We start from the raw sequence: 71,064 nt of genomic DNA, 5'->3' as shown, positions 1-71,064 counted from the left end.
AGAGAGCTGAGAGAGAGAGAGAGAGAGAGAGAGAGAGAGAGAGAGAAGAGAGAGAGAGAGAGGAGAGAGAGGAGAGAGAGAGATGAGAGAGAGAGAGAGAGAGAGAGAGAGAGAGAGAGAGAGAGAGAGAGAGAGAGAGAGAGAGAGAGAGAGATTGTGCTGCTTGACTGTGTGAAGGTTGGAAAGCCAAGAAAAAGCGACTGCAAAAGACATCAAACTCTATGGTTAGAACTACTTTTGTCACCTGCACAATTTGAGCAAAATTGATCCGTTAATCAGATCTCATTCGCTTTTCAGAAGGAGGGGCTTCATAGAGACCGGAACTAAACAGAGGTGCGTTTCCCAAAAGCATGGTTAGCCAACTATGGTCGCAAGTTCTGTTGTTATCAGCATAGTTCAACGAGTCTGTGTTTCCCGAAACCATAGTTCCAACGAACATTCGCAAACAAAAATCGCAAAGTTGTGTGGTTGGAACGACAGCTCTCGAACTGTGGTTAATAGCATAGTTTCTTGTTCCCATAACATGTGCTCTAGTACGTAAGAACAAGCCTATGATTAAATTTGGAAATAAAGCAAGAAATATTCCTCAGATGCCAAGTCCGTAATTTATAGCAAAACATCTAGATTTAAATCGATCTTAAACAGATCCAAAAGAAGTTATTACTCCACCACATGCATGATATCATTAACTAATGTGGTTGAACGACCAATTTGAGACAATATGGTTTCGGAAAAAAGCCGTTACTAGCTAGATTCATCGTACTATGGTAGTTAAACAGCGAATTACATTGTTGTACGGGAAAGGCACCCCAGAGCGTTACAAACACGCCTGGGAAGAGAGGTGCTGCAATAATGTAAAATATGTGAAAAATTCATTCAAGCACGATAATCTATTCTAGTAGACCTTAAAAAAAATCAAGACTTTGAAAAAGGGCATAATAAAAACTCTTATCCCATTGGCATCTGTATCTCCAGATTATTTTTTTTCTGTAATTCTCCTCTGTACTATGGCCAAAGACTCTAAATATCCTCTGTAAATCTCTTAGATTACATCACAACTGAGATTATCAGTCAGCCACCAGTCATGGTGCCACCAGCCAGCATGATGGAAAGACAGGAAGTGGAAGCTGTGGAAAGCGAGACCCTTAGACTGAGGGTGGAATTGCTCAAGAGGGGAGGAAGGATACAGACATGATACTCTTTTTCTTTCATCCCCTTTCTCCAACCTTCTTTCACTCTCAATCTGGTGAAAGTAGGCTTTTTGGCCGGGCCTGGGCTGCCCTGATCCCTGAGGTTGGATAGCAGATGGAGATAAGAATGGAAAGACTGGAGTTCTTTCACACTTTTCACTAGTCGCTAATCCGCTCCAGCACAGCCAAACCATACAGTCCAGTATAAGCTTACCTGCTATGACCAGCCCAAAAGCAGCCAATGAATATTAGCATGTTTGTTTTATTGTGTGTGGGTAAAAGATCCTGAATTTCAAGGGAAACACTTTGGGTCTGTCCATGTGACGGTGGTTGAGGTTTTGGCCATTGCACTACGTTTGACCTCCAGGAAAATATGCACTATATCAATACTGATGTATTAACAAGCTCCTATTTGAACGTTGGATAACAGCCCATCACTATGTCCCTCTGCACATTTTGGCCCAAAGGGTGTGCCAACATTTTAAATGGACAAAGGACGATTATTATGTCTGAACTGAGGAAAATTACAAGCTAACACCAGTTCCAACTCCATAAACACGATTAGATCTAAAAAATGGCATTACTTCATCGCACAACACTTTCACACATGTGCTGTCAATACACAGTTCTGACACTGCGCATAAAGTCATCTGTGTGATATGAAAGCCTTTCTTAAAAGCATTACCTCTACAACCAGCTAATAGGCTACTGTGCAGTCTTACCTGCATATCTGCTACCACTCTTTAGTTTCTGCCACACTAGCCACCAAACATCTCTCTCTCTCCATTTATTACCTTAATTTAATGAGGGCTTTCCCTTCGTAACCTTTCCAGACTGATTTATTGCTTGCAATGCTGAGATCAGAGAACCGGGCGCTATAGGGCACTCTAGGACACCCTGCTGCCCCTTCCTGAGTCCAAGCACTAGGCCGATGTAGGATATGTGACTGCAAACGTGGTGTAACTCACAGCTGGGCCCAACATGGTGAGAGGTGTGAACACTCGCCTCTTAATGAGGCAAGAGAACAAGCGGTTTAGAACAGAGGTCAGAGGTGGTGGGAGTGGGGCCAGAGAGGCTGGCTCTAATACAGGGGAAGTGAATTAATGGAAAAAAGGAGATTAGGACTATGTGCCGTAACTCTTGAGAGAGACACATTGTAGGTGTGGAACCGGACTTTTGATGATAATGTGGGCCAAAAACGGCAAAGCAATTTATTTTTCATTTCTAGCAGCTGGAACGCAAGAGAGCTACAGTCTTAAAAATAAATGTTTCAGAAATAGGTTTAAAGCCCTAGGCTATAAGAGAATCATTTCAAGTTCCTATGTAGCTATATAAGAACCTTTTCAAGTTCTTTAGTTAACATCTATATATTGATGCTTCAAAACCCAATTTATCTTACAGAAGAAACTATTTAGGCTTTTTTAGTTTTGTCAGCCACACAAAATCTAGTCCAATTTAGAGCACATTTTTGTGAAGATCCACCAGCTCAGGAATGTGCATGTGTGACTGACATGAGAAGTGACTAATGAAGACTATATGAAGATTCTGGTCAGATTTTGGGGCTGCATAGACTGGGTAAACCCAGCCTGATCTGCCAGCGATTTGATTTCGCCCTACAGCTCAGGCTGGAAACCTGTACATTTTTCTATCCTGCTTCTGTTACGTTATCCACCTGGTGTGCTATTGGCTCTCGTACGACCGTCAATCCAATTCCTTTTAACCTCTCAACGATGCTCAGTGTCTTCTGTAGTTTAGCAAACAAATCGCTCGAGTGGGTGTAAATACCACTCACTTTCATGTTTTTTTTGCACAACCTGAAAAAATAGCTCGATACCATTGCTGCTTGTGCAAACCGCTGACCAATGCTACAAACCAACACGTTTCCTGCCTGGAGTTTTCATGTCACTCTGCAAAGTACAGTACGTCACCCGGATCGTTGGTCTGATTGGTTGAAGGACTATCCAATTGCGTACAGAGTCATTTGAACTATGACCGTTGATCACGCCTCTTGTGCAATAGAATACAGAGCAGACTCCCCAGACTAATGTTCAATCTTAAAAGATTGAGATTGGTCTGGTGATAGCCATTGAGAGCAATGGGAATACATATTCTTTGGTACCTTCTTAATCTCCAATAAATCATCTCAAAAACCTAATGCAATGAAAAATGTTTTTTAACTTTATTTTTAAGAGACCATGTATCTACAGAAGTTGACCAGAGAAAATAATTAGACATCTCTGAAAATAAAAGTCTGTCTAAAGCCCTGGTAAAGCTGTGCTAAAGATGTTCCTCATCAGTTTCCTAAAGGTTAAGTGTGTGATCAGGTTAATTTCTGCTTATTTATTGGCACTCTAAGCTGGTTTAATTGCCAGAGGATGGGGCATGTGAATGCAGTGTTGTTTTTATGGTAGAGGGCTTGGATTTGTGGCTGTACAATGATCAGCAGGGTTGCCAAGGAGAACTTGTTTGGACAGTCACACCCCCCAAAACCAAAACTACACCACTGCAATAAATTTTACTCTTGAGGAACGTCTGGACGCCACTGGGGCTAAGGCAGTCAAATCATGATACTCATAATCAGACCTAAAAGCAAACTGAGGTTGAAACTTGTGCTGTTTCTGTAATCAGCAATGACTTGACACATAAAAAAAATGAAAGGGGAAAACAGGGATGAGACAGGACTATGTCAAAGGGGCCATGATTCCCTGATTTGTGGGTATCTGTTACCCTTTTCACCCAGAATGCTTAGCCTCTTGCCCTGGATCATCTCAATAACTCCCTTCCTCTGACGGCTCCCAGCAGCATCATCAATCTGTCCTGCACCGGGGTAAGAGACTGTCCTGTCTCCTGCCTTACCTCGTCTCTATTTCACCCGATTTGTGCCGGGGGTCAAATTTCCAATGTGAAAGTTAAACCAACAACCTTGAAACTGCAAAACAGCAATAAAATCTGATGCCTTAACAAAATATCTTGAAGAAAAAGATTCATCTACCAAGTCATTTTCAAAACAATAAACATGGTTTGTGCTGACCACAGTATGTTTTGTTCAGTGAATTATAGGCTAAAACCACCACAATTCGATTTGTTTTACAAATTCCGTACTATGTATGGTTTCCACTTCTCCAATATAAAATCCTGTAGTTGAGAGCAAGAATACTGGCAGAGGATGACATTATGAGTGTATTAGCTACATTCTAACGACTTGCCCGTTTGCTAATTTTATTGGAAATGTAGCTATGGTATTAACTTGAGACCCTTATAAGACACAATTAGGCTTTGCCAATAAGCTGAAAGACCATTTTTGGTTGTTGTTTCTCTGAGTATACAACCGGTTGCCGAACAAAGTTGTGTTTAACCGGTTACCTGACCTGACTCTGTAGTAGTTTTAAAGAGACGTCAGGACAGCACTGTTTTCGAGAGGAGCAGGGTTACAGCAATAATCACGCTGTGTGGGCTATGAAATACTGTGAATGAAAGCAAAGGCACAAGAGAGAGATAACGAGACTGAGGTACTGAAGGCCGTGAAATACATGCCTCAGTGGAAAGCGCTCTTTATTTACTTTTAACAGGCCTGTAAACTTACTTTCAATGCCCCAACCAGGACACCATAAGCCTGGGCTACTCAAGCCTGTGTTTCCAGCAGTCGACAAAAGAGTCCGGTCAATGTTTAGTCTGTTCTTGCGCTCTGCCAATGGGCAAGTGATACTATCTCATATGCAGAGATATTATATAAATACAAGGACTATCAGGGGCTTTTTGAGTTGTTTTTCTTGGTGACCTTCTGTCCTGCAAAACTAATTTGAAACAGAAGCTTCTTCAGACAGTTTCATCTCTTTTTTTTTTCTATGGCCGGCTGTCTCTCTATCCACCCCCAGGGAGCTGCAATTTATGCCCTAGGAATAGGCACAGAGAATGGGGCTGAAACAGGCGCAATGGCCTGGAAGGCTGGAACCGATTGTCCACGGGTTGAGAGGGTCTCTCTGGTGGTGAGTGAGGCTGAGAGAAAGAGAGAAAGCATGGATGAGACCATTACAGAGAGACAGTGGGAGAGAGAGTGAATGGAGATTATTATGAAGACATCAGTCCGGGTCTCCGGTTTCACATCTGCCTAAGATTCCTGCCTCACATCCTGTTGAAGGGAATCTTTCATCGCCAACATGTTCTAACCTCTCGCCTTACACTTCCTCACGCTTAAAACCCTGACAAAAAGTACCATGGTAATACCATTTTATAATACTGTGCACCATAATGACAATGTCTTATTATTGCTTAAAATATTTTCATGTTTAAATGCCATGGTATACGAGTATAGTTATCATACAGCACTATGGCATATATCAAGATACCATGGTGCTAACACAATACTTTTTACAGGGAAATGTCTATGCAATAAAACATGCTAAAAACTGAATGTTTTGCAATATGCAGTGGGCTCTAAAAGTCTGAGATCACATTGACAATCTGTTTAAAAAATAAATAAATAAATTATATATATATACATATACATACAGTAGTCAAAATTTGAAGTGGATCAAAACCTTTCATCAAAGTTATACATGAATTTTGAACAATACCCGTTCTTGTCTTAAAACTTTTTTGATCCACTTCAAATGTTGACTACTGTATATTATATTATAATATATATTTCATATATATTATTTAAACCTGGAAGTACACAGGAAATTTTTCGGATATTGAAAAAGTTGGATGTAAAATGAAGTAGAAATGTTTTAGATTCTGCACTAGGTCACTTATCAAATACTGTAAGCACATTTGTGGCATTGATCATGTGGCTTCCTTTGTACAGACAGTCAGATGTTCTTGCTTCAATTGCTGCTGTCATTAAAGCAAAAGAGACAAACCAAATACTAAAACTTTCTGAAATTTAGGTAATATTTGTTCAAACGTTTTCTCAAATGATGTCGCTGTTTTCACTCACACTCTGTGCTGTAACAGTTTTCTATTTGCGCTTGCAATATGCTATGCATGCATTCATGTCTGTATTCTCAGTCTCTGCAACGCCTGCATGTTTGCATATGTTATTGCTTCTCAACCCCATCCAACGTGCCATATCCCTGTCCAACCAAAACTCTGAGCAACAGGCCTGCAGCATAACACTGAGTAAACACGCATGACATTCACTCAGCAGCTGGGAATACTGCTACCAACGGCACAGACCGGAGCAAGAACCATATTTAATGGGCAAAGAAAACATTTGGTCTCACTTGGCAAGCAGGGTGTGCAATGCATGAGAAGATGTCTGTTCATTATGAATATATTTTCATTCTGAGATCCGTAATAAAATAACACGATTTTATAAAAAATGTCTAAGTAAATTTTAATCTGCAGATTATATGCTTTACTTGTTTATATATATATTTATATATTTTAGTTATTCATTTATATTTAATTTAATTTATTCCTGTGATGCAAAGCTGAATTTTCAGCATCATTACTCCAGTCTTCAGTGTCACATGATCCTTCAGAAATCATTCTAATATGCTGATTTGATGCTCAAGAAACATATCTGATTATTATTATCAATGGTGAAAATAGTTGTGGAGCAATTGTTGTGGAAATGGTGATATTTTATTCAGGATTCTTAGAAAGTTCAATGAACAGCATTTATTTGCATTTATTACGTTTATTTGTTAAATTTATTAAAACATATATTAAATAGAAATCTTTTGTAACATTATATAAATGTATTAAATGTCACTTTTGATCAATTTAATACATCCTTGATGAATACAAGTATTAATTTCTCTCTTTTTTAATCTCACCACAAATGTTTGAATGGTACCATTGTTTCCTACGGTGACGCATTGCTGCCACATACATATTATTTTTTTCCGCCAATTATGTCGTAATAACGAGATCTTATGTCGTTTTAACGACATCTTTTCTCGTAATAACGAGATCTTATGTCGTTTTAACGACATCTTTTCTCGTAATAACGAGATCTTATGTCGTTTTAACGACATCTTTTCTCGTAATAACGAGATCTTATGTCGTTAAAACGACATCTTTTTCTCGTAATAACGAGATGTTATGTCGTTAAAACGACATCTTTTTTGCCCTTATAAGGACATGTGTCATGTACAAAATATGCCTTTATCCACATACAATTTAAAGCCTATCGCGCCTTTATCACACATTCAAAAAGCTTAAGCAAATAGTAGCAGCCCCCAATCATGCAAAATTAATCAATGAGGCCCTTTTTAAAAATATATTTTATATAGGCTAAGTTTTTTTTTTATATGATATATTATATAGGCCTAATAAGATTTATTTTTGTTAATAGGATATATCTTCATTACCTAGAGATACAATTAAACAAAAAGTATTCAAAACACATCTAACAGAACATAGCCTGAGTTGTTTATTTTTTACAACATTGTGTTCTTATTTTGTTTAATTAACGAAATGTCAATCTTCGTCTTTATAAGAAGATACAATAAAATACAAAAATCTTCAAGATGAATAACGGATTGTCACCTTATAAACAGTCCTTTTTTAATGGAATAATACACCCTTATAATAAAGAAAACGCTTCAGTTATAAAAAATATGAACGCAATGCATTTAATTATACATTAAGCGTTTTCCTTCGCTTTATTATAAAGAAAATAGGTGGCTCTTAACGTGTCTTTCTATGGGAGGGTGGTATTGCGGTGCACAGCGAATATTCAATGCATTCAATGAAAATATTCAATGGTATTCAGTGCAAAACAAAAATGAAAAATACAATTAGCCAATAAAATAAACAAATTATTGTGGCATTAATTGGCCCATAAACAATATTTATTTTAAAGTCTAAACGAATTTGTTTAAAGAAAAACACCAGCGTTGGGCGTTTATCTGTAGGCTAAGTGTTTAAGTGTTTTTCAAACTGGCGCAATAAAATGCAACAGAATTTGATTAGTTAAACATGAAGAGGATTATCTGTCTGGCATGACCGCTCGCTCTAACGTTAACCTAGATAAATGTTCGCTATTATGAAGCGCATATCCAGTGTTTGTGCGGAGTGTGGAGCGCGCACTATGACATGGATGAAGGCGCCGGTGCCATCACTCGCATTTCCCTATCAACAGTGGAAACAACTTAAAATACTCCATCATTTCTGGTCATACAGAACATAATAATACATCAGTCGCAACTACTTTTATTTGTGTAAACTCACAACAACAAGAAAACGGTGTGCCTTTGTAAAACAAAATAAAACGAACAGGGCACGCTTTCATGATCTCTGTGAATTGGAGCGCGCCTCACAAATGAACTGAAAAACAGTGTATAGACAAGCCTCACAGACATGAGAAATATAACTATAAAGTTAATAAAAAAATGCCCACCAACGAAAAAAAAAATCCAATCGAAAGCAAATACGGTAGCTATCTGATTAAGTAATCCTGTCCGTAATAAAGGCGCATCTAGGCTACATTACAGCGGAGATGTATGGAGATATGTATGCAGGCAGCCTACACTGATTTAGAAAAGACTAGTTAATTAATAAACAATTAAAATGCTTCGTTATTTTTTTCAGATACATTTATTATATCATTAGCCTACTTTTGCTGGTGCTTTTTTTAATGGAAATGTTGTAAAATTTTCTTTTAGATGTGTTTTGACTACTTTTTGTTTAATTATATCTCTAGGTAATGAATGAAGATATGCATAGCCTATTAACAAAAATAAATCTTATATATAATATATTATAAATATAAAAAAAACTTACAGGCCTATTTAAAATATATTTTCAAAAAGAGCCTCATTGATTAATTTTGCATGATTGGGGGCTACTACTATTTGCTTAAGCTTTTTGAACGTGTGATAAAGGCGCGATAGGCTGTCAATTTTATGTGGATAAAGGCATATTTTATACATGACTACACATGTCCTTATAAGGGCAAAAAATGATGTCGTTTTAACGACATAACATCTCGTTATTACGGGAAAAAGATGTCGTTTTAACGACATAAGATCTCGTTATTACGAGAAAAAGATGTCGTTAAAACGACATAAGATCTCGTTATTACGAGAAAAGATGTCGTTAAAACGACATAAGATCTCGTTATTACGACATAATTGAGGGGAAAAAATAATATGTATGTGGCAGCAATGCGTCACCGTAGTTTCCACCCATTTCAACATTAATAATAATAATCAGAAATGTTTCTTTAGCATCAAATCAGCAAAGAATGATTTCTGAAGGATCATGTGACACTGAAGACTGGAGAATGCTGAAAATTCAACTTTGCATCACAGGAATAAATTAATTATTTTAAAATGTATTATTTCACAATATTCCACTGTTTTTACTGTAATTTTGATTAAATAAATGTGGCCTTGGTGAGCATAAGTTCTTTCAGAAACATAAAAATGTTTAATGTTTCCAAACTTTTGACAGGTACTGTACATAGTTTGTACTCAGTTGTATTCAATGATGTAGTAAAGCTCTGCTGATTGAGAGACGTCACAGTTCAGTGCAGTATTGCGAGTTCCTGACCTCTCTTCCCCCAGTCCTTCACGGAGCGACACGGTTGAGGCCCGATGGAAAAGCCATTGTTTGTTTAACTACTGTTTTATGGAATACCTAGTGACAGGAAGTTCTTAAACAGCAGCAGTTACTATTTATATAGTGTCCCTTTTGGAGTAAATACTCACTAAAATCACCTCCTCCCCCCGTCAACCACACACAGACCCAACGGGACACCCCTGCACTGAGGAATGCACCCATTCACAAGCTGGTGGCCATCTTGAAGGCTTGCCTCTCACTTCCTGTTACCATGACAACACCCAGCCGCCTCCGACGGGTGTGAATGAGAGCCGATAAGCCCTCTCTCTCTGAGTGTGTGAGCAGTAATCCCACTCATGTTCAGCCCATTCAGAGTCACAACCACGACGGTATTTAGCCGTGTCTGCCTCCTTGCTTTTATTAGTTTGCCATTGGTCGGCTGCATGACAGCTAGTAAGTGATGTCATCTAATTACTTCCCTCGTTCTGTGTGCCCTTCGAATGCACCCTCAGGTTAGGTTCATGCAGAGCAGGTGTGTGTAGCGGGTGTCATCAGCTGACGGATGTGATGAAAAGAAGGCAATACTTCAGTTCGAGGGATTAGCGGTTCAGTTAGAAGCGGGAGTCTGAAACAGCATTAGCATATGTGTGTGTGAATGTTTGCCTATGTGATGTGCTCCCTAACCAACCAATTACTTGTTTTTTGCAAATGAATGGAGGATTTCAGAGGTTTCAAGAAGAGTTTGTTAGCATCAGCAACGGTGTGAATAAGAGTCAGAATGGGATTATCATGTGTGTGTGTGTACAGGTTTATATTACTTCATATTATAAGGAGTAAAACCTGATATCACCTACATTGTAGGTAAGGGAAATGGATTAAAAAACATAAATAAAAAGTAAAAATGCAGAAAGTTTTCTGTGGTGGGTAAGTTTAGGGGTAGGGTTAGTGTAAAGGGACAGAATATACAGTTTGTACAGTATAAAAACCATTACGTCTATGGGGAGTCCCCACAAAGATACAGTAACAAAACAAAGTTGTGTGTGTGTGTGGTCCAGGTATACCCAACGTTATGGAGACAAAATGTCCCCATAAAGATGGGTAATATCTGAAATCCTTGTCCTTGTGGGGACATTTTTTTTGGTTCCCATGGGGAAAACAGCTTATAAATCAAACTAAGTGATGTTTTTTGAAAATCTAAAAATGCAGTTTCCTGTGATAGGTAGGTTTAGGGGATAGAATATACAGTTTGTACAGTATAAAATCATTATGTCTATGGAAAGTTACCATAAAACATGAAAACCCAACGTGTGTGTGTTTATGAGCTCCTAATCGAACTCTGATTTTTAATGTTAAGTCTCTTATGCTCACCAAGGCTGCATTTATTTGAACAATAATCAGTATCACATGATCCTTTAGAAGTCATTTTATTATGCTGATTAGGTGCTCAAGAAACATTTATTATTATTATCGATGTTGACAACAGTTGTGCTGCTTAATTTTTTGTGGTAACTGTGATACATTAGCAATATTACATGAAAGTATTCATTTCTTTCAAAAACAGTACAGTAGTGTATATGATTAAAGGAATGTTAATACAAGCTAAGCTTTGTTGACAGAATTGTGACACTTTTCTGCAGAAAATAACAATCAAATTCTGACTTCTCTACGAAAAGCGTGTACAGAAATACATGTTACAATGCAAATTTGTAGAGGCAAATGCGCTTGTCTTTTTGTTAATGCACAATTAATTGCACAAAATGTATGTTTGTTGAGCTTCTAAGTTTCTAAATCAGCAGTTTACTGGTGCATTACTTCTCTAGAAGGAAGAACTTCTGTTACTGATGTAACTCCCATTGGTGAAGTTTGCTATACAGTGCTTAAACAGTACTTTACTGCAGATAGTTAAGTCACATACAGGAGTTAAATTGGAATTTTGGAGGATTAAATTATATCCATCTCCAAAAACCAATTACCCGTGATCCAACTTTTGTGATAGTACTATATGCATATATGCTAGAAAAAAAGAATAACATAAATGATGACCCAAACCAAGCAACATTACTATTGTTTAAATTTGGATGTATATCAGAAACATGGTGCATTTAGTTACATTTTATTTTGTGACAAAACTGGACATATCAGAATATGGAACAGATTGACACACAAACTGCCAATATACATAAAGGGCTCTGAACACTGATCCAGATTGTTTTAGCCTAGTTTAAGAACAGTGAACAAGCGAGTGTATGCATTTATGCTCCTTCCTGTCCCCCACAGCTTTCACATACTTCCATGTGTGTATCTCCGCATGTTCTCACACACATGCAGCCGTGCGAGTGAGTGTGTTGTGATGTTCTCGGCTATAAATCAGCAGAGAGGTCGGCGCTGCGGGACTGAAGGAGACATTACTGAACCCTGTGACTGTTCACTCTCTTTACCTGCTTCCTTCCCCTCCGTTTCCCCTGTTCCACATTCACTCACTCCATCGCGGATGAGCCCTGTTGTGTCATCCCTTTCCAGCTTATCTTTAATGATACCCTGTCTACAATATCCATGTAATGTCCTCCAGAGAGGAAAAGACAGCAACATTTTTTTTTTAAAGCTGCCTCATGTATATGTTACACAGTTGCATTCTGGGAAACACAAGAATATGCCTGTGGTTAAAGTTCACATGTGGATTACATGTGTCCTTCACAGAGAATCCCAAAATGAATTGTAACAAGCTCAGTGAAAAAATAAATCCAAGATGGTGGACCAACACACTCTTCTGGCAATTCGTATCTATTTTTTGTTTTGGGAAAATTGGTGGCTAATTATGAATTCATACAATCTCATTTATACGTTTTTGTAAAATCTGCGTATGCCTCAATGACAATTGGGCTTAGGGATGGACATTCAGGCTTACTTTCTTCCTAGAAATCGTACTTTTCCGTACAAATTCATACAAAATCTCTACCTTGTAAAATTATTTTATTGGGTGGACTAAATGAGAGAAATAAGCTTATATTTCATTAAAAACTTTAAGTTTCTATAAAATAGATCAGTGCAATAAGTTTTTATTTAACCCAATATACATTTGTATTGAATAAATGTATTGTATTAAAGGATTGTGCCTTTAGCTTAGCAACAAGCTAATGCCATAGTCTATTGAAATCAATTCAGTCTCCTACTTATTTGTGCAGCGCAAAAGTTGCTGCCTATCTATAATGTTCAGATTCTCTAAGTTTATCACAGTGCATTCTGGGATTGCCTTCTCCATGAAGGTGAGTAGGTGATGCTTCCTTAAAATTTGGCCAACACAAGGTAACTTACAATGTAGCATAACTTACAGCTTTTGTGAAGAAGCACACCTATGATGCCTTAAATCGCTGTCTAAGTTTTGAAACAGAACAATCTTAACAAAGTGTAGTTGGTCCGAACATAATGATAGGATGAGGGGAGTAAATAGGGCAAACACTCTGCAGACTCTCCAGGTAAAAAAGAGGGGTTCTGAGTTTGTGTATGTGAATGAATGACTTATGTTTGAGGCCGAAAGAATGTATGCGAGTATGTGTGTGAGAAAGAACAGAGTGCAGAGAGATGAGTGAATAAGTGAGATGTAACATTCTGATGAAATTCCCTGAGAGGCCAGAATGGATAATACAATCTCAGCCACTGATGCACAAACCAGATGGGTGGGGGTGAGGGGGTTTGTGGTGTTTAAATCCCTCTCTCTCACACACACACACACACACACACACACACACACACACACACACACACACACACACACACACACACACACACACACACACACACACACACACACACCTGTCTGAGTTAAGAGATATATGGTGTTCCTGAGGGATATTGGTTACGTATGTTGTACAACAGTAAAGGGAGTTTCTTTACATACTGTACTGCGACTTTTACAAAATATATTATATTATATTATATTATATTATATTATATTATATTATATTATATTATATTATATTATATTATATTGAAAGTTTTGTCATTACTTATTCACCTTCATGTTGTTCCAAACCTGCATGAGTTTTTTTTTCTTTCTGTTGAACAAAAGAATATGAATTTTGGTAACCAAACAGTTGATGGACCCCTCTGTCTTCCATAGTAGGGGAAAAAATAAACAGTTTGGTTACCGATGTTCTTTAAAATATCTTCTTTTTTGTTCAACAGGTTCATTTTTGGGTGAACTATCCCTTTAAAACCAGCATGAAATGTACTTTAATACACTTAAAGTCTGGTGCACAATTCATAATTAATTTTTTTATATATATATATTTGTAGTGTTTTATCAAAAAGTACCTTTCTCTGCCTCTTCAATGACTTTCCTTCTTGTCTGATGTCATTTTTGTATCCTCCTCCTCTGAACCCGTTATATAGTGAACAATTTTAACGATCCAATCAATTTGACATGGATAATTCATGAATATTCTATTTCACAATGCAAAATACCTACATCAGGTTGCAAAAAGGGTTGAATGACATTTTACGTTGATTTTACCCATTTCTGCTGCTGCTGCATTCCACACTAAAAAATGTATATTCAAAGTAACTTTATAATTATATTATTGTGTTCAAAATTCATAAACATTGAAATCCAAACCCGTACAGTAGGATGAGTTATTCCAGACAGGATTTAATAAGCTAACCTTTGACATAAGGACACACATTCCTGTGCGAGGTTGAGGATTCTCGCAGGTTTGATTTAGCTGTGTACTCTGACCTCTGACCCCTGAGTCTAACCCAAAGCCCTGATGGCACTCCTGCTATCTCTAATGACCTTTTGATAGTGGGAGAGGAGGAGAGACAGTGGAGCATCACGGCCCCCGCTGGAAAAGTCAACACTACCCTGTCTTGCTTTGCAGCTCGTAAACACTCTGTTGACAGCGATCAGATCCTGATTATCCCGGGACACACACTCACACAAAGCAAACAATAAACAGGACCGTGGGTTGAGCACCTGACAGGGATTTGTGATACAGTGGCTAATTTTAAGGTGCTTGAAGTAAGGAGGTCTGATTTTTGGGTCTGTTTGTGTTTTACAGTTCCACTAAAAAAGCAGGCGTGAATCGCAAAAAAAAAAGAAAGAAAAAGGTTTAAATTAAATTTAATTGAATTAAATAAATCTAAATAAATATTCAAACAAAAAACATAATTAATTAATTGGCCATTAATTGGCATAAAATCATTGCAGTACTACAAACACAAACATAATGTATAAACATTTAACATTTTAAGTATACTTCATTGTTTTTTTTTTATTCACATATGATGAAAATGAGATTCATTAGCATTTTGGTAAAATGGTAATGTTTTTTTTGGTAAAAAAAAAAGGCTACAATTTCTATTTTTAAGCAATTTTTTTCTTCTTTTGATATTGGGGTAAATATGACCTCAAAGGGTTTATTTGCAAATTCAGGGGAGGGTACTTATTACCACAATATTTCTAATTTATTGAATTAAAACAATCTTATAAGTTGCAAACATTATTTGATGAGTTCTGTTGACATTGTAATGTTTATCAGTACATTAATATTTACAAATTTCTGTGTTTTTTATTTTATTTTTTAAATAGTAACTTAATGAAATTGTCTTGATGACTTTAAAAATTAGCCGGTGGATTTTTCTAGTTCCCAGCATGCTTTGCATAGGAGTGGATAAGGAATATATATATATATATTAAATTTAAGTGTTATTTTATGTGTTTTTAGTAAAGGGAAATTATATTTGAGTTTCTGTTATGTTGAAGTTTTTGTGGTTGTCATTTTGCTGAAGAGTGGAGCTCATGTTGTGAGTGGCCACATTGAAAAATATGAGTGTTAAATGCCAGTGACCAATAATATCTTACTTTGTTATTAAAGTGACAATTGGTATATGCTATGTTAACTAATTATTTGAACTGATATAGATAAGATTAAGGTTCCAGAGCCAAAACTCAATTATGTAGATTCCCTCCTGAGTAATCAACTTAAAAAAATATTGTGTATATGCTATTAATTATTAAAGGAATAGTTCACCCACAAAAAATTATCCCATAATTGACCCTCAAGCCATCCTAGGTGTACATGACTTTCTTATTTCAGCAAAACACAATTGGACTAATATTAAAAAAATATCCTGGCTTTTCCAAGCTTTATAATGGGAGTCAGATTAGATTTTGAAGCCCAAAAAAGCGATGTGTTTTTGTAAGAAACATATCCATATTCATAATATAAACTATAATTACTGGCATCCGGTAATAGCTGAGTCTAGTTCCAGCATTAGAGTGACCTCTGACCCGACGCATGACGTAGGATGTAGGAGTAGCGTAAAGGTGAGAGTAGACGCCTCTCGCGGTTCAAACAAATAGGGCTAAGCAACAACCCCAAGCTCCTCTTCTCTTATATCGATATCCTCCAACATTTCTCTTTAAAACTTCTCAGTTTAGACTTCTAATTGGTGACTGGTGTTTGTTTTGCTCTATCCTTCGCGCTTCCGTGTTCGTCAATACATCATGAGTCGGGTCAGAGGTCACTCTTGCACCGGAACTAGACTCGAGTATGGCCGTTACAAGAAGCCAGTGATTATAGTTTATAAAGTTATAAAGTTGGAGCCATATAGATTACTTTTATGATGGATGGATGTGCTTTTTTGGGCTTCAAAATCTAGGGTACCATTCACTTCCATTGTAAAACTTGGAAGAGCCAGAATATTCTTTATTATAAAGGTCCAAAATTTTCGTATGCGTTTTTTCATATTTGTCATTCAGCATCTCTGAATTGTTAAAACACCTCTCAAAAGGCTTTCTACGTATGCGAAAGACGCAGAAAATCAAACTCGATCCAAATTATTTTATGACAGACGAAAGTTTCGCAGGCAGTGTGTAAATGTGATTGACACAGCGTGAGGTCGTATTTATTTTTTAACGTGTAAGGACCTTAAAGGTCCCGTATTATGCCCCTTTTCACAAGATGTAAAATAAGTCTCTGATGTCCCCAGAGTGTGTATGTGAAGTTTCAGCTCAAAATACCCAACAGATCATTTTTACAGCATGTTTAAATTGTCATTTTTTGGGGCTCAGAAAAACGCACCGTTTTAGTGTGTGCCCTTTAAATGCAAATGATCTGCTGCTGGACGACCCAGGGGGCGGAGCTTCATGAGCTCGTGCTCAGTCTCTCAGGACAATTTCATCTCACGGAATGATGATAATATCAGAAACTCTCAGTAACGGTGTTCAGTTCGAGTCGGACAATAATGCCTACAGAGTCAGAGTGCTGTATAGAGATGGAACAGGTATAGTTTAGTAGTTTAATTACGGTTATTATAATGTATTTGTCATCTGCTTGTATGTATCCATTACTACGGGATCATGAAGAACGGGACCTTTAACTCTGATTGTGTTTGGCTGAAAGAAGAAAATCATATAGATCTAGGATGGATTTTTGGGTGAACTTAATGTTCCAAAACATTTGTTTTAAGAGTGTAGGCTTTAAAAAGTCACTAAAAAGTAAAAACGATACCAAAAACTAAGATTAGTTCAGAACTCATATTTATGAATAAAATAAAGGCTTTTCAGAAGCGCACATGGCCATCAGAATACGGTTACACATTCTGAACTGACATGTTGGTATGAGAAACCGAGACTGCAGGACCAGAGGGGAATCTCTGTACCGGCTTCACTTCCCAGCATGGCTCCGGCCTCTCTAAGTCTCTCGCTGCTGTGCCTGACCCCCTCCAAACTCTTTTGTATGAAGACCCCTGCTCGCTGTGGACTGCCAGCTTTCTGGCCTTTCACATGAGACTGTGTCAAATTATTCCCCTCGAACTCCCCCTCCTCTGAGCAGTAGCTCTCTCTTTCTCACGTGCACGCACACACTTCCACCAGCGCAAAACACAAAGCCAGAGACAAGGAGGGCAAAAGAGAGGTAATGAACTAGAGGAGGAAAGATCTCCGACCTGAACAGAGAGATGTAACATACATGAGCAGTGTGTGGAAAGGTCTACACTTGCTCTCCAGGAGTCTGGTTCATGCTAACAGCTTTGATTTCATTCCAGGACCTGTCGAATCCATGCAGCCCAACACACAGGCCTTTAGAGTCGGCGCAGGGCTCACGGACAGCATGCTGCTCTTGGCTTGGGCTGAGCTTTCTTCCCTGACAAAATCCCATTCAAGAAGACGAAAAGCTCAGAGAGGTGAGAGGAATGGAGCTGGTGGGGCAAAGGCCGATAATATGGACTGGAAGAAATGTTGAAATCATGTCCAGAACCACAATGTGTGAGGCAAATTAAAGCTACATTCTTAAAAATAATGGATGCATTTGGGTGTTTTTGCAGCGAAGCCATAGAAGGAAGACATTTTTGGTTCCCCAAAGAATCTTTCAGTGGACAGTTATCAAAAGAACTTAGTATGAAGAGCATTTTAATAATCTAAAGAATGTTTTTCCCGCTATAAAGAACCTTTTGTCCACTGGAAAGGTTCCATGGATGTTGAAGGTGCCCCAATGAACCACAGATGCCAATAAAGAACCTTTATTTTTAAGAATATTAAACATTAAATGTAAGAAAATATGAGGGGCGCTTGTTGTCGCCAAGTTGTTGGTGGTCATGCAGGTGTTGCCAAGCGGTCAATGGGTGTTCAACTGAGTGGTTCAAAAGAGCCCACCTCAAAATTCTATGCTAAGGTAATAATTCCTATAATTATATTATATTCCTATATGGCTCAGTTTTCATTCATATTTGCCCATTTTATCGTTACCAGGCAAAAAGTCTTATCACTAGGAATTGGTGATACATTTTACTTTTTGATCCAACATATAGTACCATCAAGAATTATATAATTGATATAAATACCAATACCTGTATAAAATTGTAGAGCATTTGAGTGATTTGTGGGATTAAAATGGGTTATATGGTCATCAATATTAAAAAGCAAGTACTGACAATACTCCTTTGTTTTCAAAGAGAAATAGAAAATATTTCAATAGAAAAAAAGCTCTTTTAAATTGTAATAATTTTTGCAATATTACTGTTTTAGTGTATTTTGACCAAATAAATGCAGCCTTGGTGAGTATAAGAGACTTTTTTCACAAATATAAAACAATAATTCTTGATTATTCTAAACTTTTGACTGGTAGTGTATATACAACAAAAACCTATGAATAACCAAAAGAAAAAAAGAAGAAGAAAAAAAGCAATATTTAGCTTGGTTATTATTTTCTCTATCACTTTGATAAGCACCAAACTGTTTTGTATGAGCCACTGAAAAAATAGTTCCTTCTGAATGCAGATATGGTTATTTTTTTTCCCCAGTTCAAAGTTTATAATATGCATTAACATTCAGGTAAAATAAAAATAAAAATTATAATTCATATTTTTATGTGAGGATTGATCTGGTCATCCCTACTTCAACACTAACAATGTGTGACATTGTTAATAACTAGTTAACTAGTTACATGGCAAATGTTAATACTAATAATTCAATCACTATATAGGTATCTGCAAATAATAACAGTGATGCAACCACCACTAACAAGTTTATAAGATTTGATCATTATTTCACAATATGTATTGACAACAGCTGTAAATCTGTTTCAAATAAAAATCAAAAGGGAGAAAAGTGGGGAGCTGGGGGCATGTTGGCATGTCCAGATCCTCTCAAGCGGAATAAAAAGCAGCAGTTGTCAGATAAGAGGGCCTCCACACTCCATCAGCTCTCTCTCTCTCTCTCTCTCTCTCTCTCTCTCTCTCTCTCTCTCTCTCTCTCTCTCTCTCTCTCTCTCTCTCTCTCTCTCTCTCTCTCTCTCTCTCTCTCTCTCTCTCTCTCTCTCTCTCTCTCTCTCTCTCTCTCTCTCTCTCTCTCTCTCTCTCTCTCTCTCTCTCTCTCTCTCTCTCTCTCTCTCTCTCTCTCTCTCTCTCTCTCGTCAGGAATATATAGGCTGTTCAGCTTGGACGAGACCACAAACATTATGTTTCTCTGCAGACCTGGAAGGAACTGAATCACTTCTTCCACTGGAATGGGCTGTCAGAAAGCAGGCGGCACCTGCTGTCCTCCCGTCCGGGTGGGCCGTCCCATCACCGGCCTAGTCCAATTATTACATGTGCAAAGATTATTAAGTTATTTACACATGCCCATACACAGAACAAATGACTATTTCACACACAAGCTCAGGCACACAGCACATTCTGGCTGTACACACACACACCAGTCAGCCACACCTGAACTTCTCCCCCCACACACACACACACCCTCATCTCACAAAATAGTCCCAGCCAAACAACATAAACTACGTCCAACCAATGATCCTGAGCCCACAGAATGTAGCTACTTAAACAAGGCATACACTCGTTTTAAACAGGCACTATAAAAGCAAATGCTATGCTGTTCTTAATCCATGTTATGGTCTTTTTAAACTCTGTCCTTTTTTTGTAACTGTCCTTGTTGGTGAATGACTGAGGAATGTGCTCTGTACAAATATATCACATTCTTCCTGAAAACTCCTGCATTGCTGAGGATTATGGAGGCATAAACAGGGACACCACCTGCCAATCGCAACAACATCTGTCTCAGTAGCGCTCAGTAAACGTTCACCTTACACAGGCTTAGAGCAATGGAAAAAATATGAAAGAAGTTAATTAAATTAGCTGTAGATGTAAACTGATAGATCAGTGAAATTTTAAAACAATTAGTTGTGTGATACAAAAAAAACCCTTATATATATATATATATATTATTATTTTTTAAATACTTGTACTTGTCTGTAAGGAGAGAGAGAAGAGAGATTAATACATTTATTGCAATAAATTGATCAAAGAAATATGATATTGAAAGATTTCTATTTAATAAATACTTTTAAATAAATGCATTTAATAAATGCATATAAATGCTGTTCATTGAACTTTCTATTCATCAAAGAACCCTGAAAAAAGTTCTATTTGACTATATTTCCACAAAAATAATAAGCAGTCAAGTGTTTTCAACACTGATAATAAGAAATGTTTCTTGAGCAAATCAGCATATTAGAATAATTTCTGAAGGATCATGTGATTGAAGACTGGAATAATGATGCTGAAAATTCAGCTTTGACATCACAGGAATAAATTACATTTTAAAATATATTCATATAGAAAACAGTTATCTTAATTTGTAATAATATTTTGTAATATTACTATTTTTACTGTATTTGTATATACTTTACAAACGTGTAATTATTTTGGAACAAACCTTATAGTAAAGTGTTACATTTTTTAATTAAATATCCTTGTATTGTTTTATTATTTTAGTTAAAAAACTTTAGATATAAATATCACTAAATTAAATCTCAAGTCATTTGAATAAATACTGAAGTGAAAATAATTCCAGTCTGACAAATGCAAGCTGAGGATGATTGGGGTAATGTTGGGTATGGTGCTAATATTCATTAAAGCGCGCGCGCGCGCACACACACACACACACACACACACACACACACACACACACACAGAGGCAGTAGAGTAGGGCAACCCCCTGCATACTGAAGTTCTGCCCTGCTGCTGTAGGGCTGGAACATTCCTGCTCTGACGAGCTACAGAGCAATATGATCCCCTCTCTCACTCTCCGTGTGTGTAGAAAAAGACAGTAGTAGTAGAGAGAGAGTAAATGTGTGCAGGGGAAAGAGAAGACAAAGTGAAACAGTTAGACGAGTAGGGTTCACTTACTACGAACTTCACCGGGACCTGAAGGTTTGAGTACGTACTTTGACTTTAACTCGGCTGCGTTCACGCGTCTGTACGTCCTGGACAGAGAGCAACGCAACGGCATATCGTTACTCCTTTTCCCGTTGTTTTGCACTTTGCGCCCGCGTCTAATGGAGGGCCCCGTACGGATCTGCTATCAAGAGAATGTGTTTCATTGCTAGTGTGTCCGGCTGCCCGCAGCTTTTGCCCTCCTGTAAAAGGTAAGAAAATTTGGAGAGGCTTCACACACCGCCACAGTGAAGAGACTCTTCCGCTGAAGTGTGTAACAGTGCGAAGAGTTCATGTGTATTCACTCATTTATCCTGCACGAGACGCACTGCAAACACCATAGATGAGGAGAAAGTGTAAAGTGTTAAACATGATTTTTGTTCTGGAATGCATGAAGATAATTTTTCCCTCAGAACGTGTAGATGTGAAAACAAAGTATTACACCAAACTCGACGTCACTGTAAACTGTGTAGATGTCAAAGTGTAATGTATTGGCATAAAGTTCCAAGTGAAAAGGTTTTGTTTTGGCATACATAAACAACCCTCTTTCTATATTGTAAAGAGTGTACAAACAAAGTTTCAAGTTAGAAATCAAGTTTCAAGAGTTAAAACAAACTATTTTAGTGTTACAGGATGTACAGTAGTGTAGACAGCGTGGAAACAAAGTTGAAAGACTTGAAACAAACTGTTTGAATGCACAGTGTAAATTGTAATTGTAAAGGATGTAGAAACAGAAATGTAAAAAGGGTGCAACATTTATTTTTTAAAGTTTATAAACTTATAAAGTTTTTAGTGTAAATACAAGTTTACAGAGTGTATGTGTATATGAGTGTAAAGTGTGTTGAAAGTTTCTAGAGTCAGACTGTTCAAACTGTCCCTGTATAAAAGTGGCAAGTGTAAAAAAAACTTTCTCTCCCATGAACGAAACCACTTCAGTTTTCCTGAGTCGACTTTAGGTTTTTTTCTGACTTTAATCAGAATTATAACCGTATGAACACAACATGATGTTCTTGTTGGCCTTGAGAGCCCTCAGATTTATCTATGTAAATATGAAAACATAAAACTATTGGAAATGTTTTCCTCTGTGACAAGTGTTTTGTTTGTATTGTTAGTGTGTCCATAAGCACTTGTGTGTCTTCTAGGGAAGCTTTGGCTGTTGAGTCCATAAATAAAACCTAGTGTGCCTAATCACTTAACATAACTGCTTTTTCCTGGCATTCCTCTGAAGTGTCTAAGTTGTCATCCATCTTATGTAATGAATGTATTTGTAATTGTACGTCTTTATTAACATGGAAAGAAGGTCATTTCTTCACCTCTATTGCAGTTTGATTTGAGCAATTTCTTGATGAAAACAAACCCCACAATATGTATTAGCCAGACCCCAAACACTGGGCTCTTTGAAACGAGATACCTGTGAGACAGAACCCATGGTTTTTTTTTTTTTTTTTTTCTGGAAAATAAATAGCAGTTGAACAAAAGACAATAAAATATAAAAATTTAATAGAGAATTTACAGAAATGGTTATTTTAGAGCCGCATTTAAATAACATAAGTGTCATAATGACCAGTTGAATTTCAGTCCTTGCAGAGAAAAGGTTTTTTAAACTACACCGCATTGATTGAAATATGCTTAAGATGAAAATAATAGATAGTCTTATATTTGATGGGTTGTCATATCTTTGGTATATTCATAGGCTTTTGTAGATTATACAAAAAAAAAAGATTGTTTATTTGCATACTTATGTTTATGATTCCGGGAGCAGATAGAGGTTTGTATCTCTGTATTGTTCCTCCTGTGGGCGTAATGACTCTTTTGATCTTCTGCTTCTAAAGAGGCGTAAATGGATGCCTACATGTGGCATGTGAGTGGCTTTTGTGTGATCAAGAGAGGTTAGGACAACATGACTGCTGGGTAACAAAGCCCTCATGCTTTCTGCTCGGGAGAGAAAGAGGCTGAGAGATCGTCTCAAGATACCAACACAATAAAAGATTTAAAAAGTGCTTCCCAGGAAAAGGCAAGTGTTATGAATGATCATAAGAATGTGATTTTTTAAAATGATTATTTTCGCTGCATTCACAGCCTTTTACCAAACCATATATTTATCTGAAAAATGCTGTGTGGTTACGTTGCAGTATTTTATGGGACATGTGAAAGGCGTAGAGAATTAAGGGATGAGAGACTGTAGGACAGCGGAGTGAACTTTTATCATGTCTTTATTTTTGTCCAGGCAGGAATGTTGAGCTTGGTCGCATATCATCTAACCTGTTGGCTCTCATTTTTTCGACGATCTTCTCAGAATAAAGTATGTCGAGAAAGACAACTATGCTCATGGGTTAAACATATGCTTATCATCTCATCATAAACATAATCATTACACAATAAAATCTCACTTTGCACAGTTGGAACTGTCTAAATTGTTTCCTGTCGCTCTAGTTAGAGATAAAACCATGTTTAGAGTTCATGACCACAAATATATACAGCTTGAGTTGTTGTGTGTTATATGTTTTGCTGTGGTAGAAAGTCTAGTTTTGTTGTTTCGGTCATATTTTTGGTTTGCTCTCAATTCCCATGTGACTGTACAGTTCAGGATGTCACTTTCCCTTCATATTGGGAAGTTGCCTAGTTTTTGCTTTTTCTGTTATCAAAGCGAGTTGAAACGTAATGACTTTTTCAGTATCTTGACAATGGCTCGGCTGTCTTCAAAACAGTAACTTTTACAGTACTTTTTTTTAACGAGTAGCCTTTAATTTTCATAATGCTACGTCACTGTTATGTGTTTGAATTGCACACATAGCTTTAGAGTCGATTGAGCTGAAGAAAGCATTAGAAATTGATTGATTCATTCAAGGGAATCAGTTTGTTCACATAGTAATGTAAATTAACCCATTTAATTTGATACCTTTTTTCTTTGAATTTTTTTTTCTTTATCGGTTTAGTTTTAGTTTAAGGCTGTCACTCTGTTTGAGAAACCCCTTATTCTTTTGTTGCCAGAAAAATACAGTTCTGATCAAATATTGTATATTTATATAGTTATAAAAGATAATGCCTATGTATCTACAAGTATTTGAATATACCATGGAGATGTTTCACCATCCCTCTTATTTATTTTTCATCAGCTTAAAGAGAGAAGGATGAAAAGGAAGTTTTCCGGTCCTCTTCCTCTGTCACATTTGATCGTTTACTGATAGTGTTTATTAAGCTCCCACATCTCAGATGAGATCTCCTTTTTCTACCTGGTACTAGAATGATGCCCTTATGCCTTCACTGTTTCAAATTGACTTTTCTTACATAGGGGCTGCACTTAGAATCTGGAAGAGTTGATGTTCCAGAAAGCAGAATATATTCCTGAATATTTTTCATTGACGCTTTGGGCCACAGGTGGGCACCTTCAGAGAACCCATGCTCAGAGACTCTCAATCTGAGTTTTGAGGGGGGAACGAAAAAGCATTTCCTGTTAACTCATCCACTCATTCTTTAGTTGGAGGATTACTCGTTTCGAAGGTCACTCTTTTTTCCCACAGCTTAGCATTTATCTTGCTAGATAATTTGAAGTACTCGTCTTCAGTTGCTTTTGCTTTCCCGTTTTGTTCCTTTTCACGTCTGTAGTCAAAGCCCTCTTAGCTTCCTAATTAAAGTCTCCCTGTGGTGAAAATCAAGCTTTTAATGTTGTGTTTTTAATTTGCTTTAAGACAAACCATGTGCAAATTCATAAGCACACACCATTGCTGAGTATTTTCTCCTTAAAACTGCAGTGAACCAAAGACAGTCTCAAAAAACGCGGCTTGAAATCGCTGGTGTTTTTGACGTCACAAACTACCTTGTAACCAATCACGTCAACGTGTGACTGTCAACAAGTGGATCTCTGAGCTGGTGTGAGTGAGTGGAGGCGGGGCTAATTTGCATATTCATAGAACCACGTATACTAAATGAGGCAAGGGTGTAGAGTTACATTCAAGCTATTTTAAGGCATGAATAATTTTTTTTCAAAGAAAAAACTTTTAAATATGTCATTTTGGTGATCAAAGATGAGTTTTAAGGGATAACATTTTTGACTACAGGGGGACTTTAAATGGCTTGATGACATTTTGTGATTGTAAAGTCATGACCCATCAGTGTTCCTTCACTAATTATGAGCATTTATAAATCATTAGAAGGGCATCGGTTATCCAGTGCAGACTGGAGCTAAACGCTGCAGTTCTATTTAGAGCGCTAGAATAATGTTTGGCCGTTTAGAGAGTTCTGGGTAATGATAAACACATGGGGCTGTTGAAAAGGTATGCTAATTGGCCAATTTGAATGTAAGCATGTGTAATGATTCGGACCTAGTGATGGACTTTCCAGTCATTCTGGTGGTCTGTCGTATTTGTCGCAGTTTATGAGTTGAAAACTCTGCTTTAGATCAATACATGGGCAAGCATAAACCTTGACTCTGGTGAGGACTGTGGTTAATGTGAAAGATCAGACTGGGGAGGAAGAGACGGGCTAGTTTTCATAAAAGTGGATTGAGCGATTCAGAATAAGTTTTCTGCTATTTTTTTAGTTCCATCTGTGTATGCTTGGGCTGTGGGCAGGATAGAATGTAAATGCACATTAAAAATGAGTGATGAATGTGTTTGAGTAGCTTTAAGCGGCAGTCCGGGCGTGTTGGTCGTGGGAGACTTGAACGAAAGAGAGAAAGTTGGAGAGTCAGTTAGGGGGCACTCGGTATTCAGAGAGTCATCCTCTACCCAGCTTCTGTTGCCCAACAGATGTTAGGCAGCTTTTTTTACCCCCACCCCGGGTAGGGAGGGATGAAAGTGATTTTGTAGGGTTATGTGGTTTGGTTTGAAGGTTTATTTAGCTTTGGGCCATGAACTTTGCTCTCAGCGTCATTCCGAGATTAGCTATTGGCCATAGATGGTGAAATGAAATGATTTAGTTTTATATAGGTGATCTAACTTGTTAACATTTGTAACCAAAATACACTGTTGCTTAATTTTATGAAGGTCAATGTGAGTAATGTTTATGATGGATTTTCAATATATTGCCCTGCCCTCATTCCTTGCAGACAGGACAAATGTGGTCATGCGGTGTGGCAAGCATACCGTCACACTGCATACTTAATCAGCCTCATTCTGATTACAGGAACCACCAAACAAATTTGAGGTTATTTTTAATTGCGACGTGACGTCTGACTTCAAATAGGATAAAGGATATTTCATAAAGTTGGAAGATTTCATGATGGTACATTTCACCTACCATAACTGTAGTGATACTGAGTTGGTCCACCACCCGGAATAATTGCCTTTAATCCCTGAAGTCCAGGTCTCATTAGTTCGGGTTAGCTGACAGCCGCCATCCTTTTTCAAGAGCCATAGGAACTGGAGAAGGATTACGGCTGGCTGCTAAAGCTTTGCTGATGTGATTTAAGGCCCTGGTAGCGGTGATGGATACCATCCAGCAGCTATGTACATCGGGTGAATGGTATATCTCACAGGTTTTGCCTCTCGCTCAACAGATTGTAACAGATTAGAGCAAATTTTGCTCTAAAAAGAGGATCCTAACACAATGGAATTCACTAGACGGAGACGCCAAGGTCGTCTCCCACTGGTCTGAGGCAACAATAAGAATTTGTTTCTTGTGATTCATTGCCCATCATAGTTTTAACGTCCTTGGAGTTAAACAGAAAATGTAGACCCATCCTTAAAATCTACTCCTTAGATTTTACACATAATTAATTGGCATACTAAACAGAAAAGCTGTACCTTCTGCTCACCTATGAGCTAGATATCAAAACATTTTTCTCTTCAGCTTTGTCATTACAACTTTGCGTCTACATAATTACGACTTTAATCGAGAGCAAAGAAAAAGTTAATGACGGGCACAGTCTTTTAAAATAGTTTAGCTTTCAGAGCTAAACATGACTAAACATGTTTTTCATTAAAGAATGACTATATTTTCACTGTAATCTAATTTTATTTGATCAGATTGTTCAGTTTCTGTGACATCTTACATTGCTTGAACAACTTTCTTTAGTGAAATTTCCAAGCGCTGATGCTATACCTTTACAAAAGGACACAGTTCTGTTTTTTTTAAGAAACCACTTGTGTCTTTTCAGATTAGTTTGACAGGTAATTTCTAAAAAGAAAAAAGTTATAAATTCAAAATAAGCATGTTTGATATTTATAAAATTTGTTCATTTATTTATTTATTTTGGACACTTATTGCGAAGAATGCATTTCTCATCATTATTTAACTATGCACCGATCGACTTTCCCAATATTTGGGACAATTAGAGAATACTCACTCGTGGCAATGTTTGAGATGAATTTCTAAACTGTTCACAGGAGAGCCCTGACCTTGTGCAGAATGTAGGAGGGGTTTTCTGCATCCTCAGCACCTTCCTGTTTTTAAGATTATTTTCTCTGAGACTTCCTGAACTGACCCTTCTTCACCAGCTCCTGTTCTCAGTCCAGCCCCGCGAGCAGTCAGAACCCTTTCTTGATTTTCTTTCAACTTGTTTAGTACCAGCCCAGCCACACCGCAGCTTTCTATTTCAAACACTGCAGCCCATAAGCGACATCTGACATGGGTTTTCTCTACAGCTCAAGCCAGGCAACAGATCAGCAGGACTATATTAAGGCAAAAGCGGCCGTGGCTGGCTCCCCCTTGCTCCTGACAAACAGACTGTTTGTTTGGAAGGTCCGCATAACTGGCAGATCAGAGCCTAAGGCACTGTGGGTACTACTACTACTGTAGTTGCCTGTGGTTGCAAGTGCCATTTTGAGCTTCGCAATGCGGGAAGAGGCAGCCCCTCTGGGGAACAGAGTTAAACGGTCATTTATAGTCTTTTCCAACTGCTTCAGGAAACAGGAATTAATTACAGGGGTTAGCCCAAAGAAGGCCCTGCATTGTTACGCCTCTGACCCATCTATTTAGTACAGCCCAGATTAGATTAAGATACAGAATTGGAGATGCATAATATTTATGATTCTGAGACCGACAACCTCATCCATTTGTACTCTGAATGAGGCCTTTTATAAGCTTTCCCCATCTGCTGAAACCAATGTGCCACTACTGTCCTCCCAGTAGTCGGAAGGTGTATTGCAAATGTACCGAATGCAAGCTGTATTATTAATATTATTATTTTGACATTTAATGAAGGTTATGTTATTGGCACCAACTGTTGCCACTGTCCAGAATCTGCCCACACCTCCAGGTTAAGAGAACGGCTGAAGCCCAACATGATTGAGAGTTTAACAATCTGACATGAAGCCAGTGATAGCAATCCAGAGAAGCATGTTTGTTGAACTCGCACCACACAATTTGTTTTGTTATTTTGGAAGCGCTAGAAAACATGACCCCTTGGCTTGCAGAGGACTACAAGACAAGCCAGATAAACATTTAGACAACCTAAATAGATTCAGTCAGAGGCGGTGTTTGGAGTAGATATTTATTTCAGAGCTCTCAAGCTTGTACATACAAGGCAGAGAGTTGGCCTTATGATTTTGGGGGGGTTTCAACACACTCAGAAAGAATAATTCAGTCTTCACAGCCTCTTAGATCTTATTTGTTTTTGTTCCAGGAGGATCATTTTTCAATTTGGAAAAAGCAATGGTCAAAAAGGCACAGTTCTATACCCTTGGCCTAATCAAATATTTGTGATGAATCTTTGTACAATTACTGATGTATTATTCCCTTCAGCTGAGACACTTAAGATGCGCACTGTTCATCATGATGGTTTTGAATATCTTGAAATATTATTGAAATCACTTTGAAAAGGAAAATACAGTTAAGTTTAACATGTGCAGCGCAAGTCTGTCATACAGGCTACATAAAATTATAATGAAAACACTTCTGTAAAAGAATGTTGTGAATTCTTTGTTCGCCCGTGTTTTAGCGAAATGTTTCAGGAAGAGCGTATCCACACCTTCATGACTAGCACAAGTTGGCTTGTGGATTCACACACTTTTGTGCAGATTTAAGTTATAATATTATATTTATGTTGTATAATTATTGGATTAATCTCACATAGAGATACTCTCAAATAACTTTAAGTTAATTAAGTTGAAGTTAATTAACTCGGTAGTAAAGAGCTCCAGTTTGCTGGTGGGATCATCTTTAGATTCAGCTAACAGCAATGCACATTAATAAGTATGGACATATAGGGGCATACATAACATTATAAAGAGAACAATATTTTAATAAAACGTTGCAAATTCTTTGGGTTTAGTTGCCACGTTTCCACGTTCCACATTTCTTTGTTTTACGGGAAAAGCGCATCCACAAAACTAGCACGTAATTAGTTCACTTGTGCATTTGCGTCATTTTGTGCAGATATAAGTTGTAATATTCTGTTAATGTTGCATAATTATGATTAATCTTATATAGGTTTCGATGAGTTAGGCTAATTAACCTGCTAACATAGCGCTTCAGCTTCATCGCTTGCAACTCAAACGGCAATGCCGTTATTTGAAACAGTAATAATAATTTGAGATGTTTCTTTTTCAAGAACAAAAAAAGGACTGATGCATTATTAATAATAACTAGCACCTTTTTTGCATATTATTTTCATAAACTATATGGTTTAATTAAAATCTTAATCATTTTATTATCCATGGCACATGATATTTAATTTTTTTTCTACGTGTAGCCTAGTCCAATGACTTTTGAAAATTTGAAAGAAATTTGACCATCAGAGTGTAAAATTCATTAAAAAAAACTAAGTAATCTTACACTGGTTCACTATAGGCTACTGCTGTATATGTTTGATTTATGTTGAAGTGCTTTGGACATGGCTTTTAATGGTGAGACTTTTGCTTTTGTAATCAGGCTCTCAAAAATTATATTAAAATTTGGATTTAGATTTATTGGGCCAATATATCGGTTAAAAATAAAGAATTATCGGTTGTTGTTATCGGCCAAAATGTTCATGTTGGTGCATCCCTTGTGAGTTTACAGTACATGTCTACTTATGAATTTTATCTCTTACAGTCTTGGGTCTTGGGCCACCATGAATTTTAGGGTGACGTTCCTGATTTTCCAGTGATGATTTCAAGTCCTGCTGTCGTCTTGTTTTTGTTTTGTGCATGCTCTGAATTGCAGTTTCTAATATATGTCCCTGCCTTGTGAGTGCTTTTGGTACAAGGCCAAAGACCTATCGTCGGGATACTGTGCAGGACCTGTTATGGATGGAGAGGTGATGGAATCCAGGAGGGCGAGGGAGGACTAGAGAGAGAGAGAGAGAGAGAGAGAGAGAGAGAGAGAGAGAGAGAGAGAGAGAGAGAGAGAGAGAGAGAGAGAGAGAGATAGAGAGAGACTCTGAATCTAGAGAGAGAGAGAGAGAGAGAGAGAGAAGAGATTAGATGAAAAACCACTAGCTGCCTCCAACTTTTCTGCAGCCTTTGTCCTATTGAAAATTGAAGTCTGTCTTTAAATTTGCAAGACATTTAAATTTGCAAAAGAGTATGTACAGAGAATGCAGTACAGTCCAAATTCAAACCTTCATTTCCCACATGCGCAACCACAGCTCAACATGGCTGGAACATGTGCAGATAACTAGGCCACAGGTCTGACATGTTACTCTTTTCTCAATTCAAAGCTTTTGGAATTTGAGTGCTTGGCATCTACTGGAGAAGTCATCTAATGCTCTGCTGACTCTAACCTCCACACACATACACACTTGCTCTCATCCTCCACTGCTTACCTGATGAATCAGACACTCTTGGCACAGCCTGCCTATCAACTTTGTCTGTCAGCATACCCTCTGGGCAGACAGAACCGCTGTATCTCCTGTCTCTAACATTCCACCTCTCTATTAGAATTACCCTTCCTGTGTGCAAATGTCCCCTCGAGGGTTCTGAGTAGCTGTGAACTCAGCTGGAAGGATATTCTTTAGCTCCCACAATTCTGTGGGTGTTGTTAGCTATGTGTGTTGCTTTGCCACAGTTTTGGCTGTGGCCTTGTGTGGTGGGATACCCTGAGATCCATTTCCAGTGTCCGAGACGACCCTATTGAGTTTCAGTCCTCTGCCTAATCCCTGTTGTTGAAAACCTTGGGAAACAGCCCCCCTTACCTCTGCACCCCTCCTCCCTCACCACCTCCCTTTCCACACTACCTCCCCCTTCTATTCCCAGGCAAACAAGACGCCACAGAACAAACTCCAATTAAGAGGGTTCTTCTGTACTGTACTGAGGCTAAGGGTCTCCCTCCCACCCTGTCTCACCGGGTGATCTGTGTGCAGAGTGTTTGTGACCAAGGCCAAGCAGCCCGAGGCAGGAATTAGCACTGTCTCCCTGGTCTGAGGCCTGGCACTCATGGGAAGAAGGCGGAGGTAGACAGGGTTGTTGCTTCTGAAACCCCCCCGGGAGGAGAGAGGAGGGAAGGAGATGTGTGTTCTTGGTAAACAGTGCTTTGTTAGAGGTGACTGTCTGATCCCTGGGGCCTCTGTTCTCATTCCTCTCTTCTATCCTCCCATCTTTCCTTTCTCTGTTAACCACACCGCGGTCTCCCAGGCTGTGCCCTGTCAACCCACGAGTATCTCACCCCAAGGTCGTCCGCACTTTGTAGACTCTGATGTGATTTCCTGTCAACAGAGAAAATTTGTGTTTTATGGCTGGGGCCTGCGAAGCAGCATCAAACTCCTGACGTAATGGCTATACACACATACATGCTGACCCACTCTTTTACAACGCTAAAGAGAACAGCTGAAAGTTAACCTCTGTTTGCCTTTTCTTTGGTACTGCAGCCTTTTAATGATAGACACTGCCTAACTAGTCTGATTCCCATCTCTGTTCACTGTAAAAGAAAGAGCAATTGCTCCAATTTGAATGCTTAGTACCTTACATATGTCTCTGACTCTCTCTCCTGTTCCTCTTCCTCTCTCTCTTTTTTTTTTATAATGTCTGCTCCCTTTAATCACTGCTCAGTTCAGAGGCCCAGTATTTCCATTCATTAGTCCCATCTGCATGGCCTGGAGCTGCCCTCATTCCTGCCACTTGGACCAATAGTAGCCTGTTTTTAGCCCCACTCGGGCCATCCATACTTTGCCTTGTTTCCCACACACTCAGTCTCTCAGTCCTTCTCCATCTCCTGACCTATCTTGCTTGCCAGGTCTCTCTGATTGCACCAAGTCAAGACATTGTACTGTCAGTTGACTGGGAGGATTACAAGCAAGGTTCACATAGTATGAGTTTGTCTGTCAGGCATTATCTGGGGGAATGAGTTGAGGTTTGGCAAGTATTCACCTCCTGATGAATCCCTTTTTTCCCCACTGGCCCTCCCTTCCTCACAGCCCTGCTCTTCCTGTCTCACTTTTTTTGTCTATCTCTCGCTGTTGAGGGGCTTACTTCATTCATTCTCACCTCACTTTTTGTGTCATATTTTTCTTATTTTATTTTTGTAACCTCTGTGCTGCTTTATTTGTTCTCCTTCACCCCTCTCTCTCTCTCTGTGGAATGTTTGGAGAGCGACTCCTCTGTCAGTGTTTGTGGGGGGCAAGTGTGGACAGGTTTAGGATATGGCAGAGTATCAACCTCACCACATAGGGTCAGATCAGACTATCAGAAAAGATATTCACTCACTCTTGTGTTCTTCTCCTGCTTTCATGGTGTCTTCTGTTCTATGTCTTTCGGTCTCTTTCTCATTATGGTGCCCCTCATGTTTTTGCTGCTTTGTGTGTTCTATTTTAGGTTATTTCCTGTAGTCCCTAATGACAATAGACATACCACTTTTTTGTTTTTGTTTCTTAAGACAAGCATTTGTGTTCCATTTTGTTAGTCTTCCACTGCTAGCTTTCTTTGTTTCCTTGTGGTGATGTTCAGGCTTCCAGTTTTGTTCCAGTCGTGACCTGTTCTTTAGAGCCTTGTGGGGTCTTTTGTCCATGTTTATTTAATATGACAGGAATCTGGGCAGAGGACACATCGAGCACTGCCTGCAGAGAAAGACTCATCTATTCCCATTAACACCTTTTTTTTTATAGGACTGCAGGTGCCACTTTCCTCCCCATTTACACACACACACCTAGGATTTTGTCAGAATGTTTATATTCCTTGCTGTCATCCTGTGTCATTTTCTGCTTACACTGCATCCATCTTGCTGCAAGAGTAACCAGCATTCCAGCAGACTGTTATTCCAGAGGCTATGTGCTACATACAGATATGAGGGTATCAGAGCCACCTTTTATTTTCAGGTATGCTATACTACACTTGAAATAATGTCTGGAATAGTCTTGGTAAAACTGTAGAAAATATCATTTTTAACGACAGATGCTTTTAGACATCCTAAGGAGATGAATCTGTAATTTGGCTCATCTCAGGTATAACCCTGGACTTACTCCCTCATTCCAGAGAGAAAACAGAAAGGAAAAACAGTTTTTGCTCTGACAACTGATAAGGATAGATTTACGATCATCAACTGCCTGTGGGTTTGCTGAACTGCTTTTGGATCAAGCTCTCTGGAAGCCTCTCAGAAAAGCACTCAGTGTGTGTGAAACTTCTCTTCTGGCTTGAGAAAGTCCTGACTCGAGTTTGTAAATGTAAAAACAGAATGCAGAGAGGCATGTCTGAGAGGTCTTCCACAACTTTTGGAGACTCTAGGGAAGCAAACTGACCAAAGATCTGTCCCTGTAAATCAAATACCCCTACTGACCAGCATATGTTGCGTTTTGGGATGGGATGGGATGCTGGAGGGCTATTGTCCCCACTAGGCTTGATATCTAGCTTGAGAAAATACTTTGATGGTCAGCCAGCTTCACAACCTAGAGAAAACGGTATGCTCTTGCCCACTAGCTTGACCAGTAGCCAACCAGCCTCAACCAACATGGAAATTCATGCTAGTCTTAGCTCGTCTCTTTTCAGCACAAAAACTCTGGACATCAGCTGTGTATGATTTACTAACAGTAACACTACCAATATCCTTAATCTTCAGTAAATTGTTTAATAGAGCTAATCAAGAAGCTAACAAGAAGATTCCTTGTCTGTTAGAGTTTTAGTAGAGGGCTGCTGGAAAATCAAGCCAAACGTATCTTCTGATGGTGTAATGATATGGTTTCTAGTTGGTCAAAGCTGGTAATTTATGGTTATTAGCTGTTCCATACTTTTAGGCAGGTTCTTCCAGCAAGGAATGGAGGGCTAAGAGTAAAGCTTTCTCAGTAATAGGTTAAAGAACTGCATTAGCAAGCATTCTTGCTCGAGTCATCAGTAAAGTGATTTTACATACAGTGGGGAGAACAAGTATTTGATGCACTGCCAATTTTGCAGGTTTTCCTACTTACAAAGCATATAGAGGTCTGTAATTTTTATCATAGGTACACTTCACCTGTGAGAGACAGAATCTAAAACAAAAATCCAGAAAATCACATTGTATGATTTTTAAATAATGAATTAGCATTTTATTGCATGACATAAGTATTTGATCACCTACCCAACCAGTAAGAATTCTGGCTCTCACAGACCTCTTAGTTTTTCTTTAAGAAGCCCTCCTGTTCTCCACTCATTACCTGTATTAACTGCACCTGTTTGAACCTGTCCACACACTCAATCAAACAGACTCCAACCTCTCCACAATGGCCAAGACCAGAGAGCTGTGTAAGGACATCAGGGATAAAATTGTAGACCTGCACAAGGCTGGGATGGGCTACAGGACAATAGGCAAGCAGCTTGGTGAGAAGGCAACAACTGTTGGCGCAATTATTAGAAAATGGAAGAAGTTCAAGATGACGGTCAATCTCCCTCGGTCTGGGGCACCATGCACGATCTCACCTCGTGGGGCATCAACGATCATGAGGAAGGTGAGGGATCAGCCCAGAACTACACGGCAGGACCTGGTCAATGACCTGAAGAGAGCTGGGACCACAGTCTCAAAGAAAACCATAAGTAACACACTTCGCCGTCATGGATTAAAATCCTGCAGCGCACGCAAGGTCCCCCTGCTCAAGCCAGCGTATGTCCAGGCCCGTCTGAAGTTTGCCATTTACCATCTGGATGATCCAGAGGAGGAATGGGAGAAGGTCATGTGGTCTGATGAGACAAAAATAGAGCTTTTTGGTCTAAACTCCACTCGCCGTGTTTGGAGGAAGAAGAAGGATGAGTACAACCTCAAGAACACCATCCCAACCGTGAAGCATGGAGGTAGAAACATCATTCTTTGGGGATGCTTTTCTGCAAAGGGGACAGGACGACTGCACCATATTGAGGGGAAGATGGATGGTGCCATGTATCGCGAGATCTTGGCCAACAACCTCCTTCCAGCATGACAATGACCCGAAAAACACAGCCAGAAGCATCTCAAGGTCCTGGAGTGGCCTAGCCAGTTTCCAGACCTGAACTCAATAGAAAATCTTTGGAGGGAGCTGAAATTCTGTATTGCCGAGCGACAGCTCTGAAACCTGAAGGATTTGGAGAAGGTCTGTATGGAGGAGTGGGCCAAAATCCCTGCTGCAGTGTTTGCAAACCTGGTAAAGAACTACAGGAAACGTATGATCTCTGTAACAAAGGTTTCTGTACCAAATATTAAGTTCTGATTTTCTGATGTATCGAATACTTATCAGGGCTTGACATTAACTTTTTGAGGCACCTGTCCTTCGGACAAGTAAATTTATGTTTTACTTGTCCATGCACAAAAGTCACTTGTCCGGGTAAAGATTTATAATTTTATCGTTTATTTATTTTTTTGTGTTTTGTTAATGCAGAATTCGAACAAACCATTGAAAGCATCCAAACACTATTAATATTAATAAAATTCAGTTGAAAGAGTAGAAAGGAACGTGTCCCAAGAACAGAGTTCCCCTTCAACAAGAAATAAGGATCTCCAGACTCCATAATACAAAGTAATACTTTCCTCGCTGGTGTGCAGTGTATCACCAGAGGAAGTGGTGACTCTTGTAGGTATCCTCAGTATTTGCAAGCTAGCTAGACTTACTGTATACTATACCTAAAATAATTTTGTAAACATAGAGATGCACCGATTACAATTTTTTAGGCCGATTCCAGTTTTTCATTGAGTTTGACCTGCCGATTCCGATTTATTTTTTTTCTAACCACTTTACAGCACACACAAATATTTATTTTTGATCTTTTCTTTAACCCTTTCACGCGTAAGTTTAAAATATTCTAACTGACACCCCCCACCCCCAGAGTGAGTTTTTTCAAGGCGAACATTCCCTTTAATGTTTCCATGGCGACGCGTCAGGCGATACACCGCAGCCACAATAGTACTGTATGACAGATGTGTCGCTTTTATTTCGCTTTTCCTTTTTTATTCAAAATATTCACAAACTTGCTTACCATGTCATCAATCAGCTGATATCCCGATTCTCAAATACGTGTAAGTGAGTGTGTTTGGTTGTTTAAAAACCTATATAAATAATCTTGATCTATAACATGAGATGGGCGCCGCACGTGAATTCATCATTTTCTCCCGAAATAAATGCAAGAACGTGGCCGGTGAACTGAGAAGAATAGAGTAAACTTTATAGTTACTTCCACTATGTTTGTCTGATATGAATAACACATGTTGGCAAATTATATTTGAATAGATTGTTATTGCTGCTTCCACGGATATCAGTGTGTCTTTTACAAACTGTATTGTATTGTTTTACTCGTGCTTATGTGTATTTAAATATCTGAAACCTAAAATAAACATTATGAGGTTAAAAACACTGCTTAGTTGTGATATGAATATGACAGCGCTGAACGCGTCCGACTCTGGCTCAGCGCCAGCCAACGCGCGAAAGCACAGTTTGAATCTGGCAGTTATGCGACGTCTCAAATCGGTAAAATTAAATCTGTAAAATTATAGACGTAAGTAACATGGCATTTTATTTTGTTTGAAATTTAACTTGTCCATTGGGACAACTAATTTTCTCTTCCACTTGTCCTACAAAAAAATCCACTTGTCCCGGACAAGCGGACAAGCCTTAATGTCGAGCCCTGCTTATGTCATGCAATAAAATGCAAATTAATTACATAAAAATCATACAATGTGATTTTCTGGATTTTTGTTTTAGATTCCGTCACTCACAGTTGAAGGGTACCTATGATAAATATTACAGACTTCTACATGCTTTGTAAGTGGGAAAACTTGCAAAATCGGCAGTGTATCAAATACTTGTTCTCCCCACTGTAAATAGGTTAATGTTTGTAATCCTCTCTGTTTGTTAGCCCCTTGCTTCCTTCTGCAATGTTTTCCCTTTGCCCTTAATCTTCTCTTTTGATGTGGCCTGTATGATGGATATCTTCAGCAGGTATAGGGGACTTCCCTTCCCTTCCACTATCAGACATGTCTCGGCACTCTGTTACCCTCTCTCTCTCTCTCTCTCTCTCTCTCTCTCTCTCTCTCTCTCTCTCTCTCTCTCTCTCTCTCTCTCTCTCTCTCTCTCTCTCTCTCTCTCTCTCTCTCTCTCTCTCTCTCTCTCTCTCTCTCTCTCTCTCTCTCTCTATACTTATATCTCTGTTATTGAAGGCTCTAGACTGATCTAATTCCCTGCTTGTCTCTCTTGCCTGCATTTTGTTGTAGCTGCCTGTCTCTCTCTCTGATGGAGGACAGCAGATATCCTGCAAAGTGTCTCTCTGCCCTGAGCCTAGCACATACAGGCGGATGTCAAAAGAAAGGCACAAAGATAAAACATAGGAATGATGCTTGTGTTTCCTCGTCATGCCAGATCTGTTGCAGAGATAGCAAGAGGCACAGCGGTACTCAGATATCTCAATCCAGGGTTATACTTACCCCTCCAGGGTACATACCATCACCTTCTAAGCATACACTCGTACACATGGGGCGATGTTGCCCATCTTTGTCTGTGTGTTCCATTTAAGGCTGTCGCTATTGTTGTAATTATATATTATTATTCTGGGAGTGAAAAGATTGTTTCCACTGATGGCATAGGGGCACTGCAGAGGGCTTGTTGGGACTCATGGACAAAGACATGCTTCACTTAGAATCCTTGGGCTGAAGAACCATGTACACACACGTTTATAGCACTTCATACACATTTACTCTTGAGATCTGCTTAATTTAGACTAACTTTTCTAAAGTTTCTATGAAATTTGTGTAGATTACAGAAGTGTGTAGATTTATTTAAGGCCTGTCTGCATTGCTCCCCTCTTGCCTGTCGTGGTGTATTTTATGTTTGTCAAGTGCAGACACACTCCCCTATTCTCACCCTGCTTTTTGGGGTGACCCCAAGGGGTGGGGCTATGACTGGCAGACACCCGCTGACTTTCTGCTCTCCTGTGACCCTTGACTTCTGGTTTAGAGGGGGCGTGAGCGGGAGGCTGGAAGAGTTTATTATTTCCTGTGTTTCCTACTTCGTCTTCCTCTGAGTGGTCCCGCGGGGGGCGGGGGAGATGATATGTATACATGTTTGATGCTTTGGTTTTTAGGTCACATTGTAGCTAAAATGCATGTTGGGAAGGTAGATTCATTCATAATGCAACAATTAACTAGATTTTTACATCCAACACTCATCCAAAGCCTGCGTCACAATGTTAAGGTGTTGTGGGTAGTTGACAAGGTGTTGCAGTGTGGTTGCTAATATGTTCTTGTGTGTTTTAGCACAATGCTATTAGGTGTTTGGGGTGCTATGAATGATTGATAGGGAATTGTTATGTGGATTGTAGGGTGTTATGAGTGGTTGCCAGCTGGTTGACAAAGGAGCCCACTCCCTAGTTTGGTCTCAAGATATAGCCTAACTCGTGCTTCAGTCTAAGTTTATGGGACTTTTTATTGTTTAATTAATAGGACACTTATTCTCAGCAATGTGCATAATTTGAGCTATCATGTCTTTTGCACACTATAAGAAATAGTTGCTAATAATGATGCTCATCATAGCAAGCACTGCTAAAGAAAAATGGTAAAGAGAAATAAGCAAGACAGGAGAAGGTATTAGTACGCTTGAGTGTGAGTAAATTTGAGCGTGTGTGTCCTGTCACAGACCTGTTCAGCTCTAGTGGTCTCACCCAGACATCACTCCTTTAATTTGACCCAGTCGAGTGGCCTGTCCTTTGGGGTGATGTTGGGCTGGGCTCAGAGCCCCATGGCACCCACAGTATGAATATCACAGCTGGGTGGCCATTGTCCACCAGCCCCTGGCCCAAACTACACTCACAGACCAGGAGCCTGTGATCAAAGGCCCTCCGGATTAACGCAGCCCAGATACAGAGGACCGGCTCTAGGGGAGGGATGGGTTCAAAAGCAAAGAAGAATGCTCCTAATTACACTCCTTTCACTCCTTTCCGTGTCTCACCCTTTGGGTGCTCCCCTTGTCTTCCTTTCCAAGGGCGTTTGAGATTGTGAGTGTGTGAACGCCATGTGTAGACTCTTCAGGCTACAGTGAGTCTGTGAGAAAGCAGTGCACTGTGACAGGATAGTGATATTAAGAGTAGACCACAAGCAGATCCCTTAAATGCAGTCCATCAGAGATGAGCAGAAACGAAGGGGGCAAAAGAGAGGAAAGGAGAAGATGGATTGTAGGTTGAGGATGGGTGGGGGACATAGAGGTTCAGGAATTTCTGTTTCATCAGAGAAGCACTTTGTGGGAATGGGTAATAGATCAGCAGAAAGAAATTTCTCATTGGGGGAAGTCTGTGTGAGATAATGGCTTGTATAAGGGGATGTGTCATAAAGATTATTAAAAGTATTGTTTAGGATTAACTGAAAAATATTTGGTGTTGTTATTCCCACAAGCTGAATCTCTCAGCCAGCTACAGATGAAAGATGAAAACAGTGCTACTCGATATCTGTATAAAGAGTAGGCCTATATGTGGGTAGCTTTAATTATTGGTGCTTACCATTTACCATTTGGTGCTTACCAATTATTGGTGCTTACCATTTGTGCTACAGTCATGAATGTTACATTAATTTGTGTTTCTTTTTTAAGAGACGTGTGCTATAACCTTTCTATGAGATCAGAATTGCGTTTTTCATCTGGTGAACAATAATATTCTAAAAAAAATCACAGATTTGCATTGGAAGGAGCAACCTAAACCATATCTTGGGAGAGTATAAGTATCGTAAAGACTTAAGACCCACAACACCCTATCAACCATTTAGTTAAAACTACTTAGAGCAACCTTAATTTAATATGGACATTGTTTTATTAGTTATTTTGTTCATTCTTTCTACATGCATTTTTTTATTGTTCTTTATGATAACATAAGTTCTAACAGCTCTTTATGACACATTTTATCTGATTTAAATACATTTTATGAAGACCGTATTATGAAGATTTTCCTCCACAATCAACACAAAATGTGGCAAAATTATACACATTCTATGTTTGGCTTGTAACTGCCTTTGTTGTCATTAACCATGTTCAGCTTTTCAGTCATCGTATTGGCCATGAATGTTTTTTAATATTTCTAATTTGTCTTTATGCATTTCAGGTGTGGAGTGTGTGTGGAGGGGGTGTGTGTTAGGCCCCAGGTTAGTGCACAGAGGTGAAACAGCGTCATGGAGGACGGTGGCCTGAGATTATTGTCCGCTGTGCTGTGTGTGTGCCATACCCTCCTCCTCAACTGCCCATGTGAGTAACACACACACAAAAAAAAAAATGTTAGCACACGCCTATGTCGAGCAATTGGAATTGAAACCACGTACAATGGTCCAAACTAGTCTTCTCAGCTGGTTTGAAGGAATAATAATTATGGATTATGGTCTGCTGATCTATTTCCTTTCTTTTCTTTCTCCGTCTGTCTTCTTCAGCTGTTCTGTCTCTCTCTTTTCGTGTGGAACCTCTCTCTGTGGTTCAGAAGCAAGGCGGAGCGGTCCATCTGCATTGCACGCCGCGTCCAGCTACAGCCAGACTCAGCTGGCTATTTCAGGGTCGACCACTAGACCCCAGCCACCAGTCTGGAGTGGAACTTAGTCCAGGCTCCCTCTCACTGCCATCCCTCCAACCGGCTTTCACGGGCTCCTACCAGTGCATGGCTCACTCCGAGACAGGCTCCATCATCAGCCGCCATGCACGAGTGCTCATTGCAGGTAGGCGCATATAATCACACTCATAGTATGCTGACAAATACATTCTCAGTGCAGCTGTAAGAGCAACACTCCTACAAGAATGCACTTCAAAGAGGTTGCTGGTGAAGAAAGACAGGAAGTATCAGAAGGCGGATTTCTCGAGCCATTAACACTGTTAGAATGGCCAACCATAGATGAGTGTTGGAAGGGAAGGAAATGGGTCTTTCTTTTCAGTCTGGCACTTATCCAGACACCTCTTCAGCAGTATCCTTAATGAGCCCAGGGTTTTCCTGTGTCGTACTGAGAGCTGATGCCGGGAAGGGCGACCTATCGGACGCAACCCCTCTGCGTTCGACCCAGGGTCTGATCAGGGTTGCAGATAAGGCTGCATTATTCAGTGGAAAGCACATGTTCTCTGCCAATCACAATCCAATATAAACACCTCATTGACAGAAGGTCTTTGTGTGAAGTGCTGCTGCTATGAATGGATATACCAGTTTATTACACAGTTCTCACAAATGTTTAATTCTGATTGGTCAGTTGCCACATTTTTGGTTAGATATTTTGTATAATGATTGTTGAACTTAATAATTTACCATCTGTGCTAGTTTCCTGTCTGTCATATAACGCCACAGCTTCCTTCTACTTAAAATCAATATTTTGTTCATTGTTGTTCATGTTCATTTATTGGTTTACTTCATAGGTAGTCATCTAAAAAGCAGGATAATGTTCAATCAGCTGGTCATCTCACAAAATAAACCCCTTCAGAGTTCTTTTACACATTGCTGTGAAGTGATTGAGTACTCTTACGGTTTCTTCATTCAGATATTGAGGAGTTTGCGGAGACCCATCGGAGATCATTTACTGTAAATAAGGGAGACACTGCTGTTATTGAATGCCCACTTCCTCGCAGCAATCCGCCTGCTCTGCCACGCTACCGGATACGGGGGAAATGGCTGGAACAGTCTACAGGTACAGACGAGACGGCCTCAAATGCCAAACCCTTCAGGAAACACATGAAGATACAAATGAACAATTCGAAAGTTTGTTTCTTTTGTCTGTTTTTCAGATGAGTATTTAATCCTGCCCTCCGGGAACCTTCAGATTGTGTCAGTGTCTTCAGAACATCAGGGCATGTATAAGTGTGGTGCTTATAATCCTCTAACCCGAGAGACTCAAGTAGAAGCTCATGGCACTAAACTCATAGTCAAAGGTTGGTTGAGCAAACTCTATTAGTTTTTTCTCTAGGTATCACAAAGTTTTGAGAGTTTAACATCTGATTTCCCACATAGATCATCGTTTTTATAAATTATGATGCTGTAAAAATAAGCATCTATATATTCTGAATGTTTTTTTTTTTTCTGGGTGTGTACTGTAAATTAAAATTGCATGTAATATATCTGAAAGAATGAAGAATTATGGATTTAGTAGAACAATCTTGCAAATATGATGGGAAGACGACTAATTAAACGACTGCATTCTTTCTTTCATGTAGATTCAGAAGGATCTTCACCTGTAAGGATTGTCTATCCCATCACCCCTCGCAATCTTACAGTGGACCAGTCTGGATCTCTGACCCTAGAGTGTGTCGTATCAGGAAGTCTTTCTTCAAAAGTCAAATGGTTTAAAGATGGGGCGGAGCTTTCATTGAGCTCCAAATGGATGTTGTTGCATAGAAACCTGGTGTTGAATGACGTTCAACTGAGTGATGGAGGACATTATTGCTTCTCTGTTCTGACTGACCGTGGAGCTGTGGTCAGTTTCAACTACACTGTGAATGTGCTTGGTAAGGAAATATTATTAGTATACCGTCATGTTACCAAGGTTTAGGGTAGCTTAATCCATGTAGTTCAGGTTCCTCTCAAGTTCCTCAACTATTTTATTGCTCACTGCATGAAGGTTTTCCAATTTCCAAGTCAGAATTTCAAATGTCCTACTTGGAAAACGTGCAATAAAATGAGACATTATGTAAAACTTATTTGCTCAGTAATAAAACCTGTTTTGCAAATGTTTGTACAACTGCGCAACAAATGGAAGCATTGCCATTTTGTTTCTTTATACATAATTTCCAAACAATGAACAACAGAATGATCGGATGACGGTAATATTTAGAAGAAATATCCCACATTCCATCAGTAATAGTTCATGTGGAGTATTATTTCATTATGTGTATAATAAATCCAGCACGCTTCTCCTCTTTACAGCGCGAGTAAGCATCCTGCGAGGTTTGTCAGATCAGGCTGTGACTGTGGGCTCCTCTGTGAGATTTACCTGTGCTGCCAGTGGTAGTCCAACCCCCAAAATCACATGGCTCCACAACTCTGCCCCTCTCTCGCCGTTACCCCACCTTCAAATCTCTGGCCTCTCCCTTCATATATCTTCAGTGACGGTTCAAGATCAGGGAATCTACCAGTGCCTGTTTGACAATGGCATTAGCTCTGCACAATCGGCAGGAAGACTCAGTGTTCAATCAGGTAAGACGATGCTCCACTGCACTCTATAGCAACTACCCAGAACACCGTAGCAAAACCTTCTGTTCTACCCAGAACACCCCTTAGAACTGTTATAAAGGGTTTCATTTTATATATATAATTTATAGAGTTTAGCGCCTTAAAATTATCTGATCGCAAACAGAGAAGTGAAATCTGGTTGAAGAGTCACTATAGAAATTTCTGCATACCAGGGTTACAGTACTTTCACCATTGTAGATGCTCAGTGTGTCCCAAGTTCATCTAACTTTGTGATGTGAATGACACAATTTCACGTGCTTCAGTAATTTATTTGCGTTAAATGATTTTGAATTAATCGCATGCGTTAACTTTGACAGTCTAAATATATTATATTATATTATATTATATTATATTATATTATATTATATTATATTATATTATATTATATTATATTATATTATATTATATTATATTATATTATATTATATTATATTATATATACACACACACATTTAAAGCAGTGTTTTACCAGCAGAAGATACAGGTTTACCATACAGTGAGTTGGGACAGTATATCCTTCCAGCAGGGCAGAGAGTTTAGCTGGAGTTTGGTTGGAGAAGGGGGAGTTGGGGTGTGTGTATTTGGCTGGCAATGAGAAGGCTGTGAGAGCGAGCTTTGTGCGTGCTGTTGGGGATAAGCTCTTGGACAGCGGAATGTAAGGAGTAACTACACAAGGTTATGACGAGGACCAGACCACCCAGCTGTCAACATCACACACAACTAGCCCTATATTTATTAATACACATCTCTCTCACACACAGCCCTCCCCTGACCTCCTCTGAGGCTGTTCCTCAGCCTTGTTTTGTGTCTCCAAACATGATTGATAAGCTTAGAGATATGCAGACTTCAGAATAGATAAAATATGAAGGAGGTCTTTTTCAAATGTTGGCTCGTATCACTTTTTTCCTGGCTCAGCTACAAGAGTGATTTATTTTGCACTGATAAAATTCAGGTCAGTGTAAAAGCAGAGTTGTTTATGTTTAACGGCAAGATTTGAGATAGATATGTAATCCGTAGGCTGCTGGAAAAGGAATAAACAGCATTAGACGTGATCCGCTATTTTGCGAAGGATGCTGATTGGACTTATGTTCTTAAAGACCCCATGAAATGTCTTGACGTGTACTGTTTAATTTCCTGTTCTTGACGTGGTTTAATTTCCTCGTTGTTTTATAGGCTTTAGTTTGTCACAACCATTGACAATGCTATTCCTATAGCCTTTCCTATTCAAAGGCAGACGGAGGGGCATGATCAATCTAGAGAACATTTGATTGGACAGAAATGTGTATATGCCCCAGTGAACAAGATGAGTCATCAATATTTTTTTGTTTGTTTTCCTAGTAGATAATTAAGTCAATTTTAAGGCCTCCAATAAGCCTTCCTGGTGAGTTGGGATGATGTACAGCCCGAGCGCAGTCTGAGGCCTGACTGTTCCTCTCAAACTTGCTTTCTGTGTCTCTGTCTCTCCCTTGTAATGTTTAAATTGTACCCTGCGCGCCAATCATAAATGATCGTGCACATGTGAGTCACAAAGGAGAAAGACCTACTGTACAGAAAAAGAGACAAGATCAAAGCATCAGAACAATATTTACTGTATCTTGCTTTCATTAGTGGTATTTGCTAAGGCACGCATCACTATTACTATTGCTCATACTTACGGTTAGGGTTTTGAACAAACCCGTAACTTAAGTAAGTATAACCTAAGATTTGGCTCCAGTACTGTTCGTGCTATGGAAATGAGTACCTCATATTGACTGGTAGATGAAAAAGTAGAATTTTTTTTTTACTGTGGGCCCGTCCCAATACCCACACTTGCAGTCTTTGCACTTGACCACTTGTTTACATACATGTAGCATTTAGGCCCAAGTGTTCAAGTAGTTAAAAAAAAGAGCACATGTGTGTGGAGCTAGTGTGCATTAAGGGCACTGAGCCTCTGTATTGTCTGACCTAGGACAGTCTTGCACACATGCTCTTTCAAGTGGCCTCGGCCGCAAGTCTGGGCATTGGGACAGGCCCATAGACTTATTTTGAAGGAGGAACCAGAGTCAGACCAGAATGCCATGACTTGGAGGTGAGCTCCGTACTCGTGCCAGTAAGCAGCTATACAATGTCCCAGCAGCAACCATGCAGATCACCCTAGCACAGGGGTGGGCAAACTCAGTCCTGGAGGGCCACTGTCCTGCAGAGTTTAGCTCCATCTATAATCAAACACACCTGAACAAGCTATTCAATGTCTTCAGGATAACTAGAAGGCTATAGGCTGGTGAGTTTTATCAGGGTTAGAGCTAAACTCCACAGGACAGTGGCCCTCAAGGACTGAGTTTGCCAATCCCTGCCCTAGCAACAGCCTGGCAACCTCAAACTGAGTCCTAGCATGGTTAGTATTACTCAAATTCTGTTCATTCTTTTTAAATGCCAGGTGTAAGACAGTGGCTTACCCTTAAATTATTCAGGGCTTGCCCTATGGCTCAAACAGGACATGATTGGAAGGTGGGTATGTTGAGCTGGTGTATTCTCTCTGGTATTTTAATGGCAGATGGTTGGAATGTGTGGTGGCTGGCTGCAGGCCCAGTTTGAGCTCTAGTGTTACTGACTCTGAGGCTGTTTGTTTTGTAAGGTAAACCAGTGCCACACACCCAACAACTGAGAATGAGAGACCCCAAGAACCAGCAACAAACCTCACCTCTCCTACAACTGCTTTTCAGCTGTTTAGCTGGGATTATTCAGTTGCTATCTGACTCTTACTCTGCAGTGACTTGAATATTGTAATGTGTATACAACACGCACAGTGCACGGCTACTCAAACATCGAAAAGAAATCCACATGTGTGCAAGTTTACGTCATCTTTCACTAAATCCAAGTTCACAAAAATTCTGTTCAGATGATCGACTGCCAAGCCAGTGTCAGAAACTAATGTTGCTTCTAAATAGCATGGATTACCAAGTGGACCATTCTGGTGGGGTTTAAGAAAATAATTAAATGAATAATAGAATGTTATTAAACATTCCTTCGCAGCTTTTTTTATTTTAATGCCAAAGTTGAAAATGTAAATGTTTCTAGTCTTGCATATTGCAAAGTACTATAGCTGTGTTTAACAATTCTATATACAGTACAGTACTGTGCTCATACTTGAAAGGTAAACTGGTAACACTTTTAATGTGATGTAGTTACACGTTACATGTACTCACTATAGTAATAACAGAAAATTATGCTTAAGTTCAAGCAACTAACCTAACTCTAACCATAACCTTTCCCTATAAGTAGTAAGTAGTTAATTGATATTACATTTTTATTCCTCTACAGAACCACAGTCTAGTTCCATGTCTGGAGTTCCAATGGAGACGCAGCCTTCTGTCCTCCCTATCCAGAGTGATGAGGGTGATGAACTGTTCCTCTCCATGGGCGAGGAGGGGCTTGGAGAAACTATAGGACAGCCCACTGAGAGAATCAACGACAAACCTACGCCAGAAGCACCAATCATAATCAGCCCACCGCAAACGCACAAACCCAACATGTATGATCTAGAGTGGCGAGCAGGTCGGGACTGGGGCATCCCTATCAATGCATACTTTGTAAAATACCGCAAGGTAAGAAATCACAAAGTATGCTCATTTTCTGTTATTAATGTTTTACTGATGTACTTCTTAAGAGGGGCACAAAATGTAGACTATTACTACCCCGTCAAGAATGACTGAATCTCGCTTCACCCTCTTCTTTTTCCTTGACGTTAGTTATAAGGTCAGATTTATAGCTATTAGATTTGAGAATGAGCACATAGTCATAACAACGCCCTGTGCCGTTTACTGCAAAGTCAGTGCTAATACAATTCAGCAGTCTTTGCCAGCCAAGAGCGTTTTGGTAAGAAGTTGGTCATTTCCTCTTTAAAAGCCTGTGTTTTCTTCAATAATAAGCTCCCTTGACTAATAAAACTGCTCTGGTTCTTTTCAAGATTGCATTGGCAGCGCTTGTCACATTGGCTCAGGAATAAATTACATAGCTTGTGCTTTCAGGAATAGTTGAGTGGGTTTATCTTTTGTTATGATTCAGAGTAGGACAACAAGAAAGAAGTTACTGTTCTTTGTTGAACTTTATGTGCAGTATGTGCAAAGTCACACAGAATATGAGGGTTGAAACGAAACGGCCATGTGCTTGAGATCTCTGCATACGGTAAGACTGTTCCCTGATTGTGCATGTGCTGTATGTCCCTGTAGGTGGACGACATGGGGAATGTGGTGGGGAACTGGCACACAGTGCGGGTGCCAGGCAGTGAGAAGTCTCTGCCCCTGTCTGAGCTGGAGCCGTCCAGCCTGTATGAGGTTCTGATGGTGGCCCGCAGCGCCGCAGGAGAGGGTCAGCCCGCCATGCTGACCTTCCGCACTGGAAAGGGTGAGAACATATATACATAGTACTTTGCAAAAAAAAAATACAATACTGTGCAAAAGTCTTGGGCATGTTAGTACCAGTGGCGATTTCTTTAAGACTGCACGGGAAGCTCGGCTTCCCCTATAATGTCAAAAAAATGAATGGTCAAATATGTACTATTGTATTAACATTTTATTGACTAAAATGCGTTAGAAGACGTTCGTCTCAAAGACGAGTTCGTTCAGAATCAGTTACATACAGCAGGTCGGCTGACTCGATTTCCTTACATTCCCGTAGCGTCACAGTGCATTTCCCCGTTGAAGCCCAGCTTCCATTGACTTCTATGGGGCTGCTTCAAACGGTTTTTTTCAGCGCTTCGAAACTAGACGGTCATTGGATAAATGCTGCGATTATGTCCCGCCCATGGAAGCTCAGCTTCTCTGGGGGTGAACGGGGAGTGGGCTGGCCCGGACTCCGGGCTTCCGCGTGATGATTGGAGGGTCTGTCGAAAGGCTGTGTCTCCTTTTGATTGACAGCGATTTCATACAATAAAAAGTCGCTGATGTTGAAGCTGTTCGAGCTCAGTCCCATCGCGGATTTTTCAAAGACAAACTGCTGCAACTTATTTCTTGGTATTTTCTTGTCGAAATTTCTAGCCAATTTTTATAATACATTTCACTCAATTATACATTTATACCTTTATTATATTATTACTTATTATATTTTTTTAATATTATTATTATTAGTAATAATTCAAAAATAATAAAAAAATATCTTATTATTAGTAGAATTATTATTATACTTTATTATATTATTATTTCTACCTTTATTATTTTATTACATTCATTTTTCACAGAGCATTTTCTTGAAAAGGAACGTAGAATTTACGTATAAATAAATGAATATTTTTTATAATGTAGGCCGAAAATGAGCTTCCCCTCTTTGAAAGACCAGCAGCCGCCACTGGTTAGTACAGTAGTAGTTTCACCAAAATATTTTCACACTGCCCGGCCAAAAAATAAAATAAAAAATTCGCTGTTTTGATTTAAATAAGCAAATGCTTAAGAGTCTATGATTGGATCATTATTGCACTGATTATTGTTTCTAGCATGTTATATGAATATGGCCATATTCCAGGATGACAATGCCAAGATTTATCAGGCTGAAATTTATGAAAGAATATTTAGGAGGGAGCATGAAGAATCATTTTCACACATGAATCGACAGACCTTAAATTCATTGAAATTCATTGGGATGTGCTGGAGGAGACTTTACAGAGGGCTTGACTCTTGCATTGTCAATACAAGATCTTAACCAAAAATCGATGCCCCTCTTGATGGAAAAAAGTTTGTGATGTTATTTACATCAAGAGATGCAAATTTTGGTCATTATTTTTCTTCATTTGAAAGAAATTAATATGTTGATTAAATTGATCAAAAGTGACAGTAAAGATGTTACTTTATTTCAAATATTATAAAATTATTATTATTTGTTTTTTTTATTCATCAAAAAATCTTTTCACCATTGATAATAATAAGATCATTTGCTTACCAAATAGGCATATTGGAATGATTTCTGATGGATCATGTGGCATGTGAGCTTTGCCATTACAGGAATAAATTACAAAATGTATAAACTAGAAAACAGTTATTTTAATTTTCACAGTCACAATGTTACTGTTTTTACTTTATTTCTGAGCAAATAAATGTAGCCTCAGTGAGCATAAGATACTTCATTAAGAATTATATTATTAATTTTAATGATCATGCTGTATCAGCATTAGGAATCAAATTGATTTTTTTCTTTCTTTCTCTCCCTCTCAGAGAGAACTTCCCCCAGTAAGAATCCCTCCAAGGCTCCAATTGTGTCTCTTCCAGAGAAAGTGCCGGAAGATAAAACCACTAACACTTATTATGGAGTGGTTATACATGACAGAGGTAAGAGGACATCCCAAAACCATATTGCACCACTTCTGCTTACTAATTATCAGTGATATACTTAAATTTAAATCTTGTCATGTGTGCTCTGTAGACACGCCTATGCTGCTTTTCCCCCCATATAGTGGAAACATATTGTGACCAGGGTCTGTTAAGCTCCAAAAAGCACTACAAATTTAGTCTACACAACCTTTTTATTTTATTTTGAGTCTTCTGAAGCCATAAAATAGCCTTATGGTCACAATAGAGTGGTGCAGGGATGACAACACAACCCAGAAGACTAATTCTTCCCTCGATCCCTCGAGATTTTCCCATGGGTTTTTTATTTATTTTTATTTATGAGTAAAATAAAGCCTGTGGTAAATATAATTAGACGCTACTTTGACGTTTTGTTCTACATCGTAATTTACACCCATACTGAAAACGCAAATTTTGAATGTTTTGTTTCTTTGTGAAAATGTATGTTGCTTATAAGTAACTATATAAGAACGTTTGGGCTGTGAGTGTGTGCAGTTTACGTTGTAGAACAAGTTAAGTTAAGTTTACCACTGGCTTTGTTTTACTTATAAAATGAAAACCACCATTATAAAACCCCATAGGAAAGTCTCGAGGGAACCAGTGCCGAATTAGTCTTTCAGGTTTTGACTTCATCCCTGCACAACTCTGTAATAAGAGTGCATAAAAGTTGTTCAGAATTTCTTCTTTTGTGTTCCATTACAAAATACGACATAAGAGCAAGTAAACGATGACAGAATCATATTGGGTGAAGTATTCTTAGATTGTGTGTGTGTGTGTCCACATTTAAATCCTAATGGGTTTGGGCCCACTGTTATTTGCCACATAAATTTTGCTCTGTCTTTCTCTCTTTGCTTGCGTCTCTGTGTCTATGGCTCAGAGCCCATTCAGTAAGTACTCAATTGACTCTGGCATGCTGTGGATCTGTTATGTGTGTTGGTTTATTTTATCTTCGTCTGCTCTTTTGGTCTTTTCACTGATTGGATGTTGAGGTCACATTTTGCACTTGACATAAAAGCTGTTGTTTATTTTTGGAAAACAAAATAATTAGGGTTTAGATTGCATTTACTTTTTACTAACTTCTGATTGGTTGGTTTCATCCCTAAGTTCCCGAGGCCCCAGATCGCCCAACTATCTCTATGGCAACAGAAAGCTCCGTCTATGTCACATGGATCCCACGAGCCAATGGTGGCTCTCCAATCACGGCCTTTCGAGTGGAGTACAGGAAACAAGGCCGCAGTGGTGACTGGATCGTGGCGGCCGATAATATCTCACCACTTAAACTGTCTGTGGAAGTGCGTAACCTGGAACCAGGTGAGGGGGAAATTTGTGAAAACTTGGAAAAACTGATTCCCAGACCTAATTAATATTATTTAAAAATACTATATTTATAGTTTATGATAACAATTGTTAATTAAATATTGTTATTCATGTTTATCATAGTTTTATCTAATTATTTTAATAATAATAATAATAATATAATAATATTAAGTATTTAAAAGTCATGGAAAATTAAATTTTAATATATTAATATAATACTTATTAATATAATACTAGTTATAATTGTTTTATTGACTAAAGAATTAAAATCGATGTGCGTGTGTGTGTAAAACCTGTTACATGCACTTGAAAATGTGAAAACCTGAGAAAAAACATCCAAATTTGTATAAAAGTGGTTTACTGGGGACATAAATGTATGATGGGCTTAATAAATCTTTTCATGACAGGTTCCACATACCGTTTCCGTGTCATTGCCATGAATAACTATGGTGAAAGCCCTGCTAGCGCCACCTCCAGGCCGTACCAGGTCTCCTCGTCGAATCCACCCGTCTCGAACCGTCCGGTCGCTGGCCCTCACATCTCTTCCACTGACGCTGTCAGTGATACTCAGATAATGTTACGCTGGACTGTGAGTATACTTGTAAGCAACCACACGAATGCATTAAAATCACATTCTGTAACTGCCAAATAATCTACAATTACTAAAATTCATTAGCTCTGCCTCTGACACACAACCTGAGCTGCCCATCTAGCTTTTAATGCAGCGCATCATAAAGTCCAATGCTGACACAAAGGCTTTTACTAACAGTAGGCAACAAAATATGCAACTGTTTTGGCTAAAATAAAGGCAGCTGCCTATAGAGGCGGTAGACAGCGAGGCAGCTCACTAGGTTTTGGAACAGTTTCTGTCAGACACTCAATAACTCATCACTGAATAAACTGTGAGTTTTTCTATCATTCTATGCTTCTGTATGTTTATTATTAGCACATTAATCTTTAAAAGGGCCTCGCCACTTGTACAAACAAATGTTGTTTCTGTTTCGGGCCTGTTGAAGGAATAACGCTGAACCTCACATTAGCAGCTCAGGGCTTTAAACTAGCGTGTGTGTTAATGGCTTAGACATATGCCTTTTATATCTAATGGCCAAATTTAATTATACTCACATTTCACGCTTAATTCGAAAATGAGAGTGTAAAAACTGTCCAGAACTAACCACATAACAATCCTCCCCGGTTTGTTCTTCTCTGCTGTGCCAGTTGTGCCGAAGTGTTTTTCAGCACATTAGCAGAGTTTTTGTGCGTGCACTTAAAAATTATCCAAAATAAATTTGAGCAAGCACATAACCAGCTAGTGTTCAAAACTATCTGCTTGCCTTAGCTCGATTCAAAACGGTAAGCTTGTAATAATGTTTTTAATTCCAGTGGTACTGGTGGATTTCCGAGCATATCTTTGCATCATTGCGTCACATCTGTACGCATAAAGAAGGAGTCTTGGCTAGTAGGCTATATTGCGTTTGAGGATGTTGTAGGTGGAGATTTATAGCCTTTTCTCACAGCACTTGATATAAACTTATCAATTATGATGGCGGATCCAGAAAGGTTCAAACGACAATCACCAGTGACAACTGGAGATTCACCCGTTGTAAAATGTGAAAGACTTCGGACTTCGGAGTGGCTACAGGAAAAAAGAGACTGCAACCGGCCCATGCGAAAACAAGGATAAATATCGGAAGGGCATTAAATGTAGTCACGCAATACTGATGTTGTTAACATTAATAATTTGAGAACAAAGTCAAATTTGCACGCTTTTATGTGATATGATAAGCGATCATTAGATTTAATCAGCGCGATTTACTGTAATGCTTTTTTCCCTTACTTGTTCACATGACATTTTCCGGTGAAAATTCTTACGTTGGTCATACTTCCAAAAAGAAGAATCTGTGATTGCGAATGACAGTATCCACACCGGCGCGGCGACTGACAGCCACACATTCTCCTCAAAACATTGGATTCATCCACGCTGTGCCATGCCGAGGCACAACCCACGTAAAGTTGATAATTCCGCAAATAACTGCAATTGCAGATTTCGAACAGAGATGGCGACAAAGAGGAAAAACTACGGACTGCAGCTTTAAGCTTCTGTTTATGTTCACTGATCAATGTTTTCAAGTTAATAAAAGCCTAAATTCAATCTGTTCATCATTTATACCAAACGTGTCTCTTCAGAAAACTTGGACTAAGAAACATCGTTTTGTGAATTAGGTCAATGGATTCTTTAAAAGGATCAGACTGAAAAGAAGGAATTGTATTTACTAACGGGACATTGCCTCTGACCACACCATTTTGATATTTTTAAGGTGCTTTTTTTGTAGTGTTCTTTCCCATTCACTTTCACTGTATGTAAGAGAGCACCATGACAATCAGCAAAACATCTCCTTTTCAGTTCCTTGAAAGAAATAGTCATGTATGGAACGGGATGAGGGTAAATAAATAAAAACAGAAATTAGATTTTTTGGATAAACTAACTCTAAAATTATAGCTACAAGGTTAGCCAATCATAACAAATGTCATTGACGTCTAGAAGTCTTAAAGGTACAGTAGCCAAAAAAAAAAAAATTCTAAGGGTCAGAAGTATGGCCTCTTTTAGTAAAAATGGATATCTTGATTCTAGTTAACCTTTAGTTAAGTTCTGATTTTTGATGGCATAATTGTTAGCGAGTGTATAATAAGGAAACAAAAAATATATCATTTGCTTTTTCTTTCACTCTCTTTCATAGTACACTCCCTCCAGCAATAACAACACCCCCATCCAGGGATTCTATATCTACTATCGGCCAACAGACAGCGACAATGACAGTGATTATAAGAGAGATGTGGTTGAAGGTGAGATCATGTTGTCTGCTACTTTCACAATAAATAAATGTGCATGAAATGTTGAAATTTCATTATGTGAGAAGACTCTGCAAAAAAGATACGAGGGACATGAAACAAACACAGAGTATAGAGTGCATAGTGCCCGCCCACTTTTTCAGCAGCGTTTGTTCCGGAAGTATTTTTTCCATTAATTTTTCCCATTGGGATTAAAAAAAAAAGAAGTATTTGTCAAGTGTTACAAGTCATGAACCAAACCAACCAGCAATGAGGTGAATCACAACATTAACAAATTTTATTTGAAGCAAATTTTTTTTTTAAATTGATAATCGGACAAAAAGACAAAGGTGTATTTATAATATAAAATATAAAACTATTCATTTAAAGTTGTTGATTATATCTAAATCTATAAACAATATAGATATACAAAATACAATATATTTTAAGTTTATTGAAAACTATTCCTATATATATATATATATATATATATATATATATATATATATATATATATATATATATATATATATATATATATATTCACACACATATTTAAGTATTTCGAGAGCATAGGGAGGTTTACTCGAAAACTTATTCAGCTCTTTTGGCTTAATTTGCTCCCTGCGACTCTCTGATTGGTGGAATTTTTTGCACAGCATAATGGCTAATATAGTTTTTCACCATAAACTGTACTGTTAAACATGATTAATTTTATTTTTAAAATAAGTTGAAATAATGTGGACAGATTGCTTGCATAAAAGCCTATACCATCGATTAACAACCCCTGACCTCCAAGGTCTGACTTTAAACATTACATTACAAATCCCTGTGGAGTTTTTACTTCTGAAAACTGATTGCTACGATCTGTGGGAAATCCGTTGTGTGGGACAGTGGTCAGTTATACAGTTTAGTAGTCATAACACACAAATATTTGACAGATAAGTGCTATAATTGACCAATCAGAATGAAGCATTCCAGAGAGCCGTGTAGTACGAGTTTTTAATGTATATTCTGTCTCAGAGGGGGAGGGACAAGGAAAGCGTAATCTGGTGATTGATGTGTAGTGAGTCCTGCGCTCAGAGTAATGAGTCGGTGTAAAATGTGTTTTTAATAAATGGCTGCCGCACTAATGGGCCTGAACTGAAACCCAACACTGACCGTTCAGAGAGGGATTCGAGTTTCTGAGAGGAATGTTAACTGCCTCGCCTCTCCTCCGCCTCCTATTTTTACTTTTTGCACCTTTTCTCTCTATTCACATTGGCCCCTCAAACCTCTCCTCGTCCATCCAAACAACAAGCAGTCAGAAACACGCTGGGCAGATAAGATGACCTCATAAGTCTCAGCTTTTACAGAAGTATCTCAGCAGTGTGTTCTATAGATTGTTGGTCTTAAAGTTAATGTGAAATGTTGTTTGCAATTCATTTTGCTTACATCATCTGAAAGTTCTCAGCATTCTGCGTTATCAAAACTGAAAATACAACTCACAATCATGTATACAATCTACTACATGCCTTCTGTCATTTGATGGATAGTTAATAGTTTTTTAGCAAGAAAAGGCTTTTTAGTATAATTCTAAATATGTTTAATGTGTGTGTGTATAAATTATGTTGGTCATTGTTAGTTACTGTTAGTTGGTCATGAAGTTACTCATTACTCTGTGTAAACTGTGTAGACACACACACACACACACACACACACACACACACACACACACACACACACACACACACACACACACACACACACACACAGTGAGTCTTTGTGTCTTTTTGACCGATTCATCAAAATCTGTTCACTAGAGTCATTTGTTTCTGAATCAGACTTCACTCGATGTGATGTATTTTATTTTTGTGAACAGCCACCAAAGACAATGCACAAGAAGACACTTTTATTTATTGTATTGTTTGGGGTAACTTTTTATCAATTCAGACTGCAAACTCACAATTTATATATAATTCATTCTGTCATGTTACAGTTGTTTTTGCCAAAACACTGGTATATTATGTGTGCAAGGGAAAAAACAGCATCAAACAGCCTGTGATGCTTTTCTCATGTATGTGTCTGTCTGCAAGTGTTTGTTTTGTGTTTTTCTCTTCCATTATGCAGTACAGCAGCTGTTCGTTTAGTGTACAGTATGGCTTCACTGTTAAAAAGAGAAGTGAGCTACACAAATAAAATATTGTGGAACAAACTGTAATTAGAGAGCTGGCTCTCAGCATACATGTGTGAGAGGCTGCGGCGAGCGGCTGCTACGATCTGTGTGTGTGTGTGTGTGTGTGTGTACACAGGGCCCTGAGTGTGTTCAGTGGGAATACTGGAGCCAGGCCAGAACAAACGTTAAGCTGCCTTATAAGGAGCCTGTCTGCAGCAAAGCAACTGTCTGAATCCTTCTGGGACACTGTGAGAATGAGAGTGCGAGAGTGTGTGTGTGTGTGTGTGCAAGAGAAAAATGAGATTGAGCAAATGAATTGTGGTTTGGAGAGAACAACACATGCTTTGAGAAAAGCCTTCTCATTCAATAGTCACTCTCATTGCCTTCCTTTTCCCGCCTCCTCCCCCAGGCTTCAAATTCTTGCATATGATTGGTCAACTCCAACCTGAGACGTCCTACGACATCAAGATGCAGTGCTTTAACGACGGTGGCGAGAGCGAATATAGTAACGTAATGATCTGCGAGACCAAAGGTGAGAGGCTGAAGTACTGTCACAGGAATGCTATACTTAACATGTAGACAGGAACCCATAAAGCCCCTGTGGTAATGACAGAGGAAAGCGAGCTATCGTTTTATTAGTAGCTAGACAAAGAGAGACATTGTGCTGCGTCTACTTGACATCATTCACTGATAACTGCCCTTAATGCAACGCTGTTGAAATCAAACCAGAGCGTCATTCACAGCCAGAGCAAATAAAAATCATGGAGTGCAAACAGACCGGCTGCTACCACAAACTTTAGGACTGACAACAGATGCATTGTTATATGCCAGCACTTGTTAGTGGTGCTTTATTATTGCTTATACTTGGGGTCAGAGATTTGGACAAACCTCTAATCCTGAGTATTAAAGCATTAGTATTAAATGGTACAGAATTGATCCCACCCCATTAGTTCTACAGACATGAATGGTTCATCAAATGGTGCAGCTTATTGAGGAGAGATGCACTGTTCTGAGCGATTGGCTCAAGATCGTTCACCTTGCGCACAATAAATGGGAGGAAAAGTAATCCATAGAGTAGAATATTACAGAGACTTGGGGTGGGCTTTCTTGTGATTTAGAAACCACTGATAACACTATAGAAATCATATAGTAAATGTGCTAAAGCTCACTCCAAATACTCGGCAACATCTGCATAGGAAAGTGCTAAAATCACTTGAAACACTAGACCTTATGCGCCAGAGAAACAATATAGTAAATTACTAAAAAAAACGTAATCACTAACCAATAAATGTAGAGCTTGTGCTATATTCTCTTGAAAGACATGTTTCATCCCCTCAAACTCACTTTGTTCTCTTTTTTCCCCTCCAGCCCGTCAACTTCCAGGTGTGCCCAGCCAGCGCCCCATAACCCCTCCAGGGTTTTCCCCTGCAGATACACCCAGCCAGCCGGGCGGCCTGCTCTACCTGATCGTGGGATGTGTTCTGGGCGTCATGGTGCTCATTCTGCTGGTCTTCATCGTCATGTGCTTGTGGAGAAACCGTCAGCAGAACAGTCTTCATAGTATGTGCCACCTTTCCTGTTTACTTCCTAGTTTTTGTGCTTTTTGGGGCCACTGTGTACTTAGTGATTACTAAGAAAACTATTGAATTGCCATCATTGTAGTGTCCAAAAATCATTACAATATTGTGTTTCCTCATAATGTATATTTTTTTATGGTGGAACATGTTACTTTAAGTATCAATTTCTTTTGCTGCTACCTTTATTATTTTATTTAGATATGCAGTAATGAGGCCAGCCGCGCTGTGTTGTTTTAGTTTATGCAGTATTTCTGTAAGGTTAAGAGAGTTTATGCTGTGTCAATAATGTCTTTATGAAATTGAGTTGGAGTCCACCTACTGATCCAGGCCTGGTTTTCATTGCCTCTCCTCGACTGCCGGCCCTTTGAAGTTTTCTTTCTTTCTCTCTTTTTTCCTCTTTTCCACTCTCAATGAGATTGAGTAACAGAGTAAACAGTGCTGGCCACAGCGGTGTGTATAAGTAGTAACACAGACACGCCCCCCCCCCCCCCCCCCCCGAAATAGGCCAAAAATGGGCCTGCTATCTTTCATCACACACACTCCAGTTCACTGCTGGCAAAAGAGTTATGTTTCATATTCGTACGTTGTTTCTTCTGCATTTTTTGTGTTATTATTTTCAATGTTGTTCGATATTTTTGTGGTAATTTTTGATGAATAGAAATTTTGATCAATTAAATGCGTCCTTGTTGAATTACATTTATTAAATTCTTTCAAAAAATGACATCTTTTGAAGGATCGTGTCTAATAATTACAGAAGAATTTGCAAATAGTTTTAGATGGAGTTTAGTTTGTCACACATGTCAACTACACATTAAAAATGTACTAACGTAAAAATATTCTGTGTAGAATACGACCCTCCAAGTTACCTGTACCAGTCTGCAGAGATGAACGGTCATGTTCTGGAATATTCCACACTGCCTGGCTCCAGCCATGTGAATGGAAGCGTGCACACGGGCTGTGGACACACCGCTCCCATGATGCCCCAGGCCTGCCATCACCTCCACCACAAACTGCCCAATGGTCTGGCTTTGCTGAACGGATCAGGAGCCCTGTACCCTCCCGGGCATCCTCACGCACACGACGCATCTCTGCCCCACAACACCATGGAGTACGATCACCCACACCCTCATCACCTTCGTAATGTGAGTAATAGTTTGTGCATGTGCGGTTGTATTTATTTTCTGGCAATTGAGTCGAAGATATGTGCCTGACATTTTGGTTCCCATATGGCATACAGTTTTCGTGTCATAGCTGTCACTATATTGTGGAATGCTGTATTGACCAATCAGCATCCAGAACCACTAAAAAAAACTTTTATAATGTGTTACTCAAATTAAGTTTGATTAGATGCATAACCTTGAAAGTGTTTTCTCCTCCCTTCTGAAAGTTAATATGTGTATATATACTGTATATTTGGAATAAATACGATTTTTAATGTTTTTGAAAGTAGTTTCTTATGCTCACCAAGGCTGAATTTTATTTGATCAAAAATACAGTAGAAACTGTAATATTGTGAAACTTAATTACATTTTAAAATATCTGTAACACTTTAAAATAAGGTATCATTTGTTAATGCATTAATATGAACTAACAGTGAGCAATATTTTGGTAGTAAATAAAAATAGGTCTGTTAAATTTTTGTTCTTATTAGTTCAAAGTTAATTCACTAATGTTAACAAATACAATGTTGGATTTTAAAAATGTGTTTGTAAATGTTGTAATAGATATTAACTAAGATTAAAAAATATGTAGAAATATTGTTCGTTGTTAGTTCATGTTAACTAATATAGTTAACCAATTAAACCTTATTGTAGTGTTACCAAAATCACTGTTGTCCAATTTAATTTTCTTCTTAAAATATATTTTGATAGATGGCAAAGCTACAATTTCAGCATCATTACTCCAGTCTTCAGTGTCACATGATCCCTCAGAAATCATTTTAATATGCTGATTATTATTGGTACTCATTTAATAATAGATCTTTGTTAATTGTCATTATATTTAATAATATAATATAGTAAGCTGTTATAATGTAATATAGTGCAGTAGTGTAGCCTGATATGTTTTATTATAACATATTATTGTATAGTATGGTGTGATATGTCAAATACAGTATAGTAAAAGGCATTTTAGTGCACTCTGTGAACATTTTTATAAAAGTGGTCCATCTACTCCCCTGTATATTTTTTCCTATAGCATAGCATAGCATTGTGAGACTGTACAGTACAGTCATGTCATGTATAAGAGTAGTGTTTGAGTAATGAGAAATGAAATCTGGCTTTTGTTGTTTGTTGTGGCAGGGAGGGGGGATATACACTGCTCTGCCCCAGAACGATTCGTCGGACTGCATGAGCTGTCAAAACTTCTGCAACAACAACAGGTGAGAGAGAGGGAAATGCAATACTTGAAAAGTCAAGCCCAGTAGCTTGTTAATGTTTGGTGTTTACATGCCTGCAGAATTATGTTTTGCGCTGCACGCCTCCAGTCAGCAAACCAATCATCTGTTCCATCTGGTTCTCATTTCACCCCTGACCTGAGCTTATTCTCTTCTGGGCTAAACACACACACACACACACACACACACACACACACACACGCATGGCAACTCCTCTCGTCGAGGCTTGTTTGTGTACTCTAGTGTGTCCGGCAGTAACAGTTTACACTGAACGCACCCTCGCTACAGTCTTAATGAGCGGAGTGTTTATTTAGCCGCGGCCGAAGGGGGAGCAGAGGGAAATCCTTCTGAATGGAGCAGATATCAGCGCACTAACTGTGTGCACACTTCATATCCACGATTACTTCTCGAGTGCATGTGTATTTATACTCGCAGGTATTGTTTGTTTATGTGTTTATGTCTACGTATGTGTGTGTTGAAGCCTCTCTGTCTTATCAGCATGTGCAAACACACAGAGACACAGGCTGTTGAGTCTGGTCAGGCAGCGTAGAGACTTGCGGAAATAAATCTGTGATCTCAGATGCGATCAGAGTTTGAATACAGCAGAGATGCTTGTTGTAGCTGGTGCACAGGCTCAAGCTGTACTGTAAGGAAGACGTTCATAGAAAAATTCAAATGCTGTCGTTTAAAAATCCTCTTACCAAACCTGTATGATTTTCTTCCGTGAAACATAAAAGGAGAAATTTTGAAGAATGCTCATGCTGCTCTTTTGCATACAACTAAAGTATATTGTGACAAGAGCTGTCAAACTCCACCAAAAGCACCTTTGAAATATAATCAAGGTAGGTATGCATGATTTAAGTCAATTATTTGTTTACAATTACCATATTTTGACATTAAATTACCTTTGCTGTCATCAAATAATTGATCTTTAAAAGACTTTAATAACTTTATAGACTTTAAGACTTTAATCTTTGCAAAAATATAAAAGGCAATTAAAAAAAATTAAATGCTTAAAATGCAAATCTCATAATAAATATACATTTTTCATACTGTGCATTATAATGTTGTGATGCCTAAATTATTTAATTTACTCCAGTGAAGTATTTTAAACAATTGATTTTAGTTTTTAGTGTTTTGATTTTAATTTTAATTTATTTACACAATATATTACAGAAATTGAATATTGCTCATTTATTGGTTATTGGTCATAACATGAAACTAATAGTTTTAATATGTTGTTAAGATGTGTCACACTAGGTTTGACACCAGTCTGTTAAAACCATAAAAAAATTGTTACTTGAAATAAAATAAATGTTAAAATGAAATAAAAATATATAAAAGGAAACATTTGTCATTTTCATTTAATTTAACCTTGATGTACTAAAATAACTAAAACTAAAACTGAAATAAAAATTGAATTAAAGAAAATAAAAAGATAAGAACTATTTTAGACTATTAATAAAAAATATAATATTATCTCTATGATGCTAAAATAACACTGTTTCTCACACACACACCCAAAAAAAATCATTCAGAAGACTTGAAATATAGCACATAAGACATATGCACTACTTTCATGGTGCTTTTTGATCAAAATTATGTCCATGCAAGATTTGAGTAGAAATGCTTCATAAATTGGAGTATTGGACATACATTTATAGATTTGTTTTCATGGGAATATCTGGAAGATGTTTAGTTTTAAGTTTGGTTCAAGAAAGTCAAAGTTTGCAGTGCAGTGGCCATCATTTATGTCTTGCGTTTGTGTTTTGTGGACAGGTGTTACACGAAAACCAATGGCACTTTCTCGGGCGGCACTCTCCCCCTAATGCACCGCGTGGCAGCGCGCCAACCCGACGGGCTCGAGATGATGCCCCTCAACCCCGTTTTGTCTCGCTGCCATGGACGTGACAGCCCACAGCTCAACAGCTCCCAGGAGAGAGATTCAGCCGAAGTGGCGGAGGAGGGCAAGACTCCACCCCTTTCCCAGAATTCCCCTTGTCTGCCTGTGGAAACAAAGTCCACCCTCGAGCAGCAGAGAGGTGAGAGAGTTTCAGCGCTATAAAGAGCTCTCTGATTCACTCCACACTCCCTCTGAATGAGGAAAGTCAGTGTTTCCTCTTGCTGTTCAGGAAATTACTGCATTGGCAAACTGTAAATTACCCATCATGCAATATTATTTTACCTGACTAGACTGCTGCATACTGGAGCTGGTGCATAAATCTTTTCGATCTATTTGTGTGTGTAACAGGAGTTCAGCCCGTGCATGAAGACTCCGAGGGTCCCGTGGTGTGTTGGGAACGGCTGGGACTGCCTGATCTGGACTGTAAGGATAAAACAGCCTGGATCTCTACTGGAAGCTTGACTGGAGATTTCATCCAGCCTACAGTGCAGGAGGTCTGAACATATCAAACATGCATACACTCTAAACACAAGAGAAATTGGGAACAGGAACATGGACACATAAAAAGAAAATGGCCAGTGATGGAATGGTCAGAGACATTGTGTGATTTGAAGTGGACACCAAACTGACTGCTTTCAGAGCTGGAGAAGACTGACGAGGGAAAGCAAGATGGAAATAAATAGAACGAAAAGAAAGAATCGAGAGACTTTTGTGCAAGGATGGTGGAAAACTCAAAGGCTGAAACGATCCCATTTGTGGGAGGACTTTTAAAAGTAAAAGCAAAAACTCTTTAGATGACTTATTTATTTTTTTGTAGTAGTAAAATATTATTTCATATGAATGTATCTGTTGTAAGAAAAAAAAGTTTGTCTTTTATATTATTTATGCTTTTTTTTTTTTTTTGGATGAGAAACTTATTTTTTGTTCTTTATTTGTCTTTATATTTTTTTTGTTTGTTCCACACAGTGTGGAGTTTAGCCATTGTATGTGTAAAGTTTTGTTATAATATAAAGAGAAGATTAAGTATTATGTCTATCTATATCCTTCTCTAATGTTTTAATGCCATAGGGCTCTCAAACTACCGAAAATGGACGAATAATAACAGATTTATATGGCCCCTCAAAATGACTTATTGCACCCCTAAAGCACATATGGAAATGCACAATTGGAACCTAGAAAGGTTCCATGCAAGCATAAAATTTGATCGCTTTACTATAATCGATAAAGCAGCCTGGACTGTCTGTGCCTGAGGGATATTAGAAGTATCTACTAAAGTGTCCGGCAATTGCAACAGCTCTTTGAAGTTTTCTGGAGCCAATCCCGCAGCCTCCCAGCCACACCTCCTATCCATGCCTCTTTGTTAACCATAAACAAACTCCAGTGCTTGAATGACCTTTGACCCTCCCAGAATGTGTTGAAGGGCGCTGGTCGTGTTCACGTCACGTGAGTGTTTTTGTTTGGTTGCTTAGTGGAGGTCTTTACTGCGGTCTCCTCATTTCAGCTTCAGATGTGGCTTGTACTCAAGTTGACTGTCTACATAAGCAGACTGCCAAAGGGTGGATGGTGCATTGTCATGTTTTGCGGTCTTTTTAACAGCTGATTTCAGGCAGCCACTGACGGATGGTTGGATTAAGAAGATGTTTTCATCATCATTTTTTCTTTTCTTTTTTTTTTATATACAAGAGAGAGATGTACTATGAAAACATACCGTAATTTTCAGATCCTCCCTCATCCATAAAGAGTATTTACAGAAACAAAGCTTCAAAAATGTCCTTTTTGCATTGACTTTTTGGCATCAACTAGATTTAGATTTAAAAACACATTTCCATCATGCACATCAAGGAAACCTATTTGGTGTGTACTGAAGGTGAAGTGATGAGGAGGAAGTTGGACCTAGACACTTATTTCTTTAATGTTAAAGATCCCTCAAGGAACAACCATGATGAAAAATATTAATTACATATCCCCTCTATGTCGATACCCTATACACATAGTGACTCCAGGCTACACCCTTCCTGTAAAAGCACATAGAAAGTCAAATGCAAACACTCAGAATGTGGTGTGGCAATTTGAAGATTTTTTATTTTTTATTTATTTTTTTGCTGTGCAAGACACAAATTTCTCTGTCATACAAAGTTTTCAGAAACTCTCCATCTACAGCTCTTCCCATATTACAAAATAAAATGCAAACATATCGGGTTGCTGATATAAAGTATATCCACTAACTTAGTTAACATTTTTTGTGTATTAATGCAAAAGTTATATTATGCAAAATTGTCAAGAATGTGTTGCTTTTCACTATTTCCACAAGGGGCAGTATAGCAGGAATTAGCACTAATCATCTGTTTTATGGACGGTTTTTGCTGTTGTCATGGCAGAGCAACAGTTTGGTGAGAATCTTGCTGAACAAGTCAATGTTTATAGATATGTACATAGATATTAATGCAGACATTTGAATGTTACTTTTTCACAGTACTGAGGTTTCTTACTGCCAGTGCCAGATGAACGCAAGAATACACATCAAGTATGTTTAACCAGGCCATGTGTTGACCGAGAGGTTGTGTTCACGTATTTGCATGAACATTGATAGAAAAGAATGATTGCACCCACAACATGCACTCATTCAATGTATTGTTGAAACTGTTTTAGTTTCATTGTAGAACTGTTTCACACACTCTTCGGATATGTCTGTGATTGGCTACAATGATTAACGTACGGGAGCGTTTGAAGGCACAAGCAGGCGTCTGTACCGGTCCGCTGATAGACGCTTGCTTTCAAACGCTCTCGAGTGTATCTGTGTAAGCGCTCGGTGAAGAGCGTCATTGATATATATTTACAACATGTTTTTGAAGTGCTGATCATTGTAGCCAATCACATACATATTTGATGAGCGCATGAGAACAATGGGCAATCAGAGGTGTTTCCGATTCCACTCAACAGCGCTCAAAGCGTGACTTTTTTTTAATTTCAGTACCGACTTGGTACGGAAGTCGGTACTTTCGACAACACTAGACTACATACTGTATGCTTGTTTCTGCGTCTTCTTCACATGTCTATTGATCAGGAGATTCAGTACTCTTTCAGAGGATGCGTCATCATAGCGTCATGCGTCATAGCGCCCCCCTACCATATACTGTAACAGTGAAATCGCGGAAAGCGTTGTCTCATAAAGGGGGGAAATTTCCGTCAACGGCAGGGAAAGAGTTAATTAATCGTGGATGTTCCTATCGTAACTTGGAAATAAGCTAAATGCTCTAAAATGCAGATAAGGGGATACTGGTATGTGACCTAACTTTATATTCATGAGTTAACCCTTTGTCATGTCATGTCATGACATCATAACTTGCCCACTCATGACTGAGATATTGAACTTTTGTATGTTTTAGCCTAGGCTGGTTAGTAGGCTGGTTAGAGTGGTTAACAGAGCTGGCAGCTTTTAGTCTCTCCTTGGTAAACCCCTTCACTATCCTTCCATTATAGTGCCAACAGACATCCAGGCCTGCTGGATTGTTCCCCCAAAACCTCTGACACCATGAAGATTCCATCTGTCATTTTTGATTGGAAAGAAAAATGTAGATGGAGGAAAGAGAAGAGGTCTTACTGTTTCCAGATTGTGGCAAACCGTTTAGTGCACAATCCAGGCCACTTCAAGCTGGTTTCTTGAATTCTGGCTGAGCTTGACAGTGTCTGGAAATTAAAATATCCCTTCTGCTCCACTGGGCTTCAGCCGGAAAACCAAAGTCAGGATCTAAACAACAGGCATAGGTAGGCCCAGTAATCTGAGTCGTATCAGATCACATAAATGATATCGAAGCTTATCCTCCTGGACCTGTGAATTTGCTTTAATATGGTGAAGATGACTTTTAGAGTGGTGTCCTGTATAGCTTGAGCCATGAAGTCATCCCTGTAGCACAAATAGAAGAGGAAGATGCAAGCAACACCAAGGTCATGGGTTCAATTCCCAGGGAATCCAAGAACTACATGCAATGTAAATCATTTTGGATAAAAGTCATATCCAACATGATTCTATACACAAGAGACTATCCACGAATTTTCTTGGTGATGATTTTTTTCTGGGGTAGGTCACCAGGCTATTACATGGCTTGAGACTCACACATACACACGCATTCACACCTACGGGCAATTTAGCGCCTCCAATTCACCTATACTGCATGTTTTTGGATTGGTGGGGAAACCGGAGCATCCGGGGGAAAAAGGGTCTTCCAAGGACCAAGGACCTTCTTGCTGTGAGGCAACGTTGCTACCCACTGAGCCACTTTGCCGCCAACCATTTGATACTAAAACCATTTGACACTCTCCTGCAGGGATGGGCAACTTTGGTCCTGGAAGGCCACTGTCCTGCAGAGTTTCGTTCCATCTTTAAAAAAAAAACACCTGTCTCTGCAGGACTGTGGTCCTCCAGGACTGAAGTTGCCCATCACTGTTCTACTTAGAACGAGTCCAGAAACAATGGATGAGAAAAGGACACTGAAAAAGAATAGGGTGACTATGACAGAGAGAGAGAAAGTAGAAGGAATGTTGACAGAGGTTTCAGGTCATTTGATGAGATGAAGATAAGTTTGAGGACCTCCTGATAAAGACCTGCTTCTGTCTGAAGTCGCTCTTTACTTGCCCTGCCTCCACCCTGTCCTTCTGCCTCCTGCACCGCACTCAGAACCCTTATTAAGGGCACCATGGGAACAAATGTACCCATTGTCCACCCCAAAAATTCCTCCCCCAGTTTCTGAGTGGACCTGTTAGCGCCCTCTCCAACCCCCTCCTCCGCCCACCATTCTTCGCCTGTCACTTTGGCACACCCTGAATGAATGTAACACTCATGAATTAGGCTGTGTTTCTTTCTCTTTTCTTGTCTCTTGTTCTGAGAGTGGCCTGATTTGACTCAGCTTCCAAGCCGTTTATCCATGAGAGGTTACAAAACCGCACAAAGACTCTGGGACTCTGGCCCTGCCCCAGCCCTCTATTATTTTAGGCAAATTTCAGCCCTATAATCAGTGTTGAACAAATAAACTACCATTTTCTTGACCATGATCTCCACGGTCAACAGGAAATGTATGCACGACTTATCATGTCAGCTGATGATTGGGTTGTTATTTCATATGGGGCTTAAATTATGTATGGCTATCACTATATTTCTGTTGTGTGGAAGGGATAAAGGTCAGACCTGCTTTGCACTTCTGCGTTCCACGTGTCTGTTCTCCAATTCATAATTAGACCAATAACGACAAATCACTTATACATGCTGACAGGACCAGCCGTTACCTCAGGCAATCTTCACAACATTTTCCAGTCCCAACTGACGCTGTGTGAAAGTCAATTCTATTATTTTTCTTACTTTGTGAGGTGGGAGAAAGAGCATACCTTTCAGTATTATTGCTTAGTGTCATTTTGCCAAGTATGATATAATCGTTTATCCTGGAACAATATTAATATCAACTAATCATGTCTTTCCAAACCTGTATTACATTTTTCTTCTGTGAAAAAGAAAAGGAGATAACTTAATGAATATCTGGTTGGATGAATTCCATACAGTGGCAGTACCTTGTGACTTTCTTTAACACATAATAAAGCGTGTGGTTTGCTGATAATTTTCAAGTGCTTCAATTGGTTTTGGTAAAAAAATAAACAGCCCAACATGTAAGCAAATTTAACAGGAACACTATGGCAGTTACCATTGCTTTACTAAACGCCAGTTAGTGCTTCACACTCCAGTCCAGGAGGTGGCAGAAACGCACTCCTCTTTCTGCATCCTTTTTCTGCCATCAGCTTGTTTGGCACCAAAACTTATTGGATTATGTAGAAAATGACCAGCTAGTTGTAAGTACTTTTGCGCTGACTAACTTGGGTGCTTTTATGAAATGGTAAAGTGAATCACAGTGTACTGCAACTTTATTAAATTTACCCAACCGGATATAACCGGCATATCAACCTATCATTTCCTTCTGATTATGGGTTAAGGTTAGGGTTGCGGTTTTGCAATAGAGTTGGCCTATGTTTGTTGATTCAGGACCATCTTCTACAGTACCTTGCAAAATCACATTCATCAATATGGTGAGTCAAATAAGAGGAAGCAAACATATTCAAAGAGCAATAAGAACACAAATTTGTTGTTTATAATCTGTTGACATATCATTTTGGATGTTACAATTGTAGTGCAATCCTGTTGCTTTAGTTTAGCACTTGCCAAGGCTGAATTCCCCATCATAAAAATAACTGAGTTATGTGACCAATATTTATATCGGTACTTCTGGTTTTCTGACTGATCTATTGCAGCATGGAAGCCCAGACATGGTGGTTTATGGCTCCATAACTCAAGGCCAAAAGCTGTTTATTTCCCACACTAAGGAATCGTTATTTTCCTGGTGGTGTCCTACAAACAAAATATTTAGCAACACAGATATTCACAGACAGATATGACTGTTATTGGCACCTCGGATGGACTGATGGAAACTTGGAGGACAGCTGTGTATGTGGTGGAGTCAGTCGGATGTGGGTGTTTAGGCCTTGGATTTGAGTTCAGTAGAAAAAAAGATCTTTTGGTTGAAATGAAATCAACACAGCAATGAACAGCATTTTATTCGTATTTAAAACTCATTTAATGTATGTGAATATGTCACTCTTAGGGAGTTGCCTCTAAGTCTAACTGAATTGCAATGAATTACCCTCACACAAACATTGTATGCTGTCACAAAATACGGTATATCGTCCACTATAGAAAACTGTGATTAGTTACATTCTACTGTTCTTGTTGGTTAAACTGCCCCTCAATCACTCTCTGGGGGCGGGGACCCTGACCCCCTGGATCTCTCTTCCTCATCCTGCAGATGCAGCTGGGTGTAGTAAAACGTAACCTTAGGCGGTTCATCCATATCGTATAGGGCCTGGCAGGTGTAGACCCCCTCGGCCTCATCTGAGACCCCCTCGATCACCAGAGTAGTTGTGTTGGTGAGCAGGGAAATCTCTCCCAGAGTGCTGGCTAAGGCCAGGAGTTTGGTCCCCTGTCCGTGGTTGTAGGCCAGAGGCTCATTTCTCTCTGTGCCTGGCCTGGAGAAGACCCAGATGAACAGGGTGGGCATATGGGATCCACAATAAAGGTGCACAGTGCTGTTTACTGTCGCCTGCACCTCTTGCCTGATGTACTCGATTTCATCAGGGTCAGGGATATCTAGACCTAAGCACACACAAACACAGTCATTTACATTTATTCATTTAGCTGATGCTTTTATCCAAAGCGACTTACAATTGCTATATATGTCAGAGGTCGCAGGCCTCTGGAGCAACTAGGGGTTAAGTGTCTTCCTCAGGGACACATTGGTGTCTCACAGTGGATTCAAACCCGGGTCTCTCACACCAAAGGCATGTGTCTTATCCATTGCAAATCATATACAAAATTTGTCCTAAAGTTTTGGACCCAGCACTTTTGACAAATATAATTAAATATAAAATTATGCACGCTCACATGAGATAAAGTGGAAAAAATCTCCTAAGGTGAATCGCCCTTTAATTGGGTTCGCCAAATTGCGATTTATATGAATGGCCTACTTGTTTTATTAAGTACCCTATTATCGGACACTTTAATCTGCGGAAATTTTTTTAATAATAGGTGACAAATGCAACTATGAAAATGATATTTTTGCATTGGCAGTGCTAACCTAAAACTTGACAAAACCTAAAAAGTGCAAGCCCTGTTGCATCGGTCAGCAAAAATGATGGACATAAATGACAGTCTCCCTCATTTTACCAGGTTTGCAACTATTTAAAAATTGCTGAAAAAATGGCTGAATGTGCATTACCTTTATCAAATTAGGATAACATAAATGCACTAAACTAATGTAAACTAAAACCGGCTCAGTTTGGTTTCATCGTTAACAACAATCTCCCCAAGCAAATATTATTGCATTAATAACTAAAAGGCATAAACAGAACACCCAGTTCTCCGCTCCTCTATTTATGACTCCACTTCAAACACGAACACTCTCTCCTCTTGCATTGTTTCAAGAACGTTCTTGAAACACAAACCAAAAACAGACATTATCCTCCATCATTGCTGCTCCTTACCGTGTACAAAAACCAAGAGGAAGCAACAGAGCAGGAGGAAGAATCGTGCGATCCCCATGGTGCCACAAACTTCAGGAAATGCTGAAAGCAGACCTACAGACGACAGCAGGCATTTGGACAGTTTCTCTTCTGTCCCATCTAAACCAGAACCTTCCAATGAAGAGACTACTGGGACTCAGGTAACTGACAGAGTACTTCATCTCAGTTACTTTAAATAATTTATTAGTGAGTCACACTGCCAATGTTCGCATGGTTTCTTTCATTCTCTGCTGGTAGAGTGGGGTATAGAGTGTCTGGTGATGACACTGCATCATTCATTATTGAGCAGGTTGAGGGACAGGACTTTCTGAAATCCCATCTGACTGCTACCCGTTCAAATAAGTTCAAGTTCAGAGGAGTTCCGTGAGAAGAACACACATCTCCACACACTATTTACTTTGGTTGCTGGGTAACAATTTACATTTGTCAAGATAAATTATTTAAAATCCCGAATGTTTAGACCAAAGATAGATAGATAGATAGATAGATAGATAGATAGATAGATAGATAGATAGATAGATAGATAGATAGATAGATAGATAGATAGATAGATTATTAAACTGTTCTCTACGAAAGAAATTATTTTAACCCTTATGCG

At 38.9% G+C, this 71,064-nt stretch overlaps 2 protein-coding genes across 2 annotated transcripts; one reads left to right on the top strand and one right to left on the bottom strand.

The window, feature by feature from the left end:
* The first annotated feature begins 21,142 nt into the window (after nucleotides 1–21,142).
* On the top strand, nucleotides 21,143–63,380 carry cdon (cell adhesion associated, oncogene regulated). The gene is made up of 19 exons (XM_081373270.1): nucleotides 21,143–21,625; nucleotides 40,775–40,914; nucleotides 41,094–41,372; nucleotides 42,177–42,323; nucleotides 42,421–42,564; nucleotides 42,847–43,137; nucleotides 43,556–43,825; nucleotides 47,162–47,445; nucleotides 48,070–48,244; nucleotides 50,044–50,157; nucleotides 51,280–51,486; nucleotides 51,900–52,081; nucleotides 54,231–54,336; nucleotides 56,886–57,008; nucleotides 57,845–58,036; nucleotides 58,900–59,195; nucleotides 60,354–60,433; nucleotides 62,228–62,490; nucleotides 62,700–63,380. Exons 2-19 carry the CDS (start codon nucleotides 40,842–40,844, stop codon nucleotides 62,849–62,851), a joined length of 3,378 nt encoding a protein of 1,125 aa, XP_081229396.1. The 5' UTR covers nucleotides 21,143–21,625; nucleotides 40,775–40,841; the 3' UTR covers nucleotides 62,852–63,380.
* A 5,721-nt stretch (nucleotides 63,381–69,101) lies between these two features.
* On the bottom strand, nucleotides 69,102–70,514 carry LOC308695177 (V-set and immunoglobulin domain-containing protein 10-like 2). The gene is made up of 2 exons (XM_081373192.1): nucleotides 70,428–70,514; nucleotides 69,102–69,540 (listed from the first exon to the last, which is right to left on the bottom strand). The coding sequence occupies exons 1-2, from the start codon at nucleotides 70,483–70,485 to the stop codon at nucleotides 69,134–69,136; spliced, it is 465 nt and encodes a 154-aa protein (XP_081229318.1). The 5' UTR covers nucleotides 70,486–70,514; the 3' UTR covers nucleotides 69,102–69,133.
* Nucleotides 70,515–71,064: the final 550 nt, after the last annotated feature.

The sequence above is a fragment of the Scardinius erythrophthalmus genome (genome assembly GCF_964197995.2).
Source record: "Scardinius erythrophthalmus genome assembly, chromosome: 8".
NCBI classification, from domain to species: Eukaryota; Metazoa; Chordata; class Actinopteri; order Cypriniformes; family Leuciscidae; genus Scardinius; species Scardinius erythrophthalmus.
This window is presented reverse-complemented; position numbering and strand designations above follow the sequence as displayed.

Coding starts and splice junctions, on each gene's coding strand:
- cdon (XM_081373270.1), top strand. CDS start 40,842: ATGGAGGACGGTGGCCTGAGATTATTGTCCGCTGTGCTGTGTGTGTGC. Junction 50,158..51,279: donor AGTGGTTATACATGACAGAG/GTAAGAGGACAT, acceptor TTCATCCCTAAG/TTCCCGAGGCCCCAGATCGC. Junction 60,434..62,227: donor AACTTCTGCAACAACAACAG/GTGAGAGAGAGG, acceptor TTTTGTGGACAG/GTGTTACACGAAAACCAATG.
- LOC308695177 (XM_081373192.1), bottom strand. CDS start 70,485: ATGGGGATCGCACGATTCTTCCTCCTGCTCTGTTGCTTCCTCTTGGTT. Junction 69,541..70,427: donor CCTCTTGGTTTTTGTACACG/GTAAGGAGCAGC, acceptor GTGTGTGCTTAG/GTCTAGATATCCCTGACCCT.